The sequence below is a fragment of the Anolis sagrei genome, chromosome 3, assembly GCF_037176765.1.
Source record: "Anolis sagrei isolate rAnoSag1 chromosome 3, rAnoSag1.mat, whole genome shotgun sequence".
Lineage (NCBI taxonomy): Eukaryota > Metazoa > Chordata > Lepidosauria > Squamata > Dactyloidae > Anolis > Anolis sagrei.
In genome coordinates, this window is record NC_090023.1 from 73,265,392 (window position 1) to 73,334,237 (window position 68,846).

The 68,846-nt window shown below is 40.5% G+C and overlaps 1 protein-coding gene across 1 annotated transcript; it reads left to right on the forward strand.

Moving 5' to 3' along the window:
* Positions 1–8,144: 8,144 nt before the first annotated feature.
* On the forward strand, positions 8,145–59,200 carry IGSF5 (immunoglobulin superfamily member 5). The gene is made up of 10 exons (XM_060770309.2): positions 8,145–8,253; positions 9,934–9,999; positions 10,171–10,250; positions 29,674–29,991; positions 33,561–33,866; positions 35,294–35,413; positions 42,317–42,344; positions 50,708–50,820; positions 51,546–51,613; positions 58,259–59,200. Exons 3-10 carry the CDS (start codon positions 10,193–10,195, stop codon positions 58,352–58,354), a joined length of 1,107 nt encoding a protein of 368 aa, XP_060626292.2. The 5' UTR covers positions 8,145–8,253; positions 9,934–9,999; positions 10,171–10,192; the 3' UTR covers positions 58,355–59,200.
* Positions 59,201–68,846: the final 9,646 nt, after the last annotated feature.

Consider the following 68,846-nt stretch of genomic DNA (forward strand, 5'->3'; position numbering starts at 1 on the left):
CTGCAGAAGAGATTCAAGACAGCAATCTGGGAAACCAGCTTGAAATCATCTGGATAAGAATCAAGGGAACTGGGACTAAAAAAGATGTCGTTGTAGGCGTCTACTACAGACCCCCAAGCCAGGAGGAAGAACTTGATGAAGTCTTCTGCCAACAGTTGACCAAACAGGCACAGAAAAGAGATGTAGTAGTCATGGGCGATTTCAACTATCCCGATATTTGCTGGAAAACAAACTCGGCCAAGAGTACAAGGTCCAACAAATTCCTCGCTTGCCTTGCAGACAATTTCATGGTCCAGAAGGTAGAAGAGGCAACAAGGGGATTGGCTACTCTTGATCTCATCCTAACAAATGCGGAGGACCTGATCGATGTGGTCGAAGTGGTAGGATCCTTAGGGGCAAGTGACCATGTGCTCCTGCAATTTGAGGTACAAAGGAAGGCCGAAACTAAGACAAGTCAAACCCGCATTTTGGACTTTAGGAGAGCTGATTTCCAAAAAATGAAGGAAACACTGAGCAGCATTCCGTGGACACAGATACTAAAAGACAAGGGAGTTACGGATGGATGGGAATTTCTCAAGAGTGAAATACTCAAGACGCAATTGCAAACTGTGCCAACAAAGAGAAAAAATAGGACAAGTGCAAAGAAGCCAGAATGGATGTCCAAAGAACTTCTAACTGTGCTAAGACACAAAAGAGACATGCACAAGAAGTGGAAAAAGGGAGAAATCACCAAAGAAGAATTCAAACAAATAGCCAACACCTGTAGGGAAAAGGTCCGCAAGGCTAAAGCACAAAATGAGCTCAGGCTTGCCAGGGACATTAAAAACAATAAAAAGGGCTTCTATTCTTATGTCAGTAGAAAAAGGAAAAACAAGGAGGCGATAGGACCTCTTTGCGGAGAAGATGGGGCAATGCTGACAGGGGATAGGGAAAAGGCAGAACTACTTAATGCCTTCTTTGCCTCGGTCTTCTCACAAAAAGAGAGTCTTCAACCTCAGCAAGATGGAGTGGATGAAGGATTGGAGGACATCCAACCCCAAATTGGGAAAGAAGTCGTCCAGGAATACCTGGCCGCTCTTAATGAATTCAAGTCCCCAGGGCCAGATCAACTACACCCCAGAGTATTGAAGGAACTAGCGGAAGTCATTTCGGAACCATTGGCAACCATCTTTGAGAGTTCTTGGAGAACGGGGGAAGTTCCAGCAGATTGGAGGAGGGCCAATGTGGTCCCAATCTTCAAGAAGGGAAAAAAGGACGACCCAAACAACTACCATCCGGTCAGCCTCACGTCGATACCGGGCAAGATTCTGGAAAAGATTGTTAAGGAAGCGGTCTGCAAACACTTAGAAACAAATGCAGTCATCGCTAATAGTCAACATGGATTTATCAAAAACAAGTCATGCCAGACTAATCTGATCTCTTTCTTCGATAGAGCTACAAGCTGGGTAGATGCGGGGAATGCCGTGGATGTAGCGTACCTGGATTTCAGTAAGGCCTTCGACAAGGTCCCCCATGACCTTCTGGCAAGGAAACTAGTCCAATGTGGGCTAGGCAAAACTACGGTGAGGTGGATCTGTAATTGGTTAAGTGGACGAACACAGAGAGTGCTCACTAATGCTTCCTTTTCATCTTGGAAAGAAGTGACAAGTGGAGTGCCTCAGGGTTCCGTCCGGGGCCCGGTCCTGTTCAACATCTTTATTAATGACTTAGATGAAGGGCTAGAAGGCATGATCATCAAGTTTGCAGACGACACCAAATTGGGAGGGATAGCCAATAGTCCAGAGGACAGGAGCAGAATTCAAAACGATCTTGACAGATTAGAGAGATGGGCCAAAACTAACAAAATGAAGTTCAACAGTGACAAATGCAAGATACTCCACTTTGGCAGAAAAAATGAAATGCAAAGATACAGAATGGGGGACGCCTGGCTCGAGAGCAGTACGTGTGAAAAAGATCTTGGAGTCCTCGTGGACAACAAGTTAAACATGAGCCAACAATGTGATGTGGCGGCAAAAATAGCCAATGGGATTTTGGCCTGCATCAATAGGAGCCTAGTGTCTAGATCTAAGGAAGTAATGCTACCCCTCTATTCTGCTTTGGTTAGACCACATCTGGAATATTGTGTCCAATTCTGGGCACCACAATTCAAGAGAGATATTGACAAGCTGGAATGTGTCCAGAGGAGGGCGACTAAAATGATCAAGGGTCTGGAGAACAAGCCCTATGAGGAGCGGCTTAGGGAACTGGGCATGTTTAGCCTGAAGAAGAGAAGGCTGAGAGGAGATATGATAGCCATGTATAAATATGTGAGAGGAAGCCACAGGGAGGAGGGAGCAAGCTTGTTTTCTGCTTCCTTGGAGACTAGGACGCGGAACAATGGCTTCAAACTACAAGAGAGGAGATTCCATCTGAACATTAGGAAGAACTTCCTGACTGTGAGAGCCGTTCAGCAGTGGAACTCTCTGCCCCGGAGTGTGGTGGAGGCTCCTTCTTTGGAAGCTTTTAAGCAGAGGCTGGATGGCCATTTGTCAGGGGTGATTTGAATGCAATATTCCTGCTTCTTGGCAGGGGGTTGGACTGGATGGCCCATGAGGTCTCTTCCAACTCTTTGATTCTATGATTCTATGATTCTATTCCCACCTCCATGGTAAGTGACCCTGTCGAGGCCCTAGTCTCTCTCTGGGATAGGGAGATGACCAGGGCTATAGACATGATCGCTCCAGAACGCCCCCTCTCGAGTAACCGAGCTAAACCAGCTACTTGGTTCACAGAGGAGCTGGCAGTGATGAAGTGAAATAAGAGGTGGTTAGAGTGCGTGTGACGATGGAAGCATAGCGGGTCAGTCCAAGCACGTCTAGTTTCCTTTTTAAAGATCTATGACATGGTAATAAAGGCTGCAAAAAAAAATGTCTTGTGGTCAATATTGCGTCCACTAACAACCATCCAGCTGAGCTGTTCTGAGTTGTCAGAGGACTATTAAATCCGCCTCAGAGTGAGATCCCTGACAACTTGGCAGATTGCTGTGAAACATTTGCTCAGTTCTTTGTGGACAAACTTGCACTGATCCATTCTGACTTCGACGTCACGTTAACAGCAGTCTCTGAGGATGTAACACGAACATCTGTTTGTCCGGTTTTAATGGATTCATTTTGATTGGTTCAGCTCAAAAATGTGGACAAGATCCTTGGAGAGGTGAGGCCTTCCACATGCATCCTAGACCCCTGCCCGTCCTGACTGATAAAAGAAGTCAGAGGGGGTTTGGCAGAGTGGGTTAAGGTGGTGGTTAATGCCTCCTTACAGGAGGGCAAGATTCCAGCCAGCCTAAAACAGGCTGTTATAAAACTGCTGTTGAAAAAACCATCATTGGAACCCCACTCAATTAGTCAATTTTCAGCCAGTTTCCAATCTTTCCTACTTGGGCAAAGTCATGGAACGTGTGGTGGCCTCGCAATTCCAGGAGTTCTTGGTAGACACTGATTATCTAGATCCGGTACAGTTTGGCTTTAGGCTGGGACATGGCACTGAAACAGCCTTGGTCACCTTAGTAGATGATCTATGTCGGAAGCTAGACATGGGGAGTGTGTCCCTGTTGATCCTGCTGGACCTCTCAGCGGCCTTCAATACCGTTGACCATGGTATCCTTCTGGCACGCCTCGCAGAAATGGGACTTGGAGGTACTGCTCTGCAGGGGCTCCAGTCCTTCCTGGAGGGTCGGTCTCAGAAGGTGTTACTGGGTGACACCTGTTCGACTCCACAACCGTTGTCTTGTGAAGTCCCTCAGGGTTCAGTACTGTCCTCAATGTTATTTAACATCTACATGAAGCCGCTGGAGGAGATCATCCAGAGTTTCGGAGTAAGGTGTCATCTGTATGCAGATGACGTCCAAATCTGTCACTCCTTCCCATCTGTTACTAAGGAGGCTGTTCAGACCTTGAACCAGTGCTTGGCTGCTGTGTTGGACAGGATGAGGGCTAACAAATTGAAATTGAATCCAGACAAGACAGAGGTCCTCCTGGTCAGTTGAAAGGCCAAACAGGGCATAGGATTACAGCCTGTGTTGGATGGGGTTACACTCCCCCTGAAGACGCAGGTTCACAGCTTGAGAGTGATCCTGGATTCATTGCTGAGCCTGGAACCCCAGGTTTTGGAGGTGGCCAGGAGAGCTTTTGCACAGTTAAAACTTGTGTTCCAGCTGTGCCCGTACCTTGGGAAGTCTGACCTGGCCACAGTGGTCCACACTCTGGTTACATCTCGAATAGATTACTGCAATGTGCTCCACATGGGGCTGCCTTTGAAGACAGTTCGGAAACTTCAGCTAGTCCAACGGGCAGCAGCCAGGTTACTAACCAGGGTAACATACAGGGAGCATACCACCCCCTTGCTATGCCAGCTCCACTGGCTGCCGGTCCATCTCTGGGCCCAATTCAAAGTGCTGATTTTGACCTATAAAGATCTATATGGTTCTGGCCCAGCTTACTTGTTGGAACGCATCCACCCCTATGTCCCACCTCATAATCTAAGATCATCTGGGGAGGCCCTGCTCTCACTCCCATCAACAGCAAAAATGCATCTGGCAGGGATGAGAGACAGGGCCTTCTTGGCTGTGGCCCCCCGCCTATGGAACACACTCCCAAATGAGGTAAGATCCACTCCCTCCCTCCTGTCTTTTAGAAAATAAAATAAAATCATGGTTCTGGGACTAGGCCTTTGGACAGTAGGTGTATGTAGCATTTTAAAGGGACCTTGACTGGAATGGCGATTTGACTGACAAGACCGTTTTATTGTTTTAATGCTTGTTGATGTATTGTTTTAATTATGATTTATGTTTAATTGTGATTTTACTATTGTAATTGTTTGTATTGGCATTGTACCGGTGCCTAATGTAAGGCATTGAATTTTGTCATTATTTATGTGTAAACCGCTTTGAGTCCCCCCAGGGGTGAGAAAGGCGGTGTATAAATACTGCAAATAAATAAATAAATAAATAAATAAATAATAGAGAGGCAGACTGATTTTCCCTCCTGTTTTCCCTCTGTTTGCTGTTCATGTAGGCTCAGGTCATTGCCATATAATCCAATTCTCGGTGGTGGCCCCCCACCTGTGGAACTCACTTCCCGGGGAAATTAGATCTGCAACATTGCTCTTTTCCTTCAGGAAAAAACTAAAGACATGGATCTGGTACCAGGCATTCGGACAAGCGGGCAGATAAAGAAATAACTTTGATGATGATTAGGAAATGATTAATGGATTACATCTATGGAACTCTGAAAGACAAAACGCTGATCACGAGAGTAGTTTTTATATGATGTGTTATGTACTTGTTGTTGATTGTGTTAACTGTGATAACTGTTTTTAACTATGGTTTTGTATATTAAGTGTAATTTGTATAGGCATCGAATTGTGCCTTTTCTGTAAGCCGCCCTGAGTCCTCCTTCGGGGGTAGAGAAGGGCGGGATAAAAGTACCCGAAATAATAATAATAATAATAATAATAATAATAATAATAAATAATTATCTACTTTGAACTAGATTATATGAGTTTACATTGCCATATAATCTGGACTTTATGTGGCAGTGTATAAGTGGCCTTAGTAACTTTGCCTATTATAGGCAGGGAGAGGCACCTACAGTAGAATAAGTTAGAATCCCATTCTTTCCCAGATTCAGCTTTATTGTATTACTTTAGACAGAAACTGCTGCAACAAGACATCTAAAGTCTATGTTATACCAGACCTCCTTTGGAGTGTCAATCAATCCCAGAGATCTCCAGTGTGACAATCAGAAGCAGGAACTCTGTCACCAGTAGAGACTGCTGGTAGGAACTTCATGGAAACATCAGTCTGTCGTGTCGCAATTAGTAAAAGAACGGATCTTTCAGCAACTGTTGCCCAATAAAACAGAGCTGTAGTAGTGATAGAGCAACTGTAAAGGTGAGTCATTTATTCGTACCTGCAATGTCGAATTCTAGAATTTATGGTTAATAAATTAAATGGGAGACAATGCTAAAGAGCCAAGAAATGTTACATTTCCTAGGTTTTAAAAAATCTAGCCTTAGGGGTTTTTTATTTTTGCAAAATTGATTTATGATTTTTTTGGTTAGTTCCTTGTGGCTGCAGAATTACTAGGTTTAGGTCAAAAGATCCATACCACATACTCAAAGGTAGTCCCAGTGTCTATTTAAGATAATTTAAAATTTAATGTACATACATTGGATCCTCAGTATCCAATGATGTTTGATTCCAGGATCCTTATGGATCCCAAATTCTGTTATAAATAATGGTGTAGTAAAAAAAGGTCCCTTATAAAAATGGCAAATGACTCTAATGAGTGCCAGAGATTGCCCAAAGATCTGTGAAATGCCAAAAGATTACAGCTGTTTGGTTACACATAGTGCTTGGCCTACAGTAAGAACAAAGACTCTTCTCAACAGGGCTGAATCCCAGGAGGAAATGGAATATTTAATCCCAGTTCCTCCCAGAAGTCAGACTCAATACCTCTGCCAAACCCCAGGCTTTCCCTGGGTGGTGGCTACATGCAGCTAGCCAGCTTCCAGCCCCCACATTTACCCCCAAAATGTACCTGAGAGGCCTGGCTGCATGCTCAGGCCCCTCCATCAAGAACTCCTAGCTTGTCAAAATCCCTCTTCCCCCCTCCCAACCTTTTGACACGCCATTTTGATGCGTCAGGAGCTTTCAATGGAGGGGCCTGAGCATGCAGCCAGGCCCTTCAGGTAAGTTTTGGGTGTAAATGGGGGCTGGAAGGGGAGAGTAGGTTGTCATCCCAATCCTTTGGGCTCCAGGAGCCCAAAGAACTGGGATTGCTGTGGGGATTTACACCAGGGATTACAAGTATGGCTGGTTGAATCTGTGGATAAAGAGCCTGTGGGTACCGAGATCTAACTGCACTCAGAATTTTTCTTTTTTAAATCAGGTGTGGCAAACAACTTGTGTATTTGCTTCATTTGTTTGCTTTAATGTATTAGGAATGTAGTAGCTGTTATAAAACATAGAATAAGGAGCCAGGGTGGGGAGAATGAAGTTTTAGTCATTCGCTGCATGACTGAAATAATAGAATCGACAATTTAAAAGTAAGAATTGTGCAATCTTACAGATATTTTGAACTGCAATGTCCAGTATTCCTTGTCACTGCCTGTGCTGACTGCAATGGGTGGGAGCTGCACTTCAACAAATGCCTGTTGAACTGTATACATTCCTCTCTGCTCTAAAAAGGGGGTTACCACCTCTTCACATGGGGCATTTTCGCCCTGTTTTGTCACTTTGTCTCATGGCAAGGACAGGGCCTGCTGTGAACTATCACACAATGCACATCAGGCCCCACCCCCAAAAGGCACTTCCTCCACCAGTATGAGGAGGAATACATCAACAAGCATTTTGGATAGCTCTGATGGAACTACCCACATTTTCCTTCCCTTTTCCCCATATGATGGGGGAAAGGGCAGCAGGGCAATGTGTGTTGCCATGCGTTGCCACCCTTTCTCCCATCTGATGGGGACAGGGTGCCAATGCACCCTGTCCCATCTCTACCATGTGATGTGGTAAGGTGGAAGGGTGCGTGGGGTGCCACGAGTCACCCCACGTGCCTTCCTTTTCTCCAGCAATTGCCGGCACAATGGCATGGCTCAAAAGGGCCATGTGAAGAAGTCCTTAGAGAATGCTTCCCTCGTTTATTGGGAATGTAAAAATATAAAACCTATAATGTAGAATTTCTTAAGTGAACCACTCTTTCCACACAGAGATTGCAATAACATGAAAACTGCCTCAGTTCAATGTCTTCATGTTGCGGCAATCAGGAAAACATTATTGAGAAGTTTATTTCACTTTCAAGTTTATTCTTTATGTGAATGATGTTGACCGTTGCCTTGTTATGAAATGAAGTATCATTGTCTCTTTAATTCACCTGGGTATTGGCTTGAAGTTAACTTTGTACCTGCTTTTTACTTCCTGCTTGGACAGCTTTTGTTAATTATTACAAATCGAGGGAGTGCACATTAGTTCTAAACGCAAGGCTTATCTTAGTACAAGATAAAATATTATAGGAAATAGACAAGGTGCTCAGTCAGAAAACCAAAGCTGCACAAAATGTTTTTGGACCTTCCTGGTGAATTATAAAGGTGAACCCATTCAGAATATGTGGTTATGTGCCAACACGAGGAATTATTTACATGGAAAAAACAGAACAGTCTCCACCAGGAATTTTCTCAAGGGTTTTAAACGGTGTTCTTTAGTACAAAAAGGTAAGGTAACTCTTGTTGAATTACTATATTTTGTATGGAATGACAATGAGGTGTTCTAAGCAAGGGGAATCCATGATCAGGAATGACATTAGCAAAAAGATGTTACAACTCTGTAATTGAACATTACAGATTAACAAATTAGGAATTTGAAGTATGTAGTAGGAAGTATAATAAACAAAAAGTAGGAAGTGGGGGGAAAGTCTCTTATTTTGTATGCCATCTTTTACAGCACAATTATATGAATATTTACCTAGAAGTAAGTCTCTCTGTGTAGAATGTGTCTTTCTCACTAGTAAATGCTTAACATTTCAAACTGAATTTAATTGTGTGTGTGTGTATGTACCCTCAAGTCACCTTTTGATTTGTGGTGATTCACGAAAGCTTTTCCTTTACTGGTGTTTTTGCCCACTCCTTCTCTTGTAATATAGCCTACAGCACCTGGTATTTGTTGGTCATCTCCCATCCAAGTACTAACCAGAGCTGACCCTGCTTAGCTTCCAAGGTCACATAAAATCTGCTATATTTAAGGTATTTAGGTGAACACATAGCAATAATTATGTAGAAATTGATTTTTGTGCTCAAACTAAAACTGTGTGCAAATAATCCTGCCTTCTCCCACAAGAAATGAAGACTCTAGAAACTTACTTATTATTTACTGTTTACTTTTCTGGCCCCAGAGTGGAACTGTTGGTGAGTCTGTCTCTACCTGACACGCATCTGACCCAAGTAAGTGGGCAGTTCTCTCTTGTACCAAGAAAGAGGAAGTACTGCCTTGTACCAGCCTTGTTTAAGCAGAGTAGACATATATCTAAATAACTGGAGTGTCATTTTGTGAGAAATATTTTAAAGAGCAGAAGCCAATAAGGGAGGTTTTTCTGTGAACCTGATTGTAGCTCCAAGTATTGGCCCTCATTGTTGGGGCTGCTAGGATTTGCAGTGTAATAAGACCTAGAGCAGTCATCTTCAAACTGCAGCCCTCCTGCTGTTTGGGCCTTCAACTCCCAGAATTCCCGACAATTGAACAAGCCCGTTAGGGCTTCTAGGAGTAGGAAGCCCAAACAGCTGGAGGGCCACAATTTGAGGATGCCTGACCTAGTGGGTCCTACGGTTCTCACTCTAGTTTTTTTAAATGAGGATATATTTTTTAAGGCAGTTGACTGTGGACTGAGATATGACTCATCCTGAACACTTCTAAGAATTCCTTATGTGAAGATCGTTTTTCTTAGAAATACTTCAACTAAATACTGTTTCTTAGTAGCTTAGCTGGAATCCATGGAGTCCATGACATTTAAGTGTGGAGAGGAGCAAACCACAGACCACTTACTACAATGCAACCTGAGCACTGCCACTTCCACGGTGGAGGACCTTCTTATAGTGACACTGGAGGCACTCAAAGTAGCCAGCTTCTAGTCAAAGAAAATTTAGTATAATGTCAAGTTTTTAACTTTATTCGTGGTTTTTCTATACATTCTAACTGTATTCTCAATTTGCTTCTGACGTGATAAATAGTAATAAATAATAGATGGAGAGTTCCAAGTATTTTTCAGATGTATGATAATGTGCACAGGAATTTTGTATATTTTATGGCATAACACTGAACAATACTTTTGAGGGCAGTTCATTTTCATATCTTAACATAGCAGTAAGCCATGTTCCTTTTTACTCATTCTCTCACCATAGTCTTGAATCCTGTGATCTCTGCATAATATTCAAGAACATCTATCATCAAATGCCTATAATATTCTGGTATGTATGATGCTTCTAATATTTATTCCCTCTGAAGGGTAACATTTTGTGTTTTTCAGTATCCTTGAGCGTTTTTCTTTCTTTGAATCTATAACTTGGAAATGTTGATTAAAAGTACAGGATACAATAATATATATTATGGTAATGTCTATGCATCCTTTTTTTTTCCAGATTCAAAGAAAGAGCTTGCCAAATGGGTAGATGCCTCAAATGGACTGGATTGACCTTGAGTCTTCTAACCATTTTGTCAGGTAGGACCGATTTATGTTTGGATGGGTAGTGTGAGGACTTTTGTATAACTCATCAGTTTAGTATCTGTCAATGTATAACTCATCAGTTTAGAATCTGTCAATTTGCAATGAAATAATGTTGTGTGTGTGTGAGAGAGAGTGGGGGGGGGGGGAGAGAGCATGCACACATGCACAAACATGCAGAAGCACAGCTTCATGTTACCTGTCAACCACTGACACAATCCTGGCAAACTGCCCCAGCTTTTAGGTAAGCTGCTATAAAAAAATCTCAGAGCCTCCTACCTGGAGAGCAGATTGCAGGAATGGGCTACATTACAGGATTGTCTCAAATTATTCTGACTTCATTCCAGAATAATTCCAAATCCAACAAAGTGGAAACTCAGGTCTAACCTGCAAAGCTACTATATATCTTGCACTGTCATAACCACCAACATTTTACAGATCAACAACAGGACAAATGTGGCCAAAGATCAGATTGTGGTCAAGACGATTCAAGTTATTCATAAAAAAGAACAGATGAACTATGGAAGGCTGCCATGGCTTGCTTTTGTCTGAGCCTATTGGGAATAACAAGATTCTTCTATGGTGGCACAGCGGGTTAAACCACTGAGCTGCTAAACTTGTTGACCGAAAGGCTGTAGGTTGAATCTGGGGAGCAGCGGGAGTTTCCGCTGTCTGCCCCAGCTTCTGCCATCCTAGCAGTTCAAAAACATGCAAATGTGAGTAGATCAATAGGTACTGCTCCAGCAGGAAGTTAATGGCGCTCCATGCAGTCATGCTGGTCACATGATCTTGGAGGTGTCTACAGATAATGCCGGCTCTTCAACTTAGAAATGGTGATGAGTACCAACACCCAGAGTCGGACACAACTGGATGTAATGTCAGGAGGAAACCTTTACCTTTTACTCTAGAAGCACTGTGGTGGCATTTGGGGACAAGAATGGATTGTTTTTCTTAGGATGTGGTTCTTCAAGGTCCCATAGGGAGAAATGTATAGTTGTCCATGCATGTATCAGATGAATTTTGTGTTCATGAGCATTTATAATATAAAACCAAATACAGTATCTACTTTTGGGCACAATGTAATAAAGGTAAGTGAGACAATCGAGATCAGGGTTTAGCAGGAAACATCTCTATTTATATTCCAGGGCAAATGTGAAAACCAAAGAAAAGCAGTGTATTGAAAATGGAGTGCATCCTCAAAATCTCAAATCTGTCATTGCAAACCCTAGATAGTTATAATAGATCCAGAAAAGATCTAACATCTGTATCTGTATATATAATAAAGAAGAGTGTTTGTTTGTATCGGACAGAGGAAGTGCGGCGGGAGGAGTATGTGGCAGCGTTCTGATTGGCTGCCGCTGTGGTGCTATTTGCATATGGTCTCTGATTGGCCAGCTTCAATAGGCGCCCCTGGTGGAGAAGAGGGTTCATGGCAGAAACGGGGCATGACAGAAGGAAATTTGCATATGGTCTCTGATTGGCCAGCCTCAAATGCAAGATTCCGAGATGAAAAAGAGAGGAAAGGAAAGGCCGGGGCCTGGGTCAGAACACTACCAATACAGACTGAAATAGGCACACAGAGCCCCCATCACCCACTCTACATCCTACTGCAGTTTGGAGGACTATGAACCATGGATGATGGGACTTGCAGTACCACCACTCACATTCTGAGACCGCTGCTAACCTTATCCAATGACTGATCAGGACCAAACTTCGCACATAGACCTCTCATGACCCACTTTACGTCCTGGTGTGGTTTGGCCGGGGATGGACCGTGGATTATGGGACTTGCAGTACCATTGCTCAATTCCTCAGACCACTGCAACCCTCATCCAATTACCAATAAATACCAAAGTTGGCACACTGAGTCTCCATGACAAACTCTACATCCAGGTGCAGTTTGAAGGAGGATGCACCATGGGCGATGGGACTTGCAATACCTGCACTCCCTTCCTAAGACCATTACAACTGCCAACGATGATGGATCAGGACCACAATTTACACAGAGAGCCTGCATAACTCACTCTACATCCTGGTGCGGTTTGGAAGAATTTGACAATGGATGATGGGACTTGCGGTCACTTCACTCACTTCCTGAGACCCTCGCCAATGACTCATCAAGACTAAACTTGGCACATGGAGCTTCAATGACCCACTCTACATCCTGGAGCAGTTTGGAGGACGACAGACCATGGATGATGGGACTTCAAGTACCTCCACTACCCAAGACTGCTGCAAAACTCATCTAATGACCAATCAAGACTAACGTTGGCACACAGAGCCCCCATGACCCACTCTACATCCTGCTGCAGTTTTGGAGAAGGGTGGACCATGGATGATGGAACTTCCAGTACCTTCACTCACATTCTGAGACCTCTGCAAACCTCATCCAATGACGGATCAAGACCAAACATGGCACATAGACCTCTCATGACCCACTTTATGTCCAGGTGTTGTTTGGAAAAAATTGGAGATGGATGATGGGACTTACAGTACCTTTGCTCACTTCCTGAGACCACTGAGACCCTCGCCAATGACTAATCAAGACTAAACTTGCCACATGGAGCTCCAATGACCCACTCTACATCCTGCTGCAGTTTGGAGGAGGACAGACCATGGATGATGGGACTTCAAGTACCTCCACTCCCTTCCAAAGATTGCTGCAACCCTCTTCAAATGACCAATCAAGACCACACTTGGCACACAGAGCCCCCATGATCCACTCTACATCCTGCTGCAGTTTGAAAGGGGATGGACTTTGGATGATGGGACTTGCAGTACCTTCACTCACTTACTGACACCACTGCCACCCTCATCTAATGACTGATAAAGACCAAACTTGGCACACAGAGCCCCCATGACCCACTCTATATCCTGCTGCTGTTTGTAGGAGGATGGCCCATGGATGATGGGACTTCAAGTACCTTCACTCACTTCCTGAAAATAATGCTGCCATTATCCAAAGACCAATAAAGACCAAACTTGGCATACAGAACCGCCATTACCCACTTTCTCTAATAACCCGGGCAACGCCGGGTCCCCAAGCTAGTATATAATAAAGAAGAGTGTTTGTTTGTATCGGACAGAGGAAGTGCGGCGGGAGGAATATGTGGCAGCGTTCTGATTGGCTGCCGCTGTGGTGCTATTTGCATATGGTCTCTGATTGGCCAGCTTCAATAGGAGCCCCTGGTGGAGAAGAGGGTTCATGGCAGAAACGGGGCATGACAGAAGGAAATTTGCATATGGTCTCTGATTGGCCAGCCTCAAATGCAAGATTCCGAGATGAGAAAGAAAGGAAAGGAAAGGCCGGGGGCTGGGTCAGAACACTACCAATACAGATGAAACTTGGCACACAGAGCCCCCATCACCCACTCTACATCCTACTGCAGTTTGGAGGAGTATGAACCATGGATGATGGGACTTGCAGTACCACCACTCACATTCTGAGACCGCTGTTAACCTCATCCAATGACTGATCAGGACCAAACTTCGCACAGAGACCTCTCATGACCCACTTTACGTCCTGGTGTGGTTTGGCTGGGGATGGACCGTGGATTATGGGACTTGCAGTACCATTGCTCAATTCTTGAGACCACTGCAACCCTCATCCAATTACCGATAAAAACCAAACTTGGCACACTGAGTCTCCATGACCCACTCTACATCCTGGTGCGGCTTGGAGGAGGATGCACCATGGACGATGGGACTTGCAATACCTGCACTCCCTTCCTAAAACCATTATAACTGCCAACAATGATGGATCAGGACCACAATTTACACAGAGAGCCCACATAACCCACTCTACATCCTGGTGCGGTTTGGAAGAATTTGACAATGGATGATGGGACTTGCAGTCACTTCCTGAGACCACTGAGACCCTTGCCAATGACTGATCAAGACCAAACTTGGCACACAGAGTCCCCATGACCCACTCTACATCCTGGTGCAATTTTGAGGAGGACAGACCATGGATGATGGGACTTGAAGTACCTCCACTCCCTTCCCAAGACAGCTGCAACCCTCATCTAATGTCTGATCAAGATCAAACTTGGCACACAGAGCCCCCATGACCCACTCTGCATCCTGCTGCAGTTTGAAGGAGGATCCACTTTGGATGATGGGACTTACAGTACCATCACTCACATTCTGAGACCTCTGTTAACCTCATCCAATGACTGATCAGGACCAAACTTCGCACAGAGACCTCTCATGACCCACTTTACGTCCTGGTGTGGTTTGGCTGGGGATGGACCGTGGATTATGGGACTTGCAGTACCATTGCTCAATTCTTGAGACCACTGCAACCCTCATCCAATTACCAATAAAGACCAAACTTGGCACACTGAGTCTCCATGACTCACTCTACATCCTGGTGCGGCTTGGAGGAGAATGTACCATGGACGATGGGACTTGCAATACCTGCACTCCCTACCTAAAACCATTATAACTGCCAACAATGATGGATCAGGACCACAATTTACACAGAGAGCCCGCATAACCCACTCTACATCCTGGTGCGGTTTGGAAGAATTTGACAATGGATGATGGGACTTGCAGTCACTTCACTCACTTCCTGAGACCACTGAGACCCTCGCCAATGACTAATCAAGACTAAACTTGCCACATGGAGCTCCAATGACCCACTCTACATCCTGCTGCAGTTTGGAGGAGGACAGACCATGGATGATGGGACTTCAAGTACCTCCACTTCCTTCCAAAGATTGCTGCAACCCTCTTCAAATGACCAATCAAGACCACACTTGGCACACAGAGCCCCCATGATCCACTCTACATCCTGCTGCAGTTTGAAAGGGGATGGACTTTGGATGATGGGACTTGCAGTACCTTCACTCACTTACTGACACCACTGCCACCCTCATCTAATGACTGATAAAGACCAAACTTGGCACACAGAGCCCCCATGACCCACTCTATATCCTGCTGCTGTTTGTAGGAGGATGGCCCATGGATGATGGGACTTCAAGTACCTTCACTCACTTCCTGAAAATAATGCTGCCATTATCCAAAGACCAATAAAGACCAAACTTGGCATACAGAACCGCCATTACCCACTTTCTCTAATAACCCGGGCAACGCCGGGTCCCCAAGCTAGTATATAATAAAGAAGAGTGTTTGTTTGTATCGGACAGAGGAAGTGCGGCGGGAGGAATATGTGGCAGCGTTCTGATTGGCTGCCGCTGTGGTGCTATTTGCATATGGTCTCTGATTGGCCAGCTTCAATAGGAGCCCCTGGTGGAGAAGAGGGTTCATGGCAGAAACGGGGCATGACAGAAGGAAATTTGCATATGGTCTCTGATTGGCCAGCCTCAAATGCAAGATTCCGAGATGAGAAAGAAAGGAAAGGAAAGGCCGGGGGCTGGGTCAGAACACTACCAATACAGATGAAACTTGGCACACAGAGCCCCCATCACCCACTCTACATCCTACTGCAGTTTGGAGGAGTATGAACCATGGATGATGGGACTTGCAGTACCACCACTCACATTCTGAGACCGCTGTTAACCTCATCCAATGACTGATCAGGACCAAACTTCGCACAGAGACCTCTCATGACCCACTTTACGTCCTGGTGTGGTTTGGCTGGGGATGGACCGTGGATTATGGGACTTGCAGTACCATTGCTCAATTCTTGAGACCACTGCAACCCTCATCCAATTACCGATAAAAACCAAACTTGGCACACTGAGTCTCCATGACCCACTCTACATCCTGGTGCGGCTTGGAGGAGGATGCACCATGGACGATGGGACTTGCAATACCTGCACTCCCTTCCTAAAACCATTATAACTGCCAACAATGATGGATCAGGACCACAATTTACACAGAGAGCCCACATAACCCACTCTACATCCTGGTGCGGTTTGGAAGAATTTGACAATGGATGATGGGACTTGCAGTCACTTCCTGAGACCACTGAGACCCTTGCCAATGACTGATCAAGACCAAACTTGGCACACAGAGTCCCCATGACCCACTCTACATCCTGGTGCAATTTTGAGGAGGACAGACCATGGATGATGGGACTTGAAGTACCTCCACTCCCTTCCCAAGACAGCTGCAACCCTCATCTAATGTCTGATCAAGATCAAACTTGGCACACAGAGCCCCCATGACCCACTCTGCATCCTGCTGCAGTTTGAAGGAGGATCCACTTTGGATGATGGGACTTACAGTACCATCACTCACATTCTGAGACCTCTGTTAACCTCATCCAATGACTGATCAGGACCAAACTTCGCACAGAGACCTCTCATGACCCACTTTACGTCCTGGTGTGGTTTGGCTGGGGATGGACCGTGGATTATGGGACTTGCAGTACCATTGCTCAATTCTTGAGACCACTGCAACCCTCATCCAATTACCAATAAAGACCAAACTTGGCACACTGAGTCTCCATGACTCACTCTACATCCTGGTGCGGCTTGGAGGAGAATGTACCATGGACGATGGGACTTGCAATACCTGCACTCCCTACCTAAAACCATTATAACTGCCAACAATGATGGATCAGGACCACAATTTACACAGAGAGCCCGCATAACCCACTCTACATCCTGGTGCGGTTTGGAAGAATTTGACAATGGATGATGGGACTTGCAGTCACTTCACTCACTTCCTGAGACCACTGAGACCCTCGCCAATGACTAATCAAGACTAAACTTGGCACATGGAGCTCCAATGACCCACTCTACATCCTGGTGCAGTTTGGAGGAGGACAGACCATGGATAATGGGACTGCAAGTACCTCCACTCCCCAAGACTGCTGCAAAACTCATGTAATGACCAATCAAGACCAAAGTTGGCACACAGAGCCCCCATGACCCACTCTACATCCTGCTGCAGTTTTGGAGAAGGGTGGACCATGGATGATGGAACTTCCAGTACCTTCACTCACATTCTGAGACCGCTGTTAACCTCATCCAATGACTGATCAGGACCAAACTTGCCACATAGACCATTACAAACTTGCCACATAGACTATTACAACTGCCAACAATGATGGATCAGGACCACAATTTACACAGACCCAGCATGACCCATTCTACATCCTGGTACAGTTTGGAAGAATTTGACAATGGATGATGGGACTTGCAGTCACTTCACTCACTTCCTGAGACCACTGAGACCCTCGCCAATGACTAATCAAGACTAAACTTGGCACATGGAGCTCCAATGACCCACTCTACATCCTGGTGCAGTTTGGAGGAGGACAGACCATGGATGATGGGACTGCAAGTACCTCCACTCCCCAAGACTGCTGCAAAACTCATGTAATGACCAATCAAGACCAAAGTTGGCACACAGAGCCCCCATGACCCACTCTACATCCTGCTGCAGTTTTGGAGAAGGGTGGACCATGGATGATGGAACTTCCAGTACCTTCACTCACATTCTGAGACCTCTGCAAACCTCATCCAATGGCGGATCAAGACCAAACTTGGCACATAGACCTCTCATGACCCACGTTACATCCTGGTGTTGTTTGGAAAAAATTGGAGATGGATGATGGGACTTGCAGTACCTTTGCTCACTTCCTGAGACCACTGAGACCCTCGCCAATGACTAATCAAGACTAAACTTGGCACATGGAGCTCCAATGACCCACCCTACATCCTGGTGCAGTTTGGAGGAGGACAGACCATGGATGATGGGACTTCAAGTACCTGCACTCCCTTCCAAAGATTGCTGCAACCCTCTTCTAATGACCAATCAAGACCAAACCTGCCACATAGAGCCCCCATGATCCACTCTACATTCTGCTGCTGTTTGAAAGAGGATGGACTTTGGATGATGGGACTTGCAGTACCATCACTCACTTACTGCCACCACTGCCACCCTCATCTAATGACTGATAAAGACCAAACTTGGCACACAGAGCCCCCATGACCCACTCTATATCCTGCTGCTGTTTGTAGGAGGATGGGCCATGGATGATGGGACTTCAAGTACGTTCACTAACTTCCTGAAAATATTGCAGCCGTTATCCAAAGACCAATAAAGACCAAACTTGGCATACAGAACCACCATTACCCACTTTCTCTAATAACCCGGGCAACGCCGGGTCCCCAAGCTAGTAAAATATAAAGTAGTAGTGTATTTCTCTTGAAAAAAAATCTGAAACAAGATTGCTAAAATGCGAATTCTCCTACATCTTTAGTGGGTTTATAGGGTGTCATAATTTGGAAATGACTTGAAGGCACACGTCAACAAAAAAGGTATATCATCAGATGTTGCTTGCCACCTGATTGTATGACAAGTAACAGCTGATGAAACCCCCTCTTGTACACAACAAGTATTGGAGTCTCCTCCTAAGATACACAACAAATGTTCATCTAGGCAGTTCGAAAGTTACTAGAATTCTTCCATTTCCAATTCTTCATTTTCGGACAATGAAACTATTATATAGTTCTACTTCTTTTTTAGGAGGAAAAAGTAGTAAATGATTGCACATGGAGTTTTAAGGGCAGTCATAACTATAGATGATATATTATATTGCAGAGATAGTAAGCCAACCCAAGTGAGTGAAAGCCAAAGTACAAGTGACATTTATTATGTAGTTCATCTTTGCATACCTGTGTTTTGTAAAAAAAAAAAGTGAGTATTTATTTATTATTTATTTATTTGCTGCATTTGTTGACCGCCGTTCTCAGCCCTAGGGCGACTCACGGCGGTGTACAACATATAAAAGACAATTTACAATAAAGCAATAACGAAATATCAACATATCAATAATACAACAAAAATATAGTTACACTAATAATCCGCTCCGTCTCATTGTAGAATCATAACCAATCTCGTAATCCATATTCCATTCCAGTCGTCATTGCCAATTATTGTAGCACTTAGTTAAATGCCTTCTCAAATAGCCATGTCTTTAGGCTCTTACGGAAAGACATAAGGGAGGGTGCCTGTCTGATGTCTACAGGGAGGGTGTTCCACAGCCGGGGGGCCACCACCGAGAAGGCCCTCTCTCTCGTCCCCGCCAGACGTGTATGGGGAACTATGGCATTAGGGTTATAACCCCTTCTCCCTATCACAGCAACAGGAACTTTAACCCCATAGCAATTGTGCTGGGAAGTTAGGATTAGGATTGGTGCCAGGACAAAGGATTTAAGACTCCTCTATCATGTTTCCCCAGAATAATTTTTTTTAGTTACACTATGTGAATTGTGTGTTAAACACCATATTGAATTTGGAATTGAAAGAGAAACTCAACTCTCAGGATGAAAGTACATGATACTTTTTACATGGATGGAAAAATGCTCTCCAAAGTGATGAAAAACATGTTTGTTGTAGCAAATGATGTTCTGAACTGTGTGTATCTCATTGTGCATGCTTTGTTTTGTGATTGGCCACTGGAAGGTGAATGCAAGTAAAGCATATTTTTGAAGAAAGCCTATTGTGTCAGTGAAAATGTTTTAACTGTGTGTTTGCATTTATAATTGAAATTTGACTTACTGGTTCATTTTCAGGCACAAACGTTTAGGGGCAACTTTCCATATTGCAATGTTTTATGTTGGTAAGCTCTTTGTGTAGGCATTACTAAAAAAATCACTTGTAAGCCATCATGTCATTGCTTTCCAAACAGGAATGTGTGTGTTCATTTGCTCCACATTTATAGTGGGATATACATTCCCTCCTACAGCTGTTTCATCTATATAAATAAAAATGTAATGTTTGTTTGTGGGATTAACAGAACTCAGAAACCACTGGGTGAATTGCGGCCAAATTTGGACACAAGACTCCAAACAAAGCAATGTATGTCCTTCATGCAAATAATAATAATAATAATAATAATAATAATAATAATAATAAACCGGAAAGAACTTACCCCCCACAAAGCTAAATGCATATATACAGAGCCTGTGTTAAAAGAACACTCTCCCCCGCCCCTCGCTCCTGCATGAGGGAAGAGGGAAAAAAACCCAACCGCTGAGAGAGAGAGAGAGAGAGAGAGAGAGAGAGAGAGAGAGATGGCATGAGAGAGGATTCAGAGAGAAAGAGAGAGGGGGGAGGGAAGGAGGGACAGAGAGAGAGGGGGGGGACACCCTCCTCCAGATCTCCCTCCTTTCCTTTCCTTCTTTCCTGTCCACTGGGCTGCTGGGAACCAACAGAGAAGGGATTGTGTGTGTGTGTGTGCCCAGAAAGTTCACCCATACTGAGTTATGGGAATGAATTCTGGGAAATGAAGTCCAGTATTCAAAGAAAGGACAAAAAGGCACACTCTGTGAGTTAGGAAAGGCTGTCCAGGAAGGCACAATCAAAACACTCCCAAAAGATGGCCATCCATTTTTAATTTACAGCAACCCTGGGCTATAACATATCTACAATATATATCTATATATCTATTATAATAATATCTATCACTCTATAATAATATATATGTCTATGATATCTATATGTCTTTTTTACTTACTTTATTTTACTTACTTACTTTACTATATGCCTATAACAATATATCTATATATTGTATATTATTGTTATAGATATATGTCTATAACAATAATATCTACATTTCTATCATAATATCTCTAATAATGTCTATATGCCTATAATAACATCTGTAGGTCTATAATAATATCCATATGTCTATAATTATAATATCTGTCAAAAATATCTGTACATTTATAACAATAATACCTATATGCCTATAATATCTATGTCTATAATAATAATAAAATCTATATACACATATAATAATATGTATACATCTATAATAATAATAATAATAATAATAATAATAATAATAGCTATATAATATCTATAAAAATAACAATAAAATAATAACATCTATATGCCTATAATAATATCTATAGGTCTGTAATAATATCCATACATCTGTTGCCCGTTTTTGCTCGAAAGATATTGAACCTTATGCTCCTTCTATTTTTTTATCATTTATACTAATTTATGCAATGCTTTTAATATTTATTTATTTATTTATCGTGTCATCAGCAACCATTGTATTACAATTCCAACAGAGCAAAACAAACACAGAGATTAAAAAGAAAAAGAAAAAAAAAAAAAAAAGAAAGAAAGAAAAAAAAAACCACACAGATTTTGTAAATTTGGTATTTGGTTAAATGTCCTTTGACCAGTATCTGGCCACTTGGAGTGCCTCTGGGGTTGCCGCAAGAAGGTCCTCCATCGTGCATGTGGCAGGGCTCAGGGTGCATTGCAGCAGGTGGTCAGTGGTTTGTTCTTCTCCGCACTCGCATGCCGAGGATTCCACCCTGTAGCCCCATTTCTTAAGATTGGCTCTGCATCTCGTGGTGCCAGAGCGCAATCTGTTCAGCGCCTTCCAAGTCGCCCAGTCTTCTGAGTGCCCAGGGGGGAGTCTCTCATCTGGTATCACCCATGAATTGAGGTGCTGGGTTTGGGCCTGCCACTTTTGGACTCTCGCTTGCTGGGGTGTTCCAGCGAGTGTCTCTGTAGTTCTAAGAAAACTATGTCTTGATTTAAGTCGTTGACGTGCTGGCTGATACCCAAACAGGGGATGAGCTGGAGATGTCTCTGCCTTGGTCCTTTCACTATTGGCTGCTACTTCCCGGCGGATGTCAGGTGGTGCAATACCGGCTAAGCAGTGTAATTTCTCCAGTGGTGTGGGTCGCAGACACCCCGTGATAATGCGGCATGTCTCATTAAGAGCCACATCCACTGTTTTAGTGTGATGAGATGTGTTCCACACTGGGCATGCATACTCAGCAGCAGAGTAGCATAGCGCAAGGGCAGATGTCTTCACTGTGTCTGGTTGTGATCCCCAGGTTGTGCCAGTCAGCTTTCGTATGATGTTGTTTCTAGCGCCCACTTTTTGTTTGATGTTCAGGCAGTGCTTCTTGTAGGTCAGAGCACGGTCCAAAGTGACTCCCAGGTATTTGGGTGCGCTGCAATGCTCCAGTGGGATTCCTTCCCAGGTAATCCTCAGAGCTCGGGATGCTTGTCTGTTCTTAAGGTGAAAGGCGCATGTCTGTGTTTTAGATGGATTAGGGATCAGATGGTTTTCCCTGTAATAGGCAGTAAGAGCACTTAGAGCTTCGGAGAGCTTCTGTTCTACCATCTCAAAGCTCCCTGCTTGAGCAGTAATGGCACGATCGTCAGCATAGATGAAACTCTCTGTCCCTTCTGGCAGTGGCTGGTCATTTGTGTAGATGTTGAACATGGATGGAGCAAGCACGCTCCCCTGAGGCAGGCCGTTCTTCTGTTTCCGCCATCTGCTTCTCTGGCCCTGGAACTCAACAAAAAAGCTCCTGTTTTGTAGCAGGTTTCCTATGAGGCGGGTGAGGTGGTAGTCCTTTGTGATATTATACATTTTTCTCAGGAGGAGGCGGTGGTTCACAGTATCATAGGCTGCTGACAAGTCTATGAAGACAGCTCCTGTGATCTGCTGCCTTTCAAAGCCATCTTCTATGTGCTGGGTCAGGTTCAGCACTTGCGATGTGCAGCTTTTGCCTTTTCTGAAGCCAGCTTGCTGTGGGATCAGACAGGGGTCTATATTTTCCATAATTCTATGCAAAATAAGTCTCTCCAGAACTTTGTAGAGGTGGCACAACAGGGAGATTGGTCTGTAGCTTTTTGGGTCATTACGGTCTTTGCCTGGCTTCAAGATGGCGATGACTCTTGCTTTCCTCCAGATTTTGGGGATCTGACAGGATGCAGTGCAGTTGTTCATCAGCTCCAGCAGCCAGCGCCTTGCTTTTGGACCAAAGTTCTTGATTTGTTCCATCCGTAGATCATCCAAGCCAGCTGCTTTGCCATTCTTACATTTGTTGAGAGCCATGTCCAATTCAGTAGATGTAAAGGGTTCATGGAGGTTGTTGTTCTCAATCTCCGGCTGTCTGGCTATTGGTTTCTTTCCTACTTTGGTGGCAAGGTTGGGTTTCCCATTCTTCAAGAGTTGGTGTGCTATCTGATCTGCCTTTATGTTGGCATGGGTATTAGTTTGTGAGGGATCGTTGCTCAGCCGTCTCAGCAGCCTCCACGCCTTCTGGCTGCTCCTGCCCATGTCGACCTCTGTGATCAACTTGATCCACTGTTCTTTCTTGGCTTCAGAGATGGAGGACACAATGCTCTGCGCTGCCTGAAGAGTCTGCTCACTGAATGGGTCTTCGTTGTGGAGCCTGTAATAGTTTTCCAACAAGGCAGCTGTTTCAGAAGTAATGCCCTGGAGGTAGTGGGTTCTGCAGCCTCTCGGTATAGAGGCCCGTGAGCAGGTTTTCACTATTTCAATAAAATGTTCGTATTCCTCAGGGACTGGCGCGACCGATGTGATCATGTCGTCTAACATGTCTGAGAATTTAGTCCAATCTGCCTTTCTGAAGTTGTATCTTCGTTTAAATCGAACTTCCTGAGGCCTTATTGTTGGGAACAGTTGGCATATTATTGGTCGGTGCTGTGTGTTTGGGATTGGTGGTCCCACTGATTTGGTGCATTGCTGTACGATGCTGTCGCTCACAAATAAGAGGTCTGGGTTATAACCTCGGTGCCATCTCCCGCTGTTGTAGGATGGTGGGAGCTTGCTATCATGGATGAGTGATAGTTTGTGCAGTTCAGACCAGGACAGGACAGCCTCTCCATTTCTGTCCTCTTGGGCATAGCCCCATACAGCTATGGCTGTTGAAGTCACCAATTACTACCGCCCTTTGGTGCCTGTCAAAGTTCTCGGGGGAGGAGAAGCAGAAATCTTCATTTGGGGGCTTGTACACAGAGGTGATGGTGATGTTATTAAGCTCTACTGTTATAACCTCGATATTGTTTTCTTCAGTGTTGTGGGCACTGCTGACTTGGAGGCCTGGTTTGACAAAGACAGCACTTCCATACTGCGCATGTGGTCTTTCCGCTACTAGGATCATTCCTGGAACTTTGGGTCGTTTCTGTCGTTCATCCCTGTGTGTTTCTTGGACACACAGCACGTCACATTTCTTATCTCGGCACAGTTCATAGAGCAGTTGTTCTTTGGCAGCTGACATTCCTTCGATGTTGATTGCGATTATTGTCATGGTTGGTCCTGAAAAGGACCGTTGGTTGTTTTGCTTCCTTGTTTGCATGCTTCAAGTCGTCTCCGGTTGCTTCTGGGTTGAGAGAATCGGCCGTCTATGAAGACGTTGCCCAGGGGACGCCCGGATGTCTTGCAATCCTGCGAGGAGGCTTCTCTCATGTCCCCCGCTTTTAATATGAAATAAATAAATAAATAAATAACATCTATAATACTAATACCTATATAGTTTTAATAATAATATTTGTATATATAATAATATCTTTATGCCTATAATAATATCTATATGTCTATAATGACAACAACAATAATACCTATATAATCTCTTTGAACTGGGTTATATGGCAGTATGGACTCAGGTAACCCAGGGCCCTTCCACACATCCATATAACCCTTTGGCCTTGAGGAGACTGAAATGGGCCTATCTTAGCTTGACACTTCGCCACTTCAGTTGTGTATTGATAGTATAGACACCAGCTCTTCCTCTTTTCTTTATTTGCCATTTCTCCACAATGGGCCACAGCAACGTGTGGCCGGGTACAACTCAAAAACCACTGGCTGAATTGAAAAATGGAATTTGGACGCAATACACCTAACAGTCCAACGAGTGTCCATCAACCCTAAACACACACACACACACACACACACAACCCCAGCGGAACAGACTTAAAAACTAAAAAATACACCATATATACATATAAACATACACTCATGCATATACACATACACACATGTATATATATGCACAAACACACACAAATATACACATATACACACATACATATACATACACACATATATACATATACATATGCACACACAAATATACTTACATACACACATATACATATACACATGCACACATGCACACACACACATATATACACACATGCGCACACATGTACATATACACATACATACACACATATATACACAGAAATATGCATATAGATAAGCACACACGTATACACAATATGCACGTACACATATGAATACACAAATATATATATACACACACACACAAACACACAAAACACATATACACAAACTGGGCCACAGCAACATGTGGCAGGGGACAGCTAGTCTATATAAATAAAAATGTAATGTTTGTTTGTGGGATTAACATAACTCAAAAACCACTGGATGAATTGCCACCAAACTTGGCCACAAGACACCTACTAACCCAAGGAGTGTCTATCACTCAAAATAAGGCGATTTTGTCATTTGTGAGTTGTATCTGCTGGGATTTATAGTTAACTTACACATTCTGAACTCCAACAATGATGGAATTGAACCAAACATGGCATAACAGGACTTCCATGACCAACAGAAAACACTAGAAGGATTGAACATTGACCTTGACCTTGGGAATTGCAATTCACCTACATCCAGAGAGCTCTGTGGACTCAAACAATGATGGATCTGGACCAAACTTGGCACAAATATTCCATATGCCCAAATATGTACAGAGATGGATTTTGGGGGAAATAGACCTTCACATTTGGGAGTTGTAGTCACTGGGATTCACAGTTCACCTACAATCAAAGAGCATTCTGAACCCCACCACCGACAGAATTAGGGCAAACTTCCCACACTGAACCCCCCATGACCAACAGAAAATACTTAAGGCCAGCCACTCCAACTCCCTTCACCAGGGCAAGAAAACGTAATCAAAGCCCTCCCAACAAAGAGCCACCCAGCCATAGATATAGATAGATATGATTCACACACACACACACAGACATAGTAGCATAGATTTGAAAGGGACCCCTAGAGAAAGACAATTATATGTTGCATGTTCCAGAGTAGGCAAACCAGACAATCACCACATTAACACTGACAAAGAGACAGCAAGAAATAGTGTTTACCCACAAGCATAAAGACATTACATATATTAGAAGCCAACCCTTTCTAATTACTTTATTTTCCAGCTCACCAGACTGGTCCACAGCAACCTGTGGCAGGGGACGGCTAGTCATAAATAAAACTGTTTCTTCATCAATGCAAAATACATATACTCTTTAACAAATTAGAAACTACATGTGATTGCTGATAGCTTCCATAGTTTTTAGATGGGTGTAACAGTACTCTGGTCCCAAAAAAGACAGCTTTATTGTCTATGCCAGTCTGAGAAGCTACTCAGCTTATTTAATGAACACATGTAAGATCTGTATGTGGAGATTTTTTAGGGTCCTTGAACATTAAAAATAATCACTTGATTGTATAGACTTTAATTTTGTATTTAGAAGAAAGAAGTGATCTCTTTGAAACTATTGGAAAATATAAATAGCAACTTAGAATGTTGTCATAAGATAAAACTATTATCATTAGCAAAAGATAACCAAGTAATTAGGGGTTTTTTTTTGGAATAAGTTACCATGAATATTCAAGCTATTATGCAATCCCTGGTTCCAGAAAAGATCACACACATATTTCTGATGATTATGTATTTTCTTTTTAATACCAATTTTTCCAGCTTGATAAATTATGCTTAGAGTCACTGCCAGTAATTCAGCTTCACTGGGCACCAAACTTTAAAAGTTAACTCTTAAAGATCTACATGTTGAAATAGTACAGAATAGATTTGGAAATTGTTCATGCATGCATATGATGAAATACAATATAACACCAACAACACCAGCAACACATTTTATTTATATTCTGACCTCCTCCCCTAGGTACTCAGGGCAGGTTACAGCATTTACATACATAGACAGACTTCCACTGCCTTTACAATCAAATACAATGAGACACGCAAACAAAAACAAAGGCTGAGGCTTCTCCTTTCATTTCTGGCTTCTGGAGGCGGTGCTCATCTCTGGCTCTGGGGAGATGCTTTTCTCCATTTTAAAGCTGAGGATCCTGCATTGTCACCTCCTGGTTGTGTGGCCATATGAAACATATGGCTTCCCAAGTCTTTCAATAAGTAGAAAGGAACCTGCGAGAGTCTTATAACTTCAGCCTTTGGAATCCCATGGGGATCTTGGCATTTATAATAAAAACAAAACCTACCTCCAATTGTTCCAAATTGTGTGTTTGGAGCAAACATACAGTTTGGTCAGCCTGGTCAGCCACAGCTAAGTCTAAGAATGACTCCAACTCTGCTTTCCAAAGGATGTTTTAATATTTAATAATAATAATAATAATAATAATAATAATAATAATACTTTATTAATATCCCACCACCATCTCTTCAAAGGGACGCGGGGCAGCTTACAAAGCACTCCAGGGGGCACAAATAACATACAACTGGTAAAAACAGTACAAAAGTATGAAACAAGTCACATAAAAGTATAACAACAACACCCAGCAACACATGTTAAAATCAAAACAATACAATTTTAAAACAACAGTAGATAAAACTAACTACTGTCAGCTCACAGGTGCCAAGTGTCAGCATCATATGGGCCCATTCAGCCAAACATTTAAAATATGTTTGAGTCTATGGTTATTCAGTCATATTTCAGAATCACAAGATTCAACCAGCAACAGATTGGCAAATTTTGCTCTCAAACTTATTTTATTTCAACAGTATAGCTGATAAGAAAAAAAACTTTTGTCATTGTTATGCTATTGGGAAATAATAATAGAAGTAATGATGATTTGGGAGGGTGACATTTAGACCTGATTCCTATTATGAATATAAATTAGAGCTGGCCCATTGAATCAATATACTGCATAGAACAGTTGACTTACCAAGCTCCTATTAATTCAGAGGGTCTGCTTTAGTTGGAGCTAATAATTGGATTCTCTGTTTTTTTCCATTTTAAATAATTTCCATTGCATTAATTTTCTTGTACAGGATTTCAAAGCCAAATTTTGAAAGGTTTGGTGTTTAGTATATCATATTTACATCACTGGTAGTAAATTCTCTAGGTTTTGAAGATATTAATATTTTATAAGTGTTAATTTTACAATAATAACGTATTGAGAAATTTAAGAAAAGGAAAGAGGAGGAGGTGGGATGAGAAGGATAGCATGGCCAGGCACAGTGGGAAAAGATGTGTGTGAAAGGTGACATGGAGGAGAGAGATGGGAGGGGGAAGCTCAGGAAGGGGGAAAGTGCAGGAGAATTGGAAAACAGAGAACCAAGAATCTCTGGAGAAGGGCAGAAGCTGCAGAAGTGCAAAAGGAAGGTGGGAGCAGTTTGATTGCATGTGTGTGCATGTTTACTCTACTTTAATATGGTCAGCCATAAAACCCTATTTTGAGAACAGTAAAACCCTATTTTGAGAACAGTGAAAATGTGGAGCTCTTGCACCCAGTAGTGTATTCTGCAGATTAAACCATTGCATTTTAAATATCTGCATCTCTAGTGTCTGATTGGGAAAAAAAGATACTAGAGATTTTGGAGGCACTTGGCCTCAACAGTTTGACTTTTGAGGATTTGGTTATTCACACATTTGATTATTATGTTATCTCTTGGAGTTTCTAGACAGTTGGTTCCCAAACTTTTTTGGTAACAGAATCTTTCAGAAGATGCCCTCCCCGCTCCAAGAACACTAATCCTGTCCCTGATTTTCACCCAAAACCCTAACTCTGTTCCTAAGCACTGTGAACCCACAAAGTTCCTTCTTTGATTTACTCCTATTACCTGATTGCTTTTTATAATGTAGGTTAAAAAATAAAGAGATTCAATATTTGTTTCTAAAGCAGAGGTACATTGAATTTCAATATGATCTGCATATTCTGGCACTTTAAAAATTTTTCACAGCATCCTATGATGCTTTCTTGGAATCCTAGAGTTCCACGGAAAATAGTTTGAGAGATGTTACTATAGGCCAGTGGTTCCCAAACTTTGGTCCTCCAGTTGTTTTGAACTTCAACTCCCAGAAATCCCAGCCATCTTACCAGCTGTTGGGAATTGTAAGAGATGGAGTCCAAAACCTTTGGAAGGCCATAGGTTAGAAAGCACAGTTCTAGACCATCCAATGAAAGCTGACCATAGAAATTATGCTGAAGGCTTATTGAGTCCTAGAGAGAACATCTTTCTAGAAATTTCTAGGTCCTGCAGTGCAGTTCTATGGTCAACTTTCCTTTATCCTTCAAGGGTAATGAAACATTTTTAAATTAATTTTTTCAGTTTTGCAGGAGTCTTGTGTCCCTAATTCCAACAAATATGAAGGGTTGATTGTACTCTCTCCTGTATCACGTTTAACAGAAAAAGATGTTTAGACTTCATATAATATGAAATTGTGTTTAATCAAATTGAGTTAGTCTGTCCTTTTTGTTTAATAAGAAAATGTAAAAGTAATTCCAGTAACATATATTTTGTTGAGGAAGGGTGATTCAGACCGATGGACATCGATTTTACAACTGTTATCACAATGTACTGCAGGGAAATCTGACGCCTTTATTGACACTGGTATTGGTTCAGTTTCAATTGTTGTTTGTTCTGCTTTTCAGATCCAGGGTTTGGTGCCTCCATCATAGAAGGCCCCCAAAACCAAACAGTTCTTGTTGGCTCAATAGCCCGATTTAATTGTACTGTGTCAGAGGGATGGAACGTTTTGATATGGCTTTTTCATGGAGATCCTAAATTGACTGTAATATCGAATGGAACATTTTATGGTTCACCACCATTCAGTCAGAAAGGTCATGCAAGTGGTTCCACCTTTACCTCAGAGTTAATGATTGCCGATGTCCAACTAACTGATTCTGGGCAAGTAAGATGCAGCATCCAGAATGACCAGAACAATATGTATGCATATCTTTCTGTACAAGGTGTGTAGACCTTCTCATAAGCAGTCACTCTTCTGTGTGCATGTTTTTAATTCTTTGGGCTGACTGCAAGATTTGTTCACATTCACTATTTATTATTCAGTGCTTGATTACTTCAAAATTTGCGAGAATCCCATGAAACTATAAAAATCAACTTTCTTTTCTTGTGCTATAGGTTTTTGTGGACTAAAGATTACTTTGGTAGAGATATGTTGTCATCTTCAGCTGGCACATCTAGAACACATGTTTATTTATTTATTTCATATACTTGTACCCCACACTTCTCATCCCCAAAGGGGGACTCAGGGTGGCTTCACAGCAAGCACCATTTGGTGCCATCACAATGATAAAACAATCAACACATTCATTAAAACAGAACATTAAATTAGCAGTTGTTAAAACACACCAGTTAAAATCAAAGTCCAGGTCAATTCATTGTCACTTATGTCTTGCTTATGTCTTCTTCTCGCTATACACTATTCATTGGTCAAATGCAAGGTCCCACAGCCAAGTCTTGAGTTTCCTTCTGAAGGACAGGAGGAAGGTGGCCAATCTGATGTCTCTGGGGAGGGAATTCCACAGACAGGGGCCCACTGCTGAGAAGGCCCTGTCTCTCGTCCCCACCAATCGCATTTGCGATGGTGATGGGATCAAGAGCAGGGCCTCTCCAGATGATCTTAAGTTTCATGATGACAGGAGATACATTCAGACAGGTAGTCTGGGCCAGAACCATTTAGGGCTTTAAAGGTTAAAACCAGCTCTTTGAGTTGTGCTTGGTAGCAGATTGGCAGCCAGTGCAGCTGGCGTAACAGAGGAGCTGTATGCTGCTCCGGTGAGCAACCTGGCTGCTGACCGTTGGACTAATTGAAGCTTCTGGGCAGTCTTCAAAGACAGCCCCACGTAGAGCGCGTTGCAGTAGTCTATTTGGGATGTAACAAGAGCGTGGACCACTGTGGTCAAGTCAGATTTCCCAATATCTAGGGAATTGAATGGAGAAAATATAAACCGTGAAGCAAAAAAGAAATAAGAGGAAGCAGTAGATCTGTGACCTCTCTAAATCTCTTTGGCATACACATGTTAATTTGTTCATAGAATTTCAGCATCTTTGTTTTTCAGATAGCTATCCATAGTGGTGCAGCCAGAAAGTTAATGGCCTTTTCAACCCTTCCTACTTGAGATAGCCATGTTCATTATTTCAGTTGTGAAACATGCAACTAAAATATCTTTTCACTTCGCTAACATTCTATGCTGTATCATTGCTTCTACAGTCTGGATAAGTTAAAACGGGTAGGAATCAAGGTCTTTTCATGGTTCACTTTGATTCTTGTCCCAAACAGTCCCTTACCAATCTCCCCTGCTTTTCTTACCCAAATTGAACCCAGAGAATTGAATGTCTTTTTATTTCTCATTAATAAATACATTATTTATTTACAGTATTTATATTCCACCCTTCTCACCCCAAAGGGGACTTAGGGCAGATCACAGAACACATATATGGCAAACATTCAATGCCAATTTTACAATGACAAGACAGGCAACAGACAGAGCTGAAGAGCTTTCTTTGTTCATAAACATCCTCCTTTTTCTGATCAAAATGCCATGCCTAAATATCTCCCCACTTTGATGCAGTTCTTACTCACATTTGTTTTCAAACTGCTAGGTAGGCATAAGCTGAGCTAAAGGTCAGGAGCTCACCCTGACCAGGGATTTGAACAGTCAACCTTCCAGTTGGCAAGATTTATTGCAGCTTGGTGATTAACCTGCTGTGCTAAAGCCCAGCCCATACTAATGTTCAGATAAATAATAAAAACTGTTAGTATATTTTTTAATTTCTTGTTAAACCTCTAATTTAATTTCATCAATTACCTTTGAACATGTGGTCTCTAGGTGGATTATTTGCTGTAGACTTGCTCCTTCTGCAAGTGCTCCAAATTGAATAGGAGCTCTCTGAAAGGTTTGGCACCAGGAGAGCTCTGACACATCTCAAGTTCTTGTGTAATATCTGCCAGCTGCCCTTGTCCTTCTGAGAAGTGAAGGGGAAAGCAACTAGGTGGATCTACCACTTCATCTCCACCTTTATTGACTAAATAAAGGCAGAATATTGGTGGGGATTCCAGGGGAACAGATTTTTCTTTGAAAATTTCCTTCCCATAGAAATCTAGAAACTTTCTTATTCTGGTTCTAGTCTGGCATAAGATCAGGTTCCTTTCCAGAAATAGAACATTTTTGATCCAACAGATGGAGGTCCTCATTTGAACCACCCATAGGATGCCCTGTGTGGTTGGTTGTTTTACGGAGATCTTTTGTATTTTGATAAGTTACCTGGAAGTTGAAACCAAAACAGATGTTTATTAAGGAAGGGAAATATATTAACTGGTTTGCTTATATACAATTTATTTGATTAAGAGAAGATAAATTATGCCATAGAGGTTAAATAAAAGTAGTTTTACTCAGATTTGTGAAAGGTAATGACCATTGAAATTAGTGACAGAAAATGAATCTATAAAAGAGTACATAACTGAGTGGGCACAACAATTTGGACATGATAATCCATGTAGATATATGAGAGGAAATGTAGTCCAAAGACATAAAATTTATTTTCTATTGCAAATTTGGTGTACAAGCAGTATTTAATTCCAGCTGTCAAGTATGTTCCAGAGTGTTTCAAACCAATGTTGGGGATGTCAAGATAAGAAAGCCTCATGTTACAACTGCCCCCAGTCATGAACACTCAGATTAAGCCAGGGCAGCTCTGAGCAGCATGTTGTTATTTTATTTGTTACCCGCCTCTCTTAATGGCTCAAGGCACGGTACAACACAGTAAAAAAAAAAGTTCATTGAAAAACTGTAGGTTTTCTAAATTTTATCAAAAATGTTTTTGTTAGAATGTATAGATAAAGGACTAGATAATAAATATGAATTACTTCCTTGATACAACAGCAGCAAGAATATTGTTCGCTTGAAGTTGAAAATTGAATGAAGCACTGATAATGGAAGAATGGATTGCTAAAGTCACTGACTTGGCCCTAATTGTCAAATTAACATGGGTTTTGAAAGATTTGCCAATTGATATTTTTCCAGTCTGGAAACTCTTTATTGATTTTTTGAACAATAAGAAATCTAACTATTTAATAATCTCTGGTTATGTTTATTGGGATTATTTGACTGATTTTTTTTTAAAAAAAATATTCTTTTCATTATAGCCAGTACTGGAGAGTGAAAGTCCTACAGTGTTTTAGTTATATGCCTTTTCCTCCCTTCCTTTCACTCTCTTTGCTTCCTTTAGTTTCTTTACTTATATTTTAATTGTAACTTTGATTGTATACTTAGTTATTGTTAATGTTGCCAATCAATCAACCAATCAACCAATAAGAAAGAGATGTTTCAGCATGGTTACAAAATATCAACAAGTATCATCTGACACTAATTAAGGTGAAACTAACTAAATACGTACATAAATAAATATGAGCTGTTGAGAATTAAAAAATGATAAGAAAACTGTTAATTGTTTTATAGTAAGTAAGAAAAGCATTTTGTTCAAAGAAAGAAACCATCTTTTTCCCCCTAAACAGTTAATGGATCCTTGAGTATCAAAGATAACAACTTCAGTGTAAAAGAGAACCAAACAATTGAAATAGTTTGTGAAGCTCTTGGATGGGCTCCAGCCCCATATATTTTCTGGATGGAAAATAATATGTCAATAAGCAATTCAAACTACATTACCAGTCAGAGCCCAGGATCAAATGGCTTGTACAATGGAGAGAGCACCCTAAGGCTGACACCAATGACCAGTGTCAATGTGACTTGCTTAGCTGCCATAGTTGCACTCCCTAGGCCCCAGAGTACAACTGTTGCTGTCATTGTGTATCAACATGAAAGTAAGTGAATATCTTATCAGGGCACTTCTTGTTTCATTTCCAAATCATTTGTATATTTTAATGCAATCTGTTATGCATGCAAGAGAATCATAGAATGGGTTTGTGGCAAGCTATTGTGACAGAGTTTACTATGGTTGCCTATTGCAAAATGCTTTACTATTAAAAGAGGTCCGGACACTTCTTCACTTACCATCAGTGCCTTGGAAATCATATGTTTTGGTACTGCTGGCTTCTGAAGTGATTTTTGAGTCATTGGGAGATTTAGCTCCATCATCATAGCTCAGTGTTTTCCAAATGTTGGTTTAGTACTTCAAGTCCAGAATTCTTGACTGTTGGCTAAGCTGCCTAGGGTTTCTGAGAGTTGAAGTACAAAACAGCTGAAGAATTAAAGTTTGGATATCAGTGTCACAGGTACATTTCCTGATGCACGACCTTTATAACCCTAGTTATAGGACAGACCTTTGGATTCTGCAACAATACTTTCCAATGGAATCTCATCGTTTCTGTCTCCACAATCTGTCATTTTTTCTCTTTCAGGAATCTCAGTTCAACTGAGATTTCTGAAATATTTTATCTTAAAAATTCACAGCGCAGCTTATGAATCCAAAACAAATGTGAGCAGAAATTTATTCTGAGCAATGAAAATGAATTACTTTGGGTAGACATAGCAGTGGGATGTTATGGTTAGACACTATTTTTTTTTAATTTTCAGTGCAAATTGAATAGACTACACCACAGCTCATGTTTTTGCCTCAAAGTGGTGGGGGAAAATATTTGAAAAATCAAATATTTGATGTTCTAACAACCTCGGTGCCTTTTGCCCTGTAATGCTAATGTGATGAGGATCTGTTGTAATGAAACTGCTGATCTTCTCTGACATGGCGTGCAGGTCTAAAGATACAACAAAAATTATTGAAGAGAACTATTAGGATGAAATACATGCAGTAAATTTTATACACTCTGGATGGATTCAGATTAAATCATTTTAGACTGCAATACGAGAAGTAAATCCTGAGATTCTCAGTAGAAATTACTTCTAAATAGGCATGCACTTCCAGACCAATAAGTCCTAATGAACTACCAGAACATAGAATCTAAACTGAGATGTCAGGTCATGCCTATGCATTCTTGTCTCTTTCTCTTCTCTCACATACCTTAATTTATCTCTATTTTCAAAACATGAATTCTGGAATTATAATCTCTTGACTATGAATCAGGATATGAAGCCAGGATCATATTAAGGAAAAATAATAAAAGGAATTTAATTCCAAAAACCTCAATTGGGAAAACATTATTGGTCTTTGAGTCAATAGAATGAAAAGAATTCCTATGGGCTATTCACTAAAATTCATAGGAAACCACATATGTTGCTTATAAAAATGTTAATTTATTGTACTGCTTAACATTTATTAATTTTTATTTAATAGAATCTGGTAATGACGATGCACGAATCCGAACAATAATTTTAGCAGTTGTGTTGCCAATTGTGGCTATACTGCTTGTGATCCTCATTATTCTGCTTATTGTATGCTGCAAAAGAAAAAAAGGTACGTGTACTGTCTAGAGATGGTTATGTTTCTTCAAGTTTACAATTACAGATAGTGAAAGATTTGGCCAAAAGAAGGTATGTTTATGCCATTGTCAGGTTTGTGTTTGTATTTTATCTTGTAAGCAAATTATACTCCTCATCATTGGCATGTAAGATACAATATGACCAGCAATGATTTGAATGGAGTAACAATTGCTATTAGGAGTTGAAAAAGCAATGTGCTTTACCTGCTCATAAAATGCAGTAATATTGTTCCCCCATCAAACCATTATAGTTAGTATAATAACATTTTGGAATTTAATTTACCTGCTATTTCCTTTCCAGCACTGTTGGGTATGGGGACTGGGTTATAAATCAGAAAAAAGATAATCAAAGCATGCTGCTTTTGCTGTACTGGGTATGGCCCAGTTGTCTGGGCTATTTACTTCAAGCAGTTAATTTCCTTCAAGCAGTTAATTTGTTATATTTGAGGGCTTGCAATAGATTGGTCTGCTACAGAACCCAATCTCCTTTTGTTGTGAAAACTATGGACACTGAGCCCCATTGAATGAAATGTGAATTGCCAGATATTCCAGTATTGCAACTCATAAAATAATGTCTCCAGTTCTGTCTTGTGCTATGGGATGTCCAGTACAGCAGAAGCCTACCTGGATGCATGAACATGATGAAAGACTGTGACATCCAAATGAGCCCTTTCTACTTCTGGTCTTCAAGGACCTTAACAAAATAAAAATGGAGTCCAGGTTTCCAAAGAAAAGCACCTCAGAAAAAACGTGGTTGTTGTTATGTGCCTTCAAGTAGTGTCCAACTTATGGTGATCCTTAAGTGGACCTGTCACAGGGGTTTCTTTGGCAAGGTTTGTTCAGAAGAGGTTTGCTATCGTCTTCCTCTGAGGCTGAAAGACCATAACCTGCCTAAGGTCACCGAGTGGGTTTTCACAGCCGAGTGGGGATTCAAAACTGTTGTCCAGAGACATAGTCCTATGCTTAACCCACATCACCACATCAATTTTCAGTGACTATATAAAAACTGTGAAGTATAGACAATGATACAAAATGAATTAACGGGTAGGGAGAAAGCTGAGTAAAACTACTGGTACCATATAGTCATAGAATCATAGAATCATAGAATCAAAGAGTTGGAAGAGACCTCATGGGCCATCCAGTCCAGCCCCCTGCCAAGAAGTAGGAATATTGCATTCAAATCACCCCTGACAAATGACCATCCAGCCTCTGCTTAAAAGCTTCCAAAGAAGGAGCCTCCACCACACTCCGGGGCAGAGAGTTCCACGGCTCTCACAGTCAGGAAGTTCTTCCTAATGTTCAGATGGAATCTCCTTTCTTGTAGTTTGAAGCCATTGTTCCGCGTCCTAGTCTCCAAGGAAGCAGAAAACAAGCTTGCTCCCTCCTCCCTGTGGCTTCCTCTCACATATTTATACATGGCTATCATATCTCCTCTCAGCCTTCTCTTCTTCAGGCTAAACATGTCCAGTTCCCTAAGCCGCTCCTCATAGGGCTTGTTCTCCAGACCCTTGATCATTGTAGTCGCCCTCCTCTGGACACATTCCAGCTTGTCAATATCTCTCTTGAATTGTGGTGCCCAGAATTGGACACAATATTCCAGATGTGGTCTAACCAAGGCAGAATAGAGGGGTACCATTACTTCCTTAGATCTAGACACTATGCTCCTATTGATGCAGGCCAAAATCCCATTGGCTTTTTTTGCCGCCACATCACATTGTTGGCTCATGTTTAACTTTTTGTCCACGAGGACTCCAAGATCTTTTTCACACGTACTGCTCTCGAGCCAGGCGTCCCCCATTCTGTATCTTTGCATTTCATTTTTTCTGCCAAAGTGGAGTATCTTGCATTTGTCACTGTTGAACTTCATTTTGTTAGTTTTGGCCCATCTCTCTAATCTGTCAAGATCGTTTTGAATTCTGCTCCTGTCCTCTGGACTATTGGCTATCCCTCCCAATTTGGTGTCATCTGCAAACTTGATGATCATGCCTTCTAGCCCTTCATCTAAGTCGTTAATAAAGATGTTGAACAGGACCGGGCCCAGGACGGAATCCTGCGGCACTCCACTTGTCACATCTTTCCAAGATGAAGAGGAAGCATTAGTGAGCACTCTCTGTGTTCGTCCACTTAACCAATTACAGATCCACCTCACCATAGTTTTGCCTAGCCCACATTGGACTAGTTTCCTTGCCAGAAGGTCATGAGGGACCTTGTCGAAGGCCTTACTGAAATCCAGGTACGCTACATCCACGGCATTCCCCGCATCTACCCAGCTTGTAGCTCTATCGAAGAAAGAGATCAGATTAGTCTGGCATGACTTGTTTTTGATAAATCCATATTGACTATTAGCGATGACTGCATTTGTTTCTAAGTGTTTGCAGACCGCTTCCTTAACAATCTTTTCCAGAATCTTGCCCGGTATCGACGTGAGGCTGACTGGACGGTAGTTGTTTGGGTCATCCTTTTTTCCCTTCTTGAAGACTGGGACCACATTGGCCCTCCTCCAATCTGCTGGAACTTCTCCCGTTCTCCAAGAACTCTCAAAGATGGTTGCCAATGGTTCCGAAATGACTTCCGCTAGTTCCTTCAATACTCTGGGGTGTAGTTGATCTGGCCCTGGGGACTTGAACTCATTAAGAGCAGCCAGGTATTCCTGGACGACTTCTTTCCCAATTTGGGGTTGGATGTCCTCCAATCCCTCATCCACTCCATCTTGCTGAGGTTGAAGACTCTCTTTTTGTGAGAAGACTGAGGCAAAGAAGGCATTAGGTAGTTCTGCCTTTTCCCTATCCCCTGTCAGCATTGCCCCATCTTCTCCTCGAAGAGGTCCTATCGCCTCCTTGTTTTTCCTTTTTCTACTGACATAAGAATAGAAGCCCTTTTTATTGTTTTTAATGTCCCTGGCAAGCCTGAGCTCGTTTTTTGCTTTAGCCTTGCGGACCTTTTCCCTACAGGTGTTGGCTATTTGTTTGAATTCTTCTTTGGTGATTTCTCCCTTTTTCCACTTATTGTGCATGTCTCTTTTGTGTCTTAGCACAGTTAGTTCTTTGGACATCCATTCTGGCTTCTTTGCACTTGTCCTATTTTTTTCTCTTTGTTGGTATGGTTTGCAGTTGCGCCTTGAGTATTTCACTCTTGAGAAATTCCCATCCATCCATAACTTGTCTTAGTTTCGGCCTTCCTTTGTACCTCAAATTGCAGGAGCACATGGTCACTTGCCCCTAAGGATCCTACCACTTCGACCGCATCGATCAGGTCCTCCGCATTTGTTAGGATGAGATCAAGAGTAGCCAATCCCCTTGTTGCCTCTTCTACCTTCTGGACCATGAAATTGTCTGCAAGGCAAGCGAGGAATTTGTTGGACCTTGTACTCTTGGCCGAGTTTGTTTTCCAGCAAATATCGGGATAGTTGAAATCGCCCATGACTACTACATCTCTTCTCTGTGCCTGTTTGGTCAACTGTTGGCAGAAGACTTCATCAAGTTCTTCCTCCTGGCTTGGGGGTCTGTAGTAGACGCCTACAACGACACCTTTTTGAGTCCCAGTTCCCTTGATTCTTATCCAGATGATTTCAAGCTGGTTTCCCAGATTGCTGTCTTGAATCTCTTCTGCAGCATAAGAGTTTTTGACATATAAGGCTACTTCGCCTCCTCTCCCCTTTGTTCGGTTTCTGTGAAAGAGGTTATACCCCTCGATATCTACATTCCAGCGATAGGAGTCATCCCACCAGGTTTCAGTGATCCCTATGATATCATATTTGTGGTGTTGTGCTAAAAGTTGGAGTTTGTCTTGTTTATTTCCCATGCTCTGTGCATTAGTGTAAAGACATGTGAGCCCCTGAGATCTTCTCTTGTGCTGTTTAATTGGGATTATTGTGCTTTTGGTACTTGGTCCTTTTTGTGTTTGTGCAGCCCTCCGTTTAGCCTTTTGGCAATTCCCAGACATTATGGGTAAAGTAGTGTTCGCAAGGCTCTTGTCCCCCTCCCCTGGTGGACCTAGTTTAAAGTGCGTCTAATGAGGTTTGCGAGTCTGTGAGCAAAAAGGTGTTTTCCTACTTGTGTGAGATGCACCCCATCCCTTGCCAGTAGGCCATCCTCCAGGAAAAGCAGGCCATGGTCGAGGAAGCCAAAGCGTTCCTCCTGACACCATTTTCTAAGCCAGTCATTGACCTGTACTATTTTTCTGGCTCTTGTGGGTCCATGTCTTACAACAGGGAGGAGGGATGAAAAGACCACCTGTACATTACATTCTTTTAGCTTTGCTCCTAGAGCTCGAAAATCATTTGTGATCTTTTGAAATGTATGCCTTGCAGTATCATTGGTTCCTACATGAATCAACATGAGGGGAGGACGGTGATAGGGCTTGAGGAGCCTGGTGAGCCTCTGAGTGATATGGTGTATTTTTGCCCCCGGTAGGCAGCATATTTCTCGAGCCATCCCATCCGGTCTGGAAATGACAGCTTCCGTTCCTCTAAGGAGGGAGTCGCCTACTACCAAGACCTGTTTACTTTTGGGAATGACAGGGCCCCTTTTGTGCAATGTAGTGTGTAGGTCTCCAGAAAAGTGATCCTGTTGGTGTGAATTGTGTAGGTGAAAAGTGTTGTCCTCCTCCTCGACATCCCCGGTGCATTCGTCAAGGACAATCCATTGAGATTCGTCCAAGAGCCTATGGTTCTCCTGTATGTGTTCCTGTTGCACCTGGTCTATGGTTGGGGATGGTACACCTGCACGATTGTGCAAGTGTGAATGTTGTGAAGTGTTGTCCCAGTCAGGGCTATCCCCCACACACTGATCAAGGATCACTCATATTTACAGTGACAAGGAGTCTATTCCTGCTTGTTATGTCAATATCATGCATTTTGATGGATATCCAGAAAAAATCATTTTCTATTAATAAGGAGAAGGTAAACCTCTCCTGGTGCTTCATGGAGGAGGAAAAAAACCCTCTGTTATTATTTGTGCCATCTCCCCATCTTTATTCTCACAATACCAATCTGCTTGTCCTGCTGTCACCTCCCCATGGCACAACCTTGCCTTTCTTCTTGTCTTTGGTGCAGAGGTAGAAGTACTACGACTGCCGTTAGGAATGTTTGCTTGCTACCTTGAAAAATGGAGGAACTGGGAAAAGTCAGATAACAGGCATTTGAGGCTTTATGTGTTTTTTAAATTTTAAAGTAGTGGTAACTAAAGGCACCAGATCCCATTTGATCCTTTGAATAGACAATGAGTAGCAAGTTTGTTGTTGTTGTTTATTCATTCAGTCGCTTCCAACTCTTTATGACCTTATGGATTAGCCCTCGCCAGAGTTCCCTGTCAGCCGTCACCACACCCAGTTCCTTCAGAGTCAAGCCAGTCATTTCAAGGATGCCATCCATCCATCTTGCCCTTGGTCGGCCCCTCTTCCTTTTTCCTTCCATTTTCCCCAGCATCATTGTCTTCTCCAAGCTTTCCTGTCTTCTCATGATGTGGCCAAAGTGCTTCATCTTTGCAACTAATATCCTTCCCTCCAATGAGTAGTCAGGCTTTATTTCCTGAAGTATGGACTGGTTGGATCTTCTCGCGGTCCAAGGCACTCTCAGAATTTTCCTCCAACACCACCATTCAAAAGCATCTATCTTCCTTTGCTCAGCCTTCCTTACGGTCCAGCTCTCACATCCATAGGTTACTACAGGAAATACCATTGCTTTAAGTATGCGGATCTTGGTTGCCAGTGTGATGTTTCTACTCTTCAATATTTTATTGAGATTGGTCATTACTCTCCTCCCAAGAAGTAAACGTCTTCTGATTTCCTGGCTGCAGTCTGCGACTGCAGTAATCTTTGCACCTAGAAATACAAAGTCTGTCACTACCTCCATGTTTTCTCCCTCTGTTTGCCAGTTATCAATCAGTCCAGTTGTCATAATCTTGTTTTTTAATGTTTAACTGTAACCCAGCTTTTGCTCTTTCATCTTTCATCTTGATTTGAAGGCTCCTCAGCTCCTCCTCGCTTTTGGCCATCCAAGTGGTATCATTTGCATATCTAAGGTTGTTAATATTTCTTCCAGCAATTTTAACCCCAGCCTGGCATTTGTCAAGCCCCACACATCGCACAATGTGTTCTGCATACAAGTTGAATAGGTTGGGTGAGAGTATACAACACTGTTGCATGCCTTTCCCAATCATGAACCAGTCTGTTGTTTCATAGTCAGTTCTTACTGTTGGTCCTTGATCATTATACAGATTCCTCAGGAGACAGACGAGGTGACTTGGGATCCCTATACCCCCAAGAACTTGCCACAGTTTATTATGATCCACACAGTCAAAAGCTCTAGAATAGTCAATAAAACAGAAATAGATGTTTTTCTGAAACTCTTTGCCTTTCTCCATTATGCAGCGGAGTCGCAGGTGCTGTAGGCTTTATTTCCGAGAAAGGTACAGCCAGAACCACCTCTGAATATTCCTTGCCAAAGAAAACCCCATGGAATTCATTATAAAATGACAGGTGATTTGGAGAGGCATACATGCATACATGGTGCTTTAAGCATGTCATATGAAATAGAGTTTCTTCATAGCTAATGAAATATTTTTTGCACTCAATTCAATGAAGAGAACAGTCTACATTAGAAGAGTACTTCTTTCTGTTTGAAAAAATGAGGGGCAAACTATATGATCTATTTAATGCATATGCCAAAGAGGTGCTTCCTCATGTGGTGTATTTGTATCCAGGGCCAAATTTTTTACTTTCTTTAATCTAGACTGACTACCAGTATGCGGAATCCCCTCTAAGCACTGATGTGACTGATATTAATGCAAGATTAACACTATGAAAAATATGGGTGTTATTTTCTAGTAAGTTCTTAAACTTGTGCATTCTATTTTAAACTCTTTCTTTCTTTTTTCCAGAGTCAGACTATCAAAAGGAGGTGAAGAAGTAAGCTGATTATCATGTTGTTGAAGGCTTTGGTGGCAGGAATCACTGAATTGCTATGAGTTTTCCAGGCTGTATGACCATGTCCCAGAAATATGGCCATACAGCCCAGAAAACTCACAGCAACCAAGCTGATTTTCACTTGCTGAATGAAAATTTACATGTATTACTATATGATGAACTATGTTTTTCTTTAGAAGTGTCTACAGCTGGCCCTCTATAAATGCTGGAAATAATAAATACAAAATTAACCCAAGAGAAATTAACCTCTAGGAATCTACAGATCATTCAGTGTGACCATAGAGTTGTTCTGTAGAATCTAGAGTTGCCTAGAAATAACACATTAATTAAATCTTCGAATAATCAAATAATCAAATCCATAAAAAATTAATCTGAAAATGTCAAAGGCTGACTGAATATCATTTTGAATAGCTCAGAATTGTAGAACTGAGTGTGCATCATTTTATTTGGGGTTAAAGTTTAGGCTTAATAATGGTGATATTACATTCCTGGGGAAATATAGTGAGATAGATGGATAGATAGATAGATAGATAGATAGATAGATAGATAGATAAGTAGATAGATAGATAGATAGACAGACAGACAGACAGACAGACAGACAGATAGATAGACACACACACACACAAACTATTTCAACGGTCAGAGAAATATTCTATGGAATCCTGGGGTTTGTAGTTTGGTAAGCACTAGTGGAGCTTTCTGGATGAGAATTTTAAATGCCTGTAAGAAGGCCTGCAGGCTTCCAATCAGAGAATAATTGAAATTGCAGACATGTTAAGAGGGAAGGAAATTATTAGAAAATAGTGATTGCAACATAATACAAACCTGGAAAACTCTGATCCATTTTAAGCATGCTATAGTAGCTGTTGCAGTTTCAGCAAGGATTCTTTTGCCACAGTTGCAATGCAGTACTCAGAGGTAGGACTGGGCTGAAAACTGGAATGTTCAAGACTTATTATGTTTAAGACTGTAACTCCATTGTATGCTTCTGTACTTTTAAAAAAACTTTCCACATAAATTGAAATTTTATATTCTGGAGACAACACTAAGTGCAGGATGCCAATCTCCCATATAATAACTTAATAATGCTTACTGCTGGAGTTCCTTACATACTTATGGGGCCATGTCACATCCAGTGCTAAAGAACAATTCAGCATTCTGTGCCCAAGTCTACGCAAACTTGAGTCACCTTAAGTTTTTTCTTTCCTATCTCTGCCTTTTATGAAGCCCAAATGAAAAATAACCTATGACTCAGTTTTGTATTTCCTGTTCCTGATTTGCTGTCATTTGCAGGAACCAGGAGTTGTGGTTTAAAATAAACCTGACCTTATTAAGGAGGCCAGATTCATCAACCCATTGTTGCAAGCTGGCTTTTTAATCAATTGCCTAGAATTTATTTTTTAAATATGTTTCATTGCTCATACATGCAAATCAAGCCAAGAATCAGTGTAAGCAATGCTGAATTATGATATATATATAGCAAGCAACCTTACTGTTGGAGGAATGATGAGGAAAAACAACATGATCCCAAGACATGGGTTTAGAGAAGTTCATACGTTTAATGCTAAATTATGGTTTAGAATTTGTGCAATTCAAGCTGGAGTGCACCCAATTTCAAATTGAAATTTCAGAATGCAGTTGAAGCAGGGGCCTGGTTTTGTAACAGGGCTTTCTTATAGGAGCATTCACAATTGGTGCTTGCAGTATATTCCACAGGAGGTCACTGTGCACCAGAATAGTTCACTTCTTTGAAAATTAGCAATGATTACAGTAAATGTGCTGAAGATCGTGATGTATAGCATTTTGGTGGTGCAGAAACAAAACTGGAACACACACGTTTATTGATAGTAATGGCAAGCCAAATAAGATTCTTGGCTTTTCTAAGAATTATTGGACAACAACCTTTTAAAGGACAATACTCGACAGTGAATTGTCAAAATGAGTTTCAACTGCTTACAGTGGTGAAAACTAGTTGTCTTCCTGTTAAAAGATGTCAGGCTGCAAAGCTTTATAAATGTAAGTGGATGTTGTTGTTGTTGGACGTTGTTGTTGTTGTGTACTTTCTTTTTTTTTATTTTATTTCGAAAAAATAATACACCAACCATATATGTTGCAAAAATATATACCTACACAAACAAACATACATACACAAACAGCCCTCCATGCAGTTACCCCAGTGCTACCCACCACCTTGACTTCCGTCACTAATCCACGCAGGATTTATGCACAGCTTATTTAACCCTCTATACTAATACAATAAATTCCTCTTGTTTTTATTTCTTTAGCTCTCCTGTCAAGTATGCTAAGGCCAGCTTCCAGTTTCTTTCAAATATTTCATTATTTTCATATTTCAAATTGCTAGAAATCTTATCCATCTGTGCATAATGCCACAGTCTATCCTTCCAATCTTTGATGCTTAATGTTTTCTCCCCTTTCCAATCTTTGGCAATTGTAATGCATGCAGCCGCAAAGCTGTACAAACAAATTTCTCTCTCTGGTTGTTCTAAGTTATCTCTGAATATCCCTAATAGGCACATCCCTGGGTTTTTTTTTACTTTGTTGTAAATCATTTTATTTGTTTCCTTTATTATTCTTTTCCAATAGATCTGTACCAGTTCACACGACCACCATACGTGAAAGAAAGTCCCTTTCTTTCTTTTGCACCTCCAACAGGAACCTGTTTGTGAATTGTCCATTTTGGCTAGGAGGTCTGGAGTTATGTAGCATCTGTAGAACATTTTATATACGTTATCTCTAATTGAAGTTGCCACTGTAAATTTAAATCCATTGTTCCACAGGTTTTCCCAGATGTCAAAATCTATGCTTCTCCCTAAATCTTTTGCCCATGAGATCATGGGGGTTTTAACACGATTCTCTTCCAAATTATAGTGTAGAATATATTTGTATAATCTGGCTATTAAGCCTTTTTCCCCTTTATCTAATATAGTTTCCAGATCTGATTTTTTTGAGGCAAATCCCCTCTTCTCATCTTTTTTGAATCTTTCGTATAATTGATGATATCGGAACCAATCTTTAATACCCAATTCGTCTTTTCCCCTCAGTGCCCATTGGCCATTGGCCCTGATAAGTAGTTCCCCATATGTTCTGACATCATCCTTGCAGATGGGTCTCCCAATGGCTTCTATTGGCCTCAGCCACAGGGGTGCTTTGGGTTCCATCCCTAATTTGTATCTTTTCCAAACATCTATTAAGCTTCCCCTGATTACATGTTTATTGAATGCCTTATTTAATCTCTCTCCTTCATACCAGAGGTATGCATGCCATCCATATCTGATTCCATGTCCTTCTAAATGTAGTAGATTTATGTTCCGGAATTGTATCCAATCTCTGAGCCAGCTCATGCAGGTGGCCTCATAGTAGGTTTTTAAATCTGGTAAATTTAGTCCCCCCCTCTCTTTGGTATCAATTACATTTTTGTAAGCAATCCTGGCTTTTTTCCCTGCCCAAATGAAATTAGTGATATCCCTCTTCCACAAATTGAAAATTTTAGTCCCTTTAATAATAGGTATGCTTTGAAAAAAGAAAAGCATTTTGGGAAGTATCACCATCTTAATAATTGCAATCCTGCCCAGCCATGTTAATGGTAGCTTCTGCCAATTGTTCAAATTTCCTTTGATTTCCGACCACGTCTTCACATAATTATTTTGAAACAAGTCGATGTTCTTGCTTGTGATAGTTATTCCCAAATATTTTATCTTCGGGACTACTTTACAGTTAGCCGCTTCCTCTAATTTCCTAATAATTTTAGTGTCTAAATTTTTTGTAATAAATTTGGATTTATCTTTATTTATTTTAAAACCCGAAACCTCTCCATACACTTTGATTACCTCTAATAATTTTGGAACGCTCTGTGTTGGTTTAGATAAAATACAAACCATATCGTCTGCATATGTTCTGATTTTAATTTCCTGGCCTTTTACTTTGAACCCTTCAATTTCATTGTCATCTCTAATTCTTATACTCAAAATTTCCAATCCCAAAATGAATAGTAATGGCAAAAGTGGACAGCCTTGTCTAGTCCCTTTCTGTATATCTATGGCTTTTGTCACTTTCAAATCATTTCCTAGTTTTTGTGCCCCTAAAGTGGCTCTATCACAGGGGTTTCTTGGCAAGGTTTGAAATCAATACAAAAATCTTTAAAATATATTCTTTGTAGACAGAAGGCAGGGGCTTTTGTTTGCATTTACCTTTAAAGAGAATGCATTGAAAACTCTCACCATCAGAGGAAGAAAATAAATTTAGCCCAGATGTACTGCTAATCCATGCAACTTATCATTTGTTGTATTTTGTTTAATGTTATGCAGACAGTGACACTGTGAACAGTGATTTCTAGATGGAGTGATCTGATTTGGGTTCATAATCTATTTTTCATTGGTATTTCAAATGTGCTACTGAATGCCCAATTATTCATGATCATTATAACTTCTCAGTTGTTATTCAAAATTGGTGATTTGTGCGTGTGTGTGACTTTTTTGTGCTCACTGTTTTTTGTGCACATTTAGCTACACTAGTTTTGTGTAGATAGTTTCATAAAAGATTTAGAAAAAACAATAAGAACAAAAATAATGCTTGCTATCCCTGTCTTTGCTGGAGACAAGACCTTTCACAGGGGTAAGAGAAAACATGACAACCTGTCTCAAAGAATATGGAAAGAATGGCAAGATTTTTCACTCTATATCTGTGGACAAGCCTTTAACTTCTTATATTAAAATAGTGCTTGGATTTTTCTTTTGAAAAAAAATCATCCTCAGATTTCACGTTCACTCATTTTGTTGTAGTTGCAGCAAAAACATCAAAGTCCCCACCATTCCTTTTTTCAGAGTAAATACTCATAAACAGAAGTTGCACTGGTAGCAAAGTCATTGGTGGTGGTTTTAGTGCATTCACACCTTGTTTTTTCTTACAGCAGCTCATACATAGATGGAAATTGCAAAACACCTTAAATCCTAATACCTTGGTTTAAAAGGGCTGAAGATCAGAGTGTTCCTTAGCTAGTTAGTAACTGCTTACTGAACGCTTTCAATGCTGTAAATAAATCCAGCCAAAAGATACCCATTGAACAAGCTGGATCTAGAGTGAAAGCGGATTAAGGCTCCCTCCACACTGCCCCTATATCCCAAGATCTGATGCCAGATTATCTGCTTATCTTGTAGTGGGGACTCTTATAATTCAGTTCAAATAATATTGGATCAGATCCTGGGACATATGGTAGTGTAGAAGGGGACTAAGTAAGGTCTTTTGGTGTAGCAGGTAGAAATGAATCTAAAGGAAGTGACTTTACAGTAAAATAGACTAGAATGTGGAGTTGGAGTGCTTCCATATAGGTGGCTCCTAGAATCATAGAATCAAAGAGTTGGAAGAGACCTCATGGGCCATCCAGTCCAACCCCCTGCCAAGAAGCAGGAATATTGCATTCAAATCACCCCTGACAGATGGCCATCCAGCCTCTATTTAAAAGCTTCTAAAGAAGGAGCCTCCACCACACTCCGGGGCAGAGAGTTCCACTGCTGAATGGCTCTCACAGTCAGGAAATTCTTCCTTATGTTCAGATGGAATCTCCTCTCTTGTAGTTTGAAGCCATTGTTCCGCGTCCTAGTCTGCAAGGAAGCAGAAAACAAGCTTGCTCCCTCCTCCCTGTGGCTTCCTCTCACATATTTATACATGGCTATCATATCTCCTCTCAGCCGTCTCTTCTTCAGGCTAAACATGCCCAGTTCCCTAAGCCGCTCCTCATAGGGCTTGTTCTCCAGACCCTTGATCATTGTAGTCGCCCTCCTCTGGACACATTCCAGCTTGTCAATATCTCTCTTGAATTGTGGTGCCCAGAATTGGACACAATATTCCAGGTGTGGTCTAACCAAAGCAGAATAGAGGGGTAGCATGACTTCCCTAGATCTAGACACTATGCTCCTATTGATGCAGGCCAAAATCCCATTGGCTTTTTTGCCGCCACATCCCATTGTTGGCTCATGTTTAACTTGTTGTCCAGGAGGACTCCAAGATCTTTTTCACACGTACTGCTCTCAAGCCAGGCATCCCCCATTCTGTATCTTTGCATTTTGTTTTTCCTGCCAAAGTGGAGTATCTTGCATTTGTCACTGTTGAACTTCATTTTGATAGTTTTGGCCCATCTCTCTAATCTGTCAAGATTGTTTTGAATCCTGCTCCTGTCCTCTGGAATATTGGCTATCCCTCCCAATTTGATGTCGTCTGCAAACTTGATGATCCTGCCTTCTAACCCTTCATCTAAGTCATTAATAAAGATGTTGAACAGGACCGGGCCCAGGACGGAACCCTGCGGCACTACGCTCGTCACTTCTTTCCAAGATGAAGAGGAAGCATTGGTGAGCACCCTCTGTAATTAGCCAATTACAGATCCACCTCACCGTAGTTTTGCCTAGCCCACATTGGACTAGTTTCCTTGCCAGAAGGTCATGGGGGACCTTGTCGAAGGCCTTACTGAAATCCAGGTACGCTACATCCACGGCATTCCCCGCATCTACCCAGCTTGTAACTCTATCGAAAAAAGAGATCAGATTAGTCTGGCATGACTTGTTTTTGATAAATCCATGTTGACTATTAGTGATGACCGCATTTGTTTCTAAGTGTTTGCAGACCACTTCCTTAACAATCTTTTCCAGAATCTTGCCTGGTATCGACGTGAGGCTGACCGGACGGTAGTTGTTTGGGTCATCCTTTTTCCCTTCTTGAAGATTGGGACCACATTGGCCCTCCTCCAATCTGCTGGAACTTCTCCCGTTCTCTAAGAACTCTCAAAGATGATTGCCAATGGTTCTGAAATGACTTCCGCTAGTTCCTTCGATACTCTTGGGTGTAGTTGATATGGCCCTGGGGACTTGAACTCATTTAGAGCGGCCAGGTATTCCTGTACGACTTGTTTCCCAATTTGGGGTTGGATGCCCTCTAATCCCTCAGCCACTCCATCTTGTTGAGGTTGAAGATGACTTTCTTTTTGTGAGAAGACCGAGGCAAAGAAGGTATTAAGTAGTTCTCTCTTTTCCCTATCCCCTGTCAGCATTGCTCCATCTTCTCCTCGAAGAGGCCCTATTGCCTCCTTGTTTTTCCTTTTTCTACTAACATAAGAAAAGAATCCCTTTTTATTGTTTTTAATGTCCCTGGCAAGCCTGAGCTCGTTTTGTGCTTTAGCCTTGCGGACCTTTTCCCTACAGGTTTTGGCTATTTGTTTGAATTCTTCTTTGGTGACTTCTCCCTTTTTCCACTTCTTGTGCATGTCTCTTTTGTGTCTTAGCAGTTAGAAGTTCTTTGGACATCCATTCTGGCTTCCTTGCACTTGTCCTATTTTTTCTCTTTGTTGGCACGTTTGCAATTGCGCCTTAAGTATTTCACTCTTGAGAAGCTCCCATCCATCTGTAACTCCCTTGTCTTTTAGTATCTGTGTCCATGGAATTTTTACAGATTTGAGTATGTTAGCTCTGAGAATCTTTGAGTCCTCCAGCATAACTCTATTGTTAACTTCCATTGTAAATTGAACAGAGTGTCATACTGGAAGACCTAGAGATGTGATCGCTCAGCTAAAAATGTGGGTTTTCTTATTTACACTTCCCCACTTTTGCAAGGGACCTGGGCCCCAAACCCTTGTGAAATTGGTGAGTCTACTATAGATTACAGCAGTATTTTTTTCTTGGTGTCATGTTTTATAGGTCTGTTCCTGGAGTTATTTGGGGTGCCAGTTCAGAAAATTGCATCGGACAGATCACATCAGCTATAGTTTCTTAGCTGTGGTCATCGTGGTTTTCTATGGGAGAGCAAATAGTGACTGAATAATGGAATATGTTCTGTCTCTCAAAAACTAGATATGATTATCATGATTTTTTTTATGGACGAGCAAATGGCGACCGATAGATGGCATATGTTCTGTCTCTCAAAAACTAGAGCTGATAGGGGGAAATTGGTAACATTTTTGGAATCAGAAAATCAAATATACCAGAAACAAAGGTAACATTTGAGGCACCAAAATGTGTGTTGCCAGTGTAATGGCAGTGTCAAGTTGTTGGTGGTGTCCAGTAACCAGTGACATTGGTTGACTTAGTAGTGTGTTTACTTAAATTATTTGTCTGCTATAAAGATGTGAAAATAATTAAGAGAGTAGAGTTCAAATGCAGGTCAAACTCTCTCATCCTCAGAGGAAGGCAAAAGCAAAGCCCCTTTGGATAAATACAGCCAAGAAAACCCTGTGATATATTTGTCTGAGAGTCTCTGTAAGTCGGAAATGAATAAAGGCACACAACAAATGTGGATTTCAAATAACTGAGTTTAAAACATAAACTGTTTTTATTTAGCAGGAATATTGCTGAAACTAAAACATCTAATAGAAATTTGGAGACAATTACACGTAGTGGAAATGAAAATTATGGCTACAATCCAGAAGAAATGTATGATACTATACAAATGAGAGGTATGTTGTGAGAAAAGCTTGTCTAAGATCTTACATTGATTTGGCAGATCATAAAGCTCCAAAGATACAGGAAAACAGTATCTTCTTTGTCCTTTATTTATTTATTTGCTTTATTTGTATACCGCTGTTCTCAGCCCTTAGACGACCTTTTAGAGTCCTTTCTTATTGCATGTATCGTATGTGTGCATGCATGCATGCATGCGTGTGTGTGCGCACGCGTTTAAGGGTCTTTATTCTGCTGTGATCCTAAAATGACATGGAGGCATAACAGTCTTGAAAGCTGCCAGTGTCTCCTAATTTAACCAGCCATCCTCAGTTGTGTCAAATATCCCACCTGTAGTTGTTGAAGTAGTATTCATATAGCAGAACAGTCCACTTCTATAGATTCTGTAAGTGTCAATCATCTTGACCTTTCCCTTGGCAGAAAATGTCCTGAGCCAGCTTTGAATGATAGCTATGAATGTCAATTCTTTAACATGCATGTTTAGGATATTTAAATAAGATCTAACTTAATCTTTTTAAAAAAATGTAGTTTTATAGCATTTTACAAAGACAATACTGGGAAATAAAAGCCATATACCATGTTTTATGAAGAGTTGTCTGTTTGGGTTTTTGTTTGTTTTTACCAAAATACCTGCTCTTTGTATCATAAAATGTTTAACACTTTCTGCAGTTTTAAACTGTCTTCTACAATGATCTTGTGTATGTTGTGGTCTTTGTTGCAGGAATTGTTCCTGTTAGTCCAAGCATTTATGGCTCAAATCAAGATGCATATCTGAAACCTCCATCAGAGGTAATTAGAACAAGTCTTTTTGAGATGGTAACATATTCCATAAACATGTAATATACCCAAATGATGTTTTCCAAAAACTCTGAAAGGATTTTTTTTCCAACCCTAAATCTTAGCTTCTATTTATAAATGAAATGTTCTTTCCTGTCTTACACATGACCGAATAGTAGTTTTTATGCCATTGTTTGGACAAATTGGAAACAAAAGATGTTCAGCATGAGCTTTTGTGGACACAGCTCTCTTCACTGAATGCTTCATCAGCTGCATCTCCTGAAGTTGACAAAAATTATTTATTTATTTATGACATTTCTACCCCAGCTTTCTCCAACCTGGAGGCATCTCAAGGCGGCTTGACAGCCAGACAGCCATTCAACATCTTCAATAATATACAACTAAAAACAACATTTTAAACAAAATTATAAATGGATACATTAAGACATTCTAAAATACATAAATTAAGACCTTTAAAGTCCACAAAAGGTTATGTGAACTGCTTCCTAGTTAGTCTCAAAGGTGTTGATGGGTTCCTTTGTGTCTTTTGTGTGGCTAGAAGACTTTACCTACAATACAGACACTTTTTAAAGTATATTATTTACATGCAATATTTGGATACAAAGGATTATGACAATACAATGAAATCTTATTAATTGTTTTGGACACGTCTATACTAACTATTTAATACAGTTTCAAACTAGTAGTGCAGGAAGTGATTTCTCTGTGCAGATGATTACACAGGAAATCCTGAAACCAGTTTGAGTCCTGAATGGTGATTGTATAAACCACAGAGCACTGGTGCACACTAAGGGCTTTCTATTACTTGCTTTTGTAGGCGTTTGTTGTCTGGCCACCACAGTTTACATTAAATGGTCAGTATAGATGGGGCCCTGGTTAAATTTTGCACACATTTTCTGGGATTTACCTGCATGTCATTTTGAGTAGTGGAATGGAAAAGTAGATGGGAGAGGAAAATTGGGGCTAGATGAACAACTCAAGTCACGCTGTGCAGCAATTCTGCTTTAAAAATGCTAGTAGCAGTTATATCTGTCATGTAATGTTCAAAATAAGCAATTATGAAACACAATGTTAGGCTTATTGACACTTCTTACACTTCTCAAGGGTTTAGCTGTGTATCTTAGGCTTGTAGTTTTTTCTTAATGTCAGATTACCATTTCCTTTAAGCTTCTGCCATATGCAGTGCCAATGTGAAAACAAAATATATGGCTCACCAGACATTATATAAAAAGTGACACAGATGTCATTACATATTTTATGGTACTAGCAACTTCTCCCTTGTTCTTAAGACAAAATTTTGCTGCTTCTAATGGATGTCCTTTTCCCCACGTCCTCAAATCTTGTAGGCAAGTGCCATAATGTGTGAGTTTTTCTTGTGGTGAGTCACAGCAGGCCTAAGGACAAATCCTTTGAGCCACCATGTCCTTGATATATGAAGCCCATATATTCTTTGTTTGATCTCTGAGAATATCAGTCTTTTGATGTTACTCTGCATCCCAGGGTAACACAGAGGTTAGTTTCCTCTTTCATGTTTGTTATCAGAATGTATGGCTTTTTTGTAAACTATTTGATTTAGAGCTGAAATTGGCGTTGAAAGAACAGATCAAAGTCACCTTAACCGTGGGCTATCACTTGACTGAGCATAAGGCAATTCCCAGAACAATGAAGCATCACAGAGAGTGAGGTAGATTAATTTTTATAAAGACATAGTCTATAAATTCAAGTACCTTTACTGGGGAAAGTGGTATGTTACCAAGGAATATTCTTCTGGTAATTCTCAATGTTCACTAGCAAGTAGAAGGAGTGTAAAAAACTTTTCCATACCATGTGTCTTTATCACTTGCATTGAATCTAACCACAACTTCTGAAACTTCAGTCAATGTTGTACAATTTTTTTCCAGTTTCATCTTGTAGCAACAGGTGACATAAGGTCCAGCATCCCTTATACTGAATTCCAAAATTTGAAATTGTTCGCATGAGTGGTCGGGGTATTTACACCCTTGCTTTCTGAGAATTCCATGTATATAACCTTTCTTTCTTGCACAAAATTATCAAAAATATTGTATAAAACTTCATTAAGTCTATGTAAATAATGTACATGCAAAATTAATGATTTTTGTGTTTAGAATTTAGTCTTATCTCCATGAGAATCTTACTTTGTGCATATATACAAATATGGGTATTCCAAAATCTGGAGAAAAAGTCCAAATTCCCAAACATGTTTGGTCCCAAGCATTTTGGATAAGGTATTCCCGACATGTATCATAAAAGTTAATAATTCAAACCACTATAATCAAGCCTCCTGTCTGCTGAGATCATTCTAGGAAAATGGTTCCTGTATTTATTTGTTTACTTCATTTCTACCCCACCTTTCTTGACACCGGAGGGGACTCAAGGTGAATTACAGAATTGGATGAAGATGATGATGATGATGATGATGATGATGATGATGATGATGATAATCTTTCTTACACACTTCTCCACGTGGCTTGAGACAGGGAACAATATGGTTAAAAAATATCATCATAAAATATTATATAAAATACATATGTTACAATGTATTTTATGAAATACATATATTAAAATGCACAAAACAAAGATTAAAACATAATAACCACAGGACAGGGAGCCCCCGGTGGTGCATTGGATTAAACCGCTGAGTCGCAGGTTGGAATCCGGGGAGCAGCATGGGCTTCTGCTGTCAGCCCCAGCTTCTGCTGACCCAACAGTTCGAAAACATGCAAATGTGAGTAGATCAATAGGTACCGCTCCGGCGGGAAGGTAACAGTGCTCCATGCAGTCATGCTGGCCACATGACCTTGGAGGTGTCTACGGACAACGCTGGCTCTTCAGCTTAGAAATGGAGATGAGCACCAACCCCCAGAGTTGGACACAACTGGACTTTGTGTCAAGGGAAAACCTTTACCTTTACTGGGTTATCGTTGCCAGTTGGGTTCTGCCTGGCTGGAGTAGACTATCCCCCAGAGAACTTCAGTGTTCAAAGGAGCAGATTGAAATAAGGGTGTGGCATTAGCCCACCTCATCCATGACAAGGCTGGTGCAGCTAGTGGGATGACTTCAGGAGACTACACATGCAATCAGTGCTTGGAAAGTAAATAACCATGTTCTAAAACTAAAAGCCTGTTCAATTGTCAGCTGGAGGGCCGCAGTTTGAAGATGCCTGCCTTAGACTCTTAAACTTATGTCTCTTATCAGCAGCCCTTTGGGCTGTGAAGAAAGATAACAAATACAAACAATAAGCATGTGGGACCAGGTCTCTTGCTTTGATATTTTCCAAGCCTGCTGTTTACCACTTGACACGATGTCTGGTTTGCTTTCCAATGCTGATGTATTTCTGTCTGAAGGGCTGCCATTTGGCAAACTGAAAGCTTGGGATTCTGCGCCTAAGAATGGCTGTGGAGATGTCATGCATCTTGCCAATGCCATAAAAGGAATGATAGGATAATCACAATAGATGTAATCATTTTCTTACTGTGTGGTCAGTGTCAAAAGCTCAGTTGTAGGCATCAAAGTTAGCTTTAAGAGGCTATTTCATTATTATTATTTATTTTATTTATTTTATTTATTTCCTGCATTTATTAATCGCCGCTCTTAGCCCTAGGGCGACTCGTGGCGGTGTACAGCACATAAAAGACAATTTACAATGAGCCAAGACAACAAAACTAACATATCTCTAATACACAACATCTAATTATACTAAAATAATCCGCTCCGTCTTATCGTGGAATCATAATCAATCTCGTAGTCGTAATCCATTCCGGTTGTCATTTCCAGTAACATAGCACTCAGTTGAATGCCATCTCGAAAAGCCATGTCTTCAGGCCCTTACGAAAGGCCATAAGGGAGGGCGCTTGTCTGATGTCAGCAGGGAGGGAGTTCCACAGCCGGGGGGCCACCACCGAGAAGGCCCTCTCTCTCGTCCCCGCCAGACGTGCCTGTGAGGCAGGCGGGATCGAGAAAAGGGCCTCCCCAGATGATCTCAAGGTCCTCGTGGGCTCATAGGCCGAGATGCGGTCCGCAAGGTACTTTGGGCCGGAACCGTTTAGGGCTTTGTAGGATAGCACCAGCACCTTAAATTGGGCCCGGTAGCAAATCAGCAGCCAGTGGAGCTGGAACAACAAGGGCGTTGTATGCTCCCTGCGTCCTGCTCCTGTTAACAACATGGCTGCCGCGCGCTGGACTAGCTGAAGCTTCCGGGCCGTCTTCAAGGGCAGCCCCACGTAGAGAGCGTTGCAGTAGTCAAGGCGGGATGTGACCAGAGCGTGTACCACCGTGGCCAAGTCAGACTTCCCAAGGTACGGGCGCAGCTGGCGCACGAGCCTAAGCTGTGCAAATGCTCCCCTGGTCACCGCTGAAACCTGGGGATCCAGGCTCAACGATGAATCCAGGATCACACCCAAGCTGCGAACCTGCGCCTTCAAGGGGAGTGCGACCCCATCCAGCACAGGCTGTAACCCTATACCCTGCTCGGCCTTGCGACTGACCAGGAGTACCTCTGTCTTGTCTGGATTTAATTTCAGTTTGTTCGCCCTCATCCAGACCATTACAGCGGCCAGGCACCGGTTCAGGACTTCGACAGCCTCCTTAGTAGCAGGTGGAAAGGAGTGACAGAGTTGGACATCATCTGCGTACAGATGACATCGCACCCCGAAACTCCGGATGATCTCATTATTATATTTATTTATACCCCACTTTATCTTCCGTGACTCAAAGTGGTTTCTGCAATTGTCAATGAAAAGATATGTTTGACTATCCATATTTTTCCTAATTCCAAACACCAGCTTTCAAGCCAATGTTTTCTGAGATGTTCCAAGAGACAGCTGTGGCTTTACCGAGGTGTTGGCAGCAGTGTAGCCAAACAGATTTGGACACATTTTACCAAACAATTTCCCTTTATAGTTTGCTAAATAATGTAAACATTATATTATTGCGATACCGAGAGTTTATAGCATGGGATGTCGATAGAAGGAGGCTATTAGGACCACATTAATCTCCTAGCAGACTTTAACAGCTATCTCCAACGCCCCCATGGAAAAAACAGTCAGAACACAACCACCCAATCCTCCAAACTACACTTCACTACTGTACTTCCAAAATTCACTTTCTGGCATGTCTTTTTTTAATTAAAAAAACTCTCCTGAGCCTACAATGACCTGGGGAGACAAAATGTGTCAAAAGTGGTCCATATTTTTGTGCTTCTGGGATCAGGAAGTTAGTGCTGGTAAGATGCCTGCAATTTGGGGGCCACATTTTACCTATGTAGATTAAATGTATGTCCTTTTTAGAGACTATAAATTAAGACAATAGATCAGTGGTTCCCAACCTTTTTTTGACCAGTGACCACTTGACCAGGGACCATTATACCAGGGACCACTTGTACATATCTTTTCATTGACAATTGCAGAAACCACTTTGAGTCACGGAAGATAAAGTGGGGTATAAATAAATATAAGTACCAAAAAGTACCAAAAAGATTACGAATAAGTTTTTGGTCAGTTTTAGATTTGGTTTGGTTATCTGGATTGCTGATTCAGAAAAGTGCATTGGATAGACCACATCAGCTCTAGTTTCTGATTCAGAACATATACCATCCAGTAGTCACCATCTGCTCGGCCACAGAAAACCATATTTAATAATCTAGAGCTGATTTGGTAGTAGTAATCTTTTATGGGTAGTCAGCCTCTCCCTTCCTACATCCCTGTTGCCTCAGCACTATAAGAGGGTTTTGCAAGACCAGTTGCTCTTGTTTCCATGTGATTTCGAGGCAAAGGTGTAGTAATGGTGAGGCCGCAGACCATATTTTCATTTGTGTAGAGCACTGGTGGTTCATGGACCACAGGTTTGGAAACACTGCAATATATGAATGGATCTATCTTTATTTATTTAAAACCATGTATAAGCTTTTCTTAAAAGGAAATTTAAGTGTACATAATAAGTAAATGTGTAGTACCATGGTCTAATTATTCTTACATTTTACAGAAAGGAAGCACAGGAATGTGAAAAGAGGTTTGATCAGAAAGCCAAGAGGTTCTTGATTTTTCAGCTGCAATATTTGGTTATTTTTCAAAGCATTGATTTTGACTTTTATTGGAACAAAGCTGAAATGTATTATTCATGGGTTTTCAGCAACAATAAAATGAGCATGAGACTAACATTTCTGCATGTGAATGCAGAACTAATTTGAGCTCCTGATTGTTAACTCATGATACAATTGATTAATCCCTATACAAAATGCGACCTTATGAATATGTAACACTTATCTCATGCGATAAATAAATCCATTAAATGATGATAAAACTGTCAGCACTTTTAGTTATTTCTTGTGAAGAAAACACATTGATCACTGGTCCCTGACTCAGCTAAAGTTTTTCTTGTCAAAGTTAGTGACAATGGCCTCCTTCTCCACATGCTCCACTTGGTTCAATAGGATTTACAGTAAACTCCTGAATTTACCCAGAAATAAATATTTCTGAGTCCAGTGGGAATTATTGCATAGTTACTGTGCTCAATATCATTTATTCTAACTGCATGGAGACTTTGGACTTTTAACAGAGCAATGTATAAGTAATATAATTTAGAAACATTGTATTAAAATGTTATCTCTATCATTTATAGGTTCTCTACAATAGATATAATGGTGAAGCACTTCCTTCAAGGCCTACTACTTATCCAGTCCATCCCAGGAAAATAAGGAATGTCACACATGTATAAGAAAATATTATCTATAGTCATTGTTGAGTATCACATCTTCCAGACAATCATCAACCTGAAAATTCAGTACAATATATTCATTTTTCAGCAGTGTATCTGATAACCAGCAATTACATCTTGTGGAGAAACTTGCAGAAATCTCAAATACTTTCTTCAGGATGAAAATGTAACTCAAATAGTGGACACTTTCCTACTTTTGAAACATTCTTTTTGTATGATGAAGAATTCTGTGGAATATAAACGCTTATATGTTATCTTTAAGGGGTTGGTTGGTCTAATAGAAGATTTCACTCAATTTTTCATATTCATTCCAAAATAATTTGTTTCACTTGTTCACTTATATTGGTGTGTAAGACTAGAGATTGAGATATATATGTGCTTATAATATAAGCAATATAAAAAGTAAATAATATTTATTACATATATCTTTTTTCTCTGGTTTGCATAGAGTGGATAGTATTGACACTGTAAGTAGAATAAACTAAGCACTTCCAGGGATGATCAAAGCAGAAAAATATTGGAGTGGTTAACAGCTATTAAGGCATTATGAAATCATGTTTTTTTTTTACTAAAGCCGATGTAAATATATGAGGATTTAAAAATATCTTCACCATTTTTAACCTGGATTATACAAATCTATAACACTTGTCATCTTAAATGCTTATTATTAATATCTCAGATCTAGCCAGAAATGTTTCAGCCATTCAACAATACAATAATACCACAAACCATTACTCTGAAGGATGTCTATTTATTTCCATTTCGATTATTTCATTTGTGTATGCTCCTCTTGCTCTACACTTCTATTAAAAAAATAGTTCAAGGACAGACTCATCAAAATCAATAGATCTTGCTTTTTGAATGGGTGTTGCAACAGAATCGATCCTGAGAATTTTCCTCTATTGTACATTGACTTCAAAGTCTTTGCATGAAGCATCAATGATTGTCCATCTTTCAATGGACTTTATTGTCGTCATACTACAAAAGAGCACAGATATAATTTTGGCTCCATATTTACAAGAAAAGAAAATACAGAGTTTTCAAAAAAGATGGACCCAATTTGAAATTGTTATATTGTTGCAACCATGAACTGCTCATGAATGAAACTCTTACCACTTGAAAGTGAGAGACAAAAAGCTTCAAATGATCCCATCACACAAAGAACCCCTAGTCTCAGCCATTTGGAAATGATGACCCTCTAACATTAGGCCTAATGAAATATTCTCCATTTTCAGAGTTATCTTTCAGATTTATTTCTGATTCAAAATGGTTAGTAAAACTTGCTCATTAAACAGTTAGTAACTTTTTATGTAGCCTTTCCCCATCATTTTGAAATGCCCTGCACTTTATACTTCCCTGTTGCAGGTTCAGATGTAAACCTAATGAGCTCTTGTGTGGGACAGGCCGATCGGGGCCAGTAATATTGGGGATTCACAAATAGTGCAGGCACTTGTCTGTCATCCCATTTTTCTTTGCTCAAAAAACCCCACAGCATTGTTATGAAACATTAAATAAAATAAGAGATATTCTAAACTTTACCTAACCAAATATTCCATAACCATACAGGTTTTGAGTCCAGTATAAACATTCCCCAAGTTCTCTTCAATTTTGGATTTCACATAGAATAAGGCACCTGAATCCATTGAATCAATTTAAAGACAGCTCTTACTTTCCACAGAGGTTTTTTATGTGACAGCCAAAAGAAAAACAATGAATTTGAATGGCTACTAATCTTAACTGACACACCATTTCAGCCTGCCAGTGATTGCTAATCACAATATTGACAGTAAACATTTAATTGCTCATTTTATAGGACAACACCTCAAAGTATGTATTAATTCCAAATATACACAACATGATTGTGCAAAACTCCATATGTTGTTGATTATAAAGTTTGTAGTTTAAGCAAAATTCTAGTAGCAAGACATTTTATAAAAAGACATTTATTTCTGTATTAGTTGCACTGCTTTCCCTATATGGATGTTTTCAGAATATGGTATATATGTTCCTGAATTAAATCTGCTTACATTAAATTCTTAATCTCATTGATTGCTCTCAAGCAAGTGCCAAAACAGAATTAATAATATTGGTGTGAAAGCTATAAAGGAAAATAACCCGTATCGTATTGAGTACTTCAGCAATTTAAGCACAGGATTGTTTTTATTGATTTCACTTCTTCTTAGGAACCTAGGGAATTTGTAACACTATGGTGTATGTGTGTATGTACACACACACACACACACTAAATACAGATGTCTGAAAAACAACGTGTAGAACTTATTGCCAGCTTCAGGATACAGCTAATGCATTACATTTCCCCCATTACTAAGACAACAGACAAAGCATACCTGCACAAACAACAAAGATACAAGACAGCAAGAAAATTACCATATTATCTTTATTGGGACCTGTGCTGTATGTTTTCCTACCTCATTCCATGAGGAGGGGAAAGGGGGGGGGGTAGTTTTCTTACCATAGTGTTTTGTTCCGGTGCATTTATAATAAAAATGGATAACATATTCACTCCCATCACATGCAACGTACTTTTCCCCAGTTCTTCAGTAATCCTCTGCATTCTGAACTGTCACACAGGCAAGTGTAATCCCTGCCCACACCACTTTCCTTCTTTTTTTAAATTCAAAAGAGAGAAACCCCTGAATTGTAGAAGTCTGTAATCTAGGTCTAAAAAGGGAAATTATAACAACAGATAAGTGGTTATTAGGGATGTGCAATTTAGTTAAACCCCATGCCGTTTTCAGTGTCCAGATTTCGGTGGCCCCTCTGATCTATTTTTCAGAAGCCCCTTGAATTAAAGTGGACAACATCCAATTTTTCATTCTAGCAGCCGAAAGAGCTGTTTTCACTCCAGGACGGCCCAGCTCATTGGCAGCAATAGGGAACTTACTAAGTGCCCCTTTCAGTCATTTTTAGGGCATCAGTCTTAAGAAACTACCGTTTCTGGGATCGTTTATGTTCATATCATTCAATAAGAACTGGGTTTAAGGCATCAGGCTTAAGAAACCACTTATTTTGCCATTGCTTATGCTCAGATCCTTTAAAAAGAACTAGGTTTATGGCATCAGACTTAAGAAACCATTATTTTCTGGAATTGTTTGCCCTCAACACCCTTTTAACCTACATGTCAACTTATTATTTATTGGCAATTTCCATAAATTCCTTATATCACTCTTCAATTTGTATATTTATTTCCTTTTCCAATTTCTTGCTATAAGTAGTCTTGCTTTTCTTCTTCTTTTTTCAATTGTTTAGTGTTATACAATGATAATAAAGCAGTACTAGAACTTCTCTCCATTTTTATATTCATGACAGCCTCTATTTCTCTAAATACTTTCCCCTAGTACTTTCATATTTACAATGCCACCACATTTGGATATATGTTCCTACTTCTTCGCATCACCTCCAGCAGTTTTCTGAGTAGTTTTTATTAATACTGGTTATTTTTTACTGGTGTTAAGTACATTTCCATATTAATGTGTAATCTTTTCCTTTAACACATATTGACAAATTTGTTCCCATAATTGTGTCCATTCCACATCACTTATTTTAATCCCTGAATCTTCTTCCCATATCTCCTTGAGAATATTGTTCTTTTTTCCTCTTTATTTTCCACTATTATTTTATACATTTTACTAGTTATTCCTTTCAGATTTTTTTATGTTCTTCTATATATTTTCCATTTTGTACTATTTGCTCAAATTGAGTAAGTTTACTTCCATTTCTATTTTTTTAACCAATTCTTAAATCATTGTTCTAAATGTATACAATGAAATCATGATATTTTTATTTCCCTAAATTCCTCAGTCATGGTTTCCTTCTCCATTCCAATATTTATCCAATCCTCTGTTTTATTTTTAAAAATTCCCTTAATTTTCTATCCAATATATTCTTCAATTTTTTTGGGGGGGGGGGGATTTCCTTTTCATTATAATTGGAGTTATTATTGATACTTCTGTCAGTAACATTTTTCTATATTTATTCTATATTTTTAACACGTTACTCAACATTGGGTTTTCAGTTGCTCCAGTTTTCTTTCTTGTTTTATCTTTTAAAAATATATTCCAAAATGTTTCATCTATTTCCTTTAAATCTAATTTTAACCATTCCAAATCCTCCTTATTTATCATCCCTTCTATTAATTTGGATGTTATCCTTGGAGTGACTGGCTTGACTTTGAAGGAGCTGAAGGTGGCGATGGCCAACAGGGAGCTCTGGCATGGGCTGGTCCATGAGGTCACGAGGAGTCAGAAGCAACTGAACAAATAAACAACATAATTAATCTCAATTGTTCAAAATAGCAAGCAACTTCAGAGCAAAGTTCTTTAAATAGTTTTAGATCCAGTTGAGAATTTTGAATTAGCATTTAAATTTGTAGGTGTACAAATCAGAGCCAGCATGGTATAGTGTTGTTGTTTGAGTGCTGGATTTTTTGAGTACTGGATTATGACTCTGGAGATCTAGGTTGAAATCCTCATTTGGCCACAAAACCCACTGGGTGACCCTGGGCAAATCACACACACTCAGGCTCAGAGAAAAGCAATAGCAAACTTTTTCTGAACTAATTTCTGCCCAGGAAACCCTGTGATAGATATGTCTTAGACTTACAGTAAGTTGGAAACAACTTGAAGGCTCACCACAATGGTAAAAATTGAAAATATTTTTGAGAACCAACTTCCTTAAAGCTGGGAGTGTGGCTTATAAATATGTTGAACCTATTCCAATAGACCTTCTAGCCTTTGCACATTCTTTGGCACCATAGATGTATTAACAATGGTTTAATTGATTCAATCATTCCAGGTCTCTCGTTAGCTAAGGTCACAGTGCTAAAAGAAAAAGGTCTAGCTTCTTCCTTCATCACATTATCTGACAATTCTCTTGTTTTTGTGAATATGTTTTTTTATATTATTTGGGAAAATAAATGACAATGCATGGAACCAGGTTATTAGTGTCTTCAGAGTTACATGGCTAAAACCAGGTTCATATAATACATATTTTGTGTTATGTTTTGAAGTATAATTTTTAATGCCATCATGCTTAGAATAGTTCATACGTGTCTATAAGGGACTGTTACTGCTACAGGGCACCAAACACCTTAACCCAGCCTAGCCCCAAACTTACTTTCCAGAATGAAGCCTTAGGGAAGGGAGCGTACAACCATACCACGATGTTCCAATTTGGGAGAGACTATCCCAGTTAATACTTTCTTTTTTTCACCTTTTCAGTTGCTTTCAAAATGTCCCGAGTTCCCCCTCCCCCGCCCTTTTCTGCTTTGTCCTCAGCTTACTTCAATTGCTGCAAACTAAATTCAATGAACAGAAGTACTTTGAGCTCAATTAACTCAGCAGAGGGGAGAGAAGAGGAGGGAATGGATTTGAGCTCTTCTCAGAATGTCCAGGCAAAAGTGACTGCTGCGGCATCTCCTAGTTTATCATACTTCCTCATGAATAACATCTTGACCACCCTCTGATGTTGCTTGGACTCATGTGTCCTGGTTTTCATCTCTGAAAATCTGAAAGGTATGGTATGACAAAGGACCTTGTCCTATATTCTTCTTCCCAATTGGGATGAACATTACAATGTAATTTGATTTATTAATCAAATATTAATAAAGTTTCCTGCCCTATTAAACTCTAATTGTGGACCAAATTATTTCATGCATGTTTATTTTCCTGAAGCTAAATAGGGTACCAGTCTTTTCAGAGAGATTCTAGTAGGTTATGTATGCTATCCTTGTTATGGGATTAGTTGCAAAATCAGATTGCAGATGCTACTATATGAATCAGAAGTTCTACATGGGAGCATAAAGGGAAGTTTAACCATTTTAACAAGTGTTTTAAGGTTTGATATGTTTTGATTGTTTTAATGTATATGTTTATTTAGCTGTATATGTATGTTTGCATGGCATTGAAACATTGGCTATATATGTAAGCTACCTTGAGTCCCCTACGGAGTTGAGAAAAGCGGGGTATACATATGGCAAATAAATAAATCAATATATTTTAGTTCATGGCTGAATCAAGGAGCAGCCTCACCCTATCATTTTGTACTCAAATACCCCTTCCCTGCTCAGACCTGAGGTCATTCCAAGCTTTAGTCCTTTCTTCCTGCTGTGTGCTTAGAAGAGAACAGTATTGGCAATTGGGCTCCAAACTTGAAAATTCAGTCCCCGTCCCCGTCTCCCCCCACTAGCCAATTAAAGGGAGATTATGGGGGATAGTGGATCACCCCAGCCAGTTGTCCTCACAAAAGTATTCATCCACACATCTGTTTATCTACCCACTTCATCTGTACAGGAAGCTAATGTCAAATGTTCAGTAAGCTTTTGAAGGTTGTGTGTGTGTGTGTGTGTGTGTGTGGAGTAGTCGTTGCCTAAGAAAACCTTACAATATTTACGTGACTTGAAGGCATGTGCACACAGACATACATGACAAAAGACAAGGCTGAAATATGAAGTGTGAGTGAAACAAAAGCCCTTTGTCAAGTCAAACTTGTCATTGTGGTTATGAATATTGTTTTATTATTACAAGTTGAGTGTGCCCTTCTTGAAATGTTTGGAACCAGAAGTGTTTTGGATTTTAGAATGCTTGTATTTTACTTATGTACAGAAAGAGGTATATTGAAGATGGGACCCAAGTCTAAACACAAAATTCACTTGTTTCTTATACATTTTTAAACATATCTGGAAGGTAATTTTATATACATACACAATAACTTTAATTATTTTGTGCATGAGACAAAGTCTGTGTACAATGAATCATCAGAAAGCAAAGATGCCAGTGTCTCAATCCCCCATGTGAACTATTTTGTTGTTGTTGTTGTTGTTGGTTTTTTTTTTGGAGTATTTCAGATTTTGGAATTCCAAATAAGGAATACACAACCTGAATTAATCCTATGATTATCATTTCACATCTCCCAATATGAGACCAAAGTAGTTTAGAATGTAAGTTAAAAATAAATAGCCTAAGAATACAAAAGCTAACGCAATTAAAGGGGAAAAAATCTAACTCAAATTATTTACATAACCCAAAGGATTTTTGAAGGAGATCTATCACATATAATAGTGTGACGGGCTGCATTTCAGTTCTTTCCTTATAAATCAGGTATGACCAAAACTACATGCAAACACATTTTAAAATTGCCAACATGACAACAGTATCAAATGGGAATGTCTAGTTTTACTTTTCATTTCCGCATACTACTACAAAATGTAACAAGATGTTCCAATTTTATTAAGCAACCCTGAAGGAACTGACCCAAAGAAAAACACTTGGCCTTGAAAGCCCTTTGAAATAGCTGGAATTCTTTCCATTTACTTCAGTGGACTTTGAGCCCGCGTTTTTATGAGTAATAATAACAGTCTGCACTCCATGCAGCAGCTTGTGATGAATAGCTGTAAAAATCCTTTAAGGCACAAGAAAATTAATTGAAAAACTCTTCTCAGGACAGTCTCAAATATTATGTTTTCAATAACTTTTTAAAAATCTGTTACGGTAGTCTGTTGCATCTTTGTTTTCCTCGTAGTTTCTTTTATGCAAAATAGTTTCCACTCCTCCTGGAAATTTTAAATTACTTTAGACTCCAGAGACTGATGTTTAAATAAGTGTGTTAGCCAAGAATACTTGTCCTTAGGAAACCTTCAGTTAATTCTCTAGTTAAGATGGTTAGTACACATGTATTCCTACTTTGCTGACCTAAACTGCAGTACAAGCATTGTCTGAATGGCAGTTTGGAAAAGTTATTTTGTTGGACTAGTTCCCAGAACCCTCCAGTCAGCTTGGCCACTAGCCATTCTGACAGTAAGATTCTAGGAACTGTAGTTCCAAAAAGTAAACTATCCAATCATACACACCAGGTCATCTTTGAATTCTATAAGCAATGGAAAATGAACTGAATGCCACACATCATCAGTTTGGAGACAAACAGTATCTGCCGTTAGAAACATAATGTTCAGTTGACTTTTCTTTCTTACTATAAGATATGTACAGTCAACCCTCCATATCCATGGATGCTACTCCCAGATATTCCACAATCCATGGCTTGAAAATATTTTTTAAATCCAAAAAACAAATCTTGATTTTGCCATTTCATTACACAATTGTACTATGTCATTGTATGTAATAGGGTTGTACAATACTTCATTTGCTATTTGTTTTTCATATCTAATTCATTAGATTCAAACATATAAGTGATATTATGAAATGGGATGGGGCACACAAAAAGTTAAGATTCAAAACACTGACCTATCACTTTCAGATGAGTTATGTACGTATTGTAAATAGCTCCAGGTCTCCATCACAGGCACTGTTTCTTCCACAAAAGGGTTGGGTTTGGTTTCTCCAAAGGACCTCGAGGATGATGATGAGGTCAGGGTGGATTTAAAAAACTCTGCCTTTTGCCCGGGGGGGGGGGGGGGCAACAAGGGAGGGAGTGAGGGATATCTGGCTGAATGGCTGGGCAAGGAAGAAGTCCCTCAGCACATGGCTGGCCCAGAGAGAGAGAGGTAGAGACCACACTCGCATTGAGGCTTTAATGCAGGAAGCAAGCAGAATTCTGGGAAATGTAGTTTAGAGCAGGGCCTTTTGAATTCTCTGGTAATACTGAGCTGAAGGCAATACAGCACCTGCATTTTAAAAGTAACATCTCCAACTTGGAGAGAGAAAACTCAAGCCCTGCTGATCTGGAGGTTATACAGCACCTCCATTTAAAAAGTAACTTCTCCAACTTGGAGAGGGAAAACTCCTGTGGTGTTTGATTTGCTGTCTGTGCTTTTATTCAGAAGATTTCACCTCACTTTCTGTCCCTGTGAAAATTGGATTTTGAAAAAAATGGCTTGTTATGGAAACAAGGATTGGTGAGAAAGCTTCAGTGGAGACACCTTTTCCACATGAAAACTTTCAAGAGTGAATTTCTCTTCTGAGGGGTAGATTTCTCTCACTTCCTGTTGTCACACCCCCATTCTTAACTATGAGTCATTTGAAAGTGAGATACTTGTAACTCAGGGACAGCCTGTATGTGTGTAAGTGTGTGCATTTACACACACACACACACACACATTTGCCGAGTTCATATAGGTCACACATATCTACTTTAGAAAGAGAGAGGGTCTAAAGACATTTTACAGCAGGCATTTATATTTATTTTGTCCACTGCTGGTTGGAGGAAGAAGGCAATTTAGATCTAAAAAATATGGAAGGGTTATTCTTTAGTCTCAAATTATCATTTACACTAGAGGTTTTTGGTGGTGGTGAAAATTTAGACAGGAAAATAAAGGTAAATTGCTAAACACTTTCTGCTGTGTACCAATTTTTTTTAAAAAAAATAATGCTCTATATCAGGGGTTCTTAAACCTTTTCAGACACAGAATCCTTTTTGAAGCAAAAGTTTCTCATGGAGCTCCAAGAAATGTTTCTATATTATATTATATTATATTATATTATATTATATTATATTATATTATATTATATATAACATATATATATCAGGCATTGGCAAAGTGTTTGATGCATTGTGTTTTAAAATTTGACAGATGAGCGGGGCCAGTGGCAAATGTATGGAGAGTATTTGTGTGAACTAAATAAAAAAGTGAACAAATTCCTATGCACACTGGACATACATTGTTTGTAGTGCAAAAAAGGAAATAAAGAACAGTAAAATATTTCAAATGAAAAACAATTTTAACCAACATAAACTTAACAGTATTTCAGTGGAAGACCCCAGGGGCCATTCAGTCCAATCCCATTCTGCCATGCAGGAAAAGCACAATCAAAGCACCCCTTGAGCAGTGGGAGGAAAATAGGGTTTTGGAAGCAAGGAAGATGAGGGGAAAAGGCTTTTGGCAGCAAGGGAAGTGGGAAAAAAGACTTTTCGGGGCACAGGCGGAAGATAAAAATGCTTTTTGCAGTGGGGGAGATAGAGGAGGTGGAGAAGTAGGAAAGAGGAGGGAGGGGCAGGTTGAAACTGCAGAGCCTCACAATATGTTTCATGGACCCCTAAGGGCTTCATGGAGCACACTTTGAGAACCACTGCTATATATTATTGATTTTAGTGACAATATCACAGTATAGTTTTGTTCACCATGTAGTAATCTCCAACATAATTGCCCAAATCAAAACTGAAAACTCTAAATGCTATATTGTTGTTCTTTCCTAATAATGGGCTGATATGGGCGCCATTCACTCCCCTTTTCCCTGGGCTGTTGAGAAGAAAGAAAGGATGATGGTGGTTATGTTCGATCTGGACAGTGGACCAGTCTGAATAGGGCCCTGTAGGAGCTCAGACAACTGCCTCAAGAAGAGAATGATGGTTATGTTCAATCTCCTTCAGAGCAGGACCATTCAGAGTTTTCCATGTTAGATTTTAATATAGATTCTCAGGGGTCTGTGAATGAAGGAGAGGACACAGAACAAATTGCAGTGGAAGGGGAGTTAGAAGACTCTGGGACGGTTAGTTCTCAAGACAAAATGGTTTCCAGACA

Bases quoted from the DNA above. Each gene is read 5' to 3' on its own strand.
- IGSF5 (XM_060770309.2), top strand. From the start codon at position 10,193: ATGGGTAGATGCCTCAAATGGACTGGATTGACCTTGAGTCTTCTAACC. The intron at 33,867-35,293 runs GTAAGTGAATAT...TTTATTTAATAG, and splicing joins CATTGTGTATCAACATGAAA to AATCTGGTAATGACGATGCA. The intron at 50,821-51,545 runs GTATGTTGTGAG...TCTTTGTTGCAG, and splicing joins TGATACTATACAAATGAGAG to GAATTGTTCCTGTTAGTCCA.